The sequence below is a fragment of the Dermacentor andersoni genome, chromosome 3 (assembly GCF_023375885.2).
Source record: "Dermacentor andersoni chromosome 3, qqDerAnde1_hic_scaffold, whole genome shotgun sequence".
Lineage (NCBI taxonomy): Eukaryota > Metazoa > Arthropoda > Arachnida > Ixodida > Ixodidae > Dermacentor > Dermacentor andersoni.
In genome coordinates, this window is record NC_092816.1 from 51,259,117 (window position 1) to 51,320,064 (window position 60,948).

The 60,948-nt window shown below is 49.1% G+C and overlaps 1 long non-coding RNA gene across 2 annotated transcripts; it reads left to right on the forward strand.

Annotated features, from left to right (window-relative positions):
- Positions 1–25,690: 25,690 nt before the first annotated feature.
- LOC129387824 (uncharacterized) lies at positions 25,691–53,724 on the forward strand. 2 transcript variants are annotated; one of them, XR_011892993.1, is made up of 2 exons: positions 25,691–25,758; positions 53,516–53,724. It is a non-coding gene; the product is annotated as an uncharacterized lncRNA (long non-coding RNA). The 2 variants fall into 2 exon arrangements; XR_008614983.1 differs by lacking the exon at positions 25,691–25,758 and adding an exon at positions 48,990–49,551.
- The last annotated feature ends 7,224 nt before the right edge of the window (positions 53,725–60,948 follow it).

The window sequence follows — 60,948 nt, forward strand, 5'->3', positions numbered from 1 at the left end:
TATCTTTGGTAATCATTATTCATCTGTTATACACGGCGGGACATGCTTTGGTAAGCTTCTGCCTTTCCTAGGCTCGCGTAATATTTTCTGCACCTCACAACACGGCCTTGAAACACATGGTTGTTCGACTGGTGACCTTCATCCCCCGAAACAGAGGTGGGCCGATCCGGCGTTCCCCGAGCTCAGAGGTAGAGGACAAGCGCGCAAGCCTTTGAGCGCGAGGTCACGGGTTCGAATCCCGGCCGCGGCGGCCGCATTTCGATGGGGTCGAAATGCGAAAACACCCGTGTACTAAGATTTAGGGGCACGTTAAAGAACCCCAGGCGGTCGGAATTTCCGGAGTCCTCCACTACGGCGTGCCTCATAATCAGAAAGTGGTTTTGGCACGTTAAACCCCATAATTTTTTAAAGCGCACAAGCGAACCTGTGACTCGCTCTCGGAGGAGCAAATGGCAGATGCGAAACCACGTGACTACTGCGAATGTCCGACGTTTCCAAAGCTCCCAGCGCTGCTGGTAAAACCGGCGTACAGGCCGCTGGGAGGAGCGTTCGTCGGGACGCCAGCATGCAATGGCCTAGGTTGCCTAGGTTACGGTGGACCGTCGCCGATTGCGATGACCCTATGTTATTATGACGTTGTGAGAAACGCTCTCAATATCGACGGCTGCTCAGACGACAAGGCTCGGAGCTTCTCAGAGCCTTCGAAGATGAAAGGGAGCGAACTGGAAGAACCAGCCGAATGCAATGCACGCAAGCCCTATAAACCAGTCGAAGGCAACGCATCGCTTTAATGGATCGTGCCCTTCTAAACACCGATATTGAGCACGTAGGCCTTGGTTAAAAGAAAAAAAAACACTGCTTACGTGATCGAGCATCTGCTGAAAACTGCAACGGCAGACCTTTTAATTATGACAGTGGCACCAAAGGATCTGCTGTTCGAGGTGTAATATTGCTACGGCACAATATGCGCGATCACGAAAGGCCAGCAGTGTGAAGACGACGACGACGATTAGAAGCTAGCGCGGGCTGTTGCCTCTTGGCCAAGCGCAGCGTATTTTCCTTGTAAATATATTTGTACATAGCTTTTCGTCTGCGTCTTCCTACGTAACATATCTGGTGGAGGTGGACGTTCCCTGTACCTCGTCACGGAGCTTCGCAGTGGACGGTACGTCGAGCCTTCCTTCATGGCTCCCGGCGACGACAACCCGACTCCGCCGGCTCCGACACCTGCTGCCACTTCGACGACCTACATCACTCTCCCCGCTCCCCGTGATCCTGGCGTATTCTCGGGCCAAGATGGGGAAGACGTCGATGACTGGATCAGCCTGTATGAACACGTCAGCCGCAATAACCGGTGGGACCCTACTATTATGCTCGCCAACGTAGTCTTTTACCTCGGTGGCACACCTCGAGTTTGGTATCGCACGCACGAAGATGAGCTCACCAGTTGGGATTCACTTAAGACACAGCTTCGAGACTTGTTCGGCAACCCCTACGGTCAACAACTTGCCGCGCAGAAGGCGCTTTCCGGCCGTGTGCAGACGTCAACAGAGCCCTATGTCACGTACATTCAGGACGTCTTGGCTCTGTGCCGCAAAGTTGACACCCACATGACTGAGTCAGACAAGGTTTCCCACATCCTCAAAGGCATTGCCGATGACGCCTTCAACTTGCTCGTTTGCAACAACGTAGCGACGGTGGATGCTGTTATAAGAGAGTGCCGCCGCCTGGAACTCGCCAAAAGCCGACGTATTGACCAGCAGTTTGCCCGTCTGCCCAACACCCCAGCGACATCTTCCTGTGCCGACGCTCCTCGTCCCAACAACACTGCCGATGTTACCAGGATAGTCCGGCGTGAGATCGAGGCCGCCTATCCGGCTGCCTTCGACTCCAGTCCCACCAACACATCTGCAGTCACGGTCTCACTGATCCAGGCAGTTGTCCGCCAGGAGTTTGAAAACATGGGTCTTCACACCATCTGCTCGGCCCATCGCCCTAATACCCGCCCGGCTTCTTCGATTTCGCCCCGTCCCGCATCTTCTTACCCACCACGTTTCCGCAACCCATCTGAATGGCGCACTGCTGACGACAAGCCTATTTGTTTCCACTGCCATCGAATCGGGCACATTTCTCGGCACTGTCGTAGTCGCTGGAGTTCCCCGAGCCGGCCTACTTATACTGCCTACTCTCGCCCCTCAGGTGGCCCTTCTCGTCCCTATGCCGCACGCTCCGATAATGCCGCCACTGATTCTCCTGCAACGAACCGCCCCTATTCTCGTTCGCCTTCGCCCCAACGACGACAATCTCGCTCTCCCCAGCCCCGTCGCTCCTATTCGCCGACTCCCTTCGGACGCCGCTCCCAGCCGGAAAACTAGACGATGCAGCGCCTCGAGGTGACGCTGCATTGCTCCCTACGCCGCCAAATCCTCTACTGACTTTGCCCACTCATCTGAACCTTCTTGACGTGCAAGTCGACGGTGTTTCTGTGTCTGCTCTCATAGACACTGGGGCGCATTTGTCCGTAATGAGCGCTGACCTTCGTAACCGGCTCAAGAAAATTATCACGCCCGCCACGACGCCTGTTGTCCGTGTCGCCGATGGCGGAACAGCCCCCGTAATTGGTATGTGTACCGCCCGCGTCTCCTTCGCCGATCGCTCAACAATCGTGCTATTCACAGTCATCGCCCACTGTCCCCACGACATCATCCTCGGCTTAGACTTCCTTTCCGCACATTCTGCTCTCATCGATTGTTCCGCCAGTACTCTCCGCCTTGACCTGCCTGTTCTGGATCCTGCTGAACCACACCCCAGTCGCCTCAGTTCCGCCGACTTCGTTCGCTTGCCACCTTCGGCACTGACCTACGTTGACCTAGTGTCATCCCCACCAGTCCCCGACGGTCACTACATCGCGGCTCCTATGCAAGACGTCCTCCTTACACATGGGATCACAGTACCCCATACAGTTTTATCTATTACGGCGAATTGCGTCTGCCTGCCAGTGGTCACCTTTGGCTTGACGACACAAGTGCTGCCACGTGGGATGTCTTTGGCCCAGCTTTGTTCATTCGAGGATCACTCAGTAGCATCCATTGCAGTAGACGACACTTCATCCGATACTCCTCTACCATCGCAGTCGGCAAATTGTACCATCGCTGACTTACGGAAAATGATTGCCCCCGACTTGCCCTCCGAGCACGCTCGTGAACTCTACCGCGTTCTGTTTTCCTACCACGATATTTTTGACTTTAACGATCGTCCTTTAGCCCAAACTACAGCTGTCAAACATCGCATTAATACCGGCGATGCCCCTCCTATTCATCGCCGCCCGTATCGAGTGTCACCAGCTGAGCGTCAAGTTATTCACGCAGAAGTTCGCAAAATGCTTGCCAAGAACATTATTGAACCATCATACAGTCCATGGGCGTCACCTGTAGTACTGGTCAAAAAGAAGGATGGCTCATGGCGCTTTTGCGTGGATTATCGGCACCTTAACAGGGTTACCAAAAAGGACGTGTATCCCCTACCTCGGATTGATGACGCCCTTGACTGCCTCCACGGTGCTCGCTATTTCTCTTCTATTGACCTTCGCTCCGGCTACTGGCAGATTGCCGTGGACGATCTCGACCGCGAGAAGACTGCTTTTGTCACACCCGACGGTCTTTATCAATTCAAAGTGATGCCGTTCGGTCTATGTAACGCCCCTGCCACTTTTGAACGCATGATGGACTCCCTTCTTCACGGTTTCAAATGGTCCACGTGCCTGTGCTACTTGGACGACGTTATCGTATTCTCCCCAACGTTCGCTACGCACCTCGAGCGCCTCTCAGCAGTCCTGGACGTTTTTCGGCGAGCCGGTCTGCAACTCAACGCATCGAAGTGCCAATTCGGCCGTCGCCAGATTACCGTCCTTGGACATCTCGTTGACGCGAACGGAGTGCAACCGGACCCAGGCAAGATCCATGCTGTTACGCACTTCCCTGTTCCGAAGTGTGTCAAGGATGTGCGCAGCTTCATCGGCCTTTGTTCGTACTTCCGCCGTTTCGTGAGAAATTTCGCCGCCATAGCACGACCACTAACCGACCTTTTGAAAAAAGACGCTCCTTTCCAGTGGGGCGATAACGAGGCCTCTGCATTCTCTCATCTAATCGACATTCTCACAACGCCTCCCGTTTTGGCCCATTTCGATCCTTCTGCGCCTACCGAAGTCCGTACTGATGCCAGCGGTCACGGAATTGGAGCAGTACTGGCACAACGCCAGCGTGGCCACGACCGTGTTATCGCTTACGCCAGCAGGCTCCTCTCACCCGCGGAGCGCAACTATTCCATCACTGAGCGTGAGTGTCTGGCCCTAGTTTGGGCGGTTGCGAAATTCCGCCCATACTTATATGGCCGATCCTTTTCCGTTGTCACAGACCATCACGCGCTTTGCTGGTTATGCTCACTGAAAGATCCTACAGGAAGACTTGGTCGCTGGGCCTTACGCCTCCAAGAATATTCGTATACTGTCACCTATAAATCTGGCCGACTACACAAGGACGCTGACTGCCTGTCTCGCTACCCGGTCGACGAGCCTGACGACGCCGATAGTAGTAGCGCCAACGGCATTTTCTCTGTCTCTGCCTTCGGTAACATCGCCGATGAGCAGTACCGAGACCTATCGCTGCGAGCACTTATCGAGCGTCTGCGCTCTACACCTACCGACGCATCCGTTCGCCGATATGTCCTCCAGGGTGGCATTCTGTATCGAAGGAACTTCCTCCCTGACGGCTCTGACCTTCTTCTTGTCGTGCCAAAACAGCTACGACAGACTGTGCTCTTTGAGATGCATGACGCACCCACTTCAGGACATCTTGGGGTAACCCGCACGTACGACCGCGTCCGCCGCCGCTTCTATTGGCCTGGTCTCGCTCGCTCCGTTCGACGCTATGTTGCTGCCTGTGATCCCTGCCAGCGTCGGAAGACACCTCAGGTGCTACCTGCCGGTCATCTCCAGCCGATCACCGTCCCTGTGGAACCGTTCTTTCGTGTTGGATTAGACCTGCTCGGTCCCTTTCCCACGTCATCTTCTGGGAACAAATGGGTAGCCGTCGCGACTGATTACGCCACCCGATACGCTATCACTCGGGCTCTCCCTACCAGCTGCGCCACTGACGTCGCGGACTTTCTCTTGCGTGACATTATCTTGCTTCATGGCGCCCCGCGACAGCTGCTGACTGACCGTGGTCGAAACTTCCTCTCGAAAGTTATCGCTGACATTGTGCGTTCCTGCTCCATTCAACACAAACTGACTACTTCATACCATCCTCAAACCAATGGCCTGACAGAGCGGTTAAACCGTACTCTTACCGATATGCTGGCCAAGTACGTTTCCAAGGACCACCACGACTGGGACATTGCCCTTCCTTACGTAACATTTGCGTACAATTCTTCCCGGCACGACACCGCCGGATTTTCTCCCTTTTATCTACTGTACGGTCGCGAACCTACCTTGCCCCTAGACACGGCACTTCCTCCTGCTGCGGTCTCAACAAGCGAGTATGCGCGCGATGCCATCGCCCTCGCTGACCATGCACGCCAGCTTGCCCGTGCTCGACTGACGGCCTCACAGACCACTCAGCAGTGTCAGTACAACGCCCGCCATCGTGACGTACAGTTTTCACCTGGTGCGCTCGTGCTCCTGTGGTCGCCCTCTCGTCACGTCGGACTTTCAGAGAAGCTCCTTTCGCGATACACAGGGCCCTACCGCGTGCTGCGCCAGGTGACGCCTGTGACTTACGAAATTGCTCCTGTGGCCTCAACCTCGTCCTCTCCTGTGGCATCTAGTGATGTCGTACACGTCAGTAGGCTCAAGGCCTACTACACTGCTTCCGAGTCCGATCTTTAGTCGCTCCGGGACAGCGCTTTTGCAGCCGGGGGTAGTGCTACGGCACAATATGCGCGATCACGAAAGGCCAGCAGTGTGAAGACGACGACGACGATTAGAAGCTAGCGCGGGCTGTTGCCTCTTGGCCAAGCGCAGCGTATTTTCCTTGTAAATATATTTGTACATAGCTTTTCGTCTGCGTCTTCCTACGTAACAATATGATCAGTTATTATAAGGCACTAGACACAGTCTAGTTGCACTGGCAGTACACGAACGCTGATCGCGCGCACAGCGGACACAAGAGCGCCTTCTTCATCCTCCTCTTCACTAAAATGGCCCCCGGGAGAGAAGAGGAGCCATCCTGGCGACTTACGGCGTAGGTAAGATGAGGGGATCATAGTGCGGCTTAATTCGGTTTACATGAACCGTGTCACGCCCGGGATGCCTAAGGTCGGGTGAAGGCGTCACAGGTTCCACAACGTAGGTGACAGCGGAGGTACGGTCTATGACGCGGTAGGGGCCATCATAGCGTGCAAGTAGTTTGTTTGAAAGGCTAGGGCTGTGAGGCGAGACCCACAACCAAACAAGGCAACCAGTCGGGAAAACTGGTGTAAGCGCCCCACTGTCACGTCGCAGCTTTTGGCGACCTTGAGCAGTGGTCGTAAGGGTTCGCGCGAACTGCCTACAGTCCTCGGCGTGTTTGGCGGCTTCGGACACGGGCGTGCATTCGGAAGCGTCGGGTCGGTATGGGAGCAGTGTGTCCATAGTACACGAGCGCTCTCGTCCATACAGCAGAAAAAAAGGGCGAAAAGCCAGTGGTAGCTTGTGTGGCCATAGCATACGTGACGAGCGGTAAAACAGTGTCCCAGTTACTGTGGTCCGAGGCGACGTGCATAGTCAACATGTCACCGAGTAGGCGGTTGAAACTCTCTGTCAAGCCGTTAGTTTGCGGGTTGTAGGCTGTAGACTTGCGGTGAACGATGCTGCATTCAGCGAGAATGGCCTGGATTACGTCGGACAAGAAGACACGTCCCCTGTGGCTGAGCAGTTCGCGGGGTGCGCCATGTCGAAGAACGAAGTTCCGCAAGATGAAAAACGCAACTTCGCGCGCAGAGGCTGCCGGGAGTGCGGCAGTCTCGGCGTAGCGCGTCAAGTGGTCGACACCTACAATTATCCATCGGTTACCCGAGGAGCTGCAGGGAAGTGGCCCGTATAGGTCTATGCCGACGAGATCCGAGTCGAGGTAGGGCAGCGGCTGTAGCTCACCAGGAGGGCGCTATGGAATTTTACGCCGTTGGCACGCCGTGCAAGCGCGTACGTACTGGCGCACAAAGTGATGCATGCCGTGCTAGTAGAAACGCTGCCTTTGCCGAGTATACGTTTTCAGAACACCGGCGTGACCATTATGAGGAGCAGCATGAAAATAAGCGCATATGTCAGAACGCATGAGTCATGGTATCACCAGGAGCCATTTGCGACCATCAGGCAAATAATTTCTGCGGTAAAGGACGTTGTCGCGTACAGTAAAGTGAGCGGCTTGGCGACGACGTGTCCGAGAAGAGGGTGTGGCGGATGGGTCGTGGAGGAAATTCAGCATAGTTGAAAGCAGGGGATCCTTACGCTGCTCGTCCGGCATATCAGCGACGTTGAAGGCTGAAATGGATGCGAAGAGCGGAGACACTGAAGCCACATCAGAAGGTAGCGGTGATCGGGAAAGCGCATCGGCGTCAGAGTGATTTGTGCCCGATCGGTAGACAACGCGGATGTCATATCCTTGTAAGCGAAGTGCCCATCTGCCTAGGCGACCTGACGGATCCTTGAACGAGGACAGCCAGCAAAGTGAATGGTAGTCGGTGACAATGTCAAAAGGATGACCATATAGGTATGGACGAAATTTGACGAGAGCCCAAATAATGGCCAAGCACTCCTTTTCTGTTACTGAGTAGTTGGCTTCTGCCTTCTTTAGAGTGCGGTTCGCATACACGACGACGTAGTCATCATAGCTGTCTTTCCATTGTGCGAGGACTGCACCAAGTCCGATGCCGCTGGCATCCGTATGTACCTCTGTAGGCGCTGTGGGATCGTAGTGTCGAAGAATCGGTGGTGAAGTAAGTAGGCGACGTAGTTGCTTGAAGATTTCGTCACAGGAAGTTGACCAAGCGGAGATGCCGTTGGTAGCGGTAAGAAAATTGGTCAGTAGTGCGATGATAGTCGCAAAATTGCACACAAAACACCGAAAGTAAGATCAGATCCCTATAAAGCTGCGGAGCGCCTTAAGAGTATTGGGCATCGGAAACTCTGCGACCGCGCGAAGCTTGGCTGGGTCAGGAAGCACACCGTCCTTCGATACAACGTGACCGAATATTGTTAACTTGCGAGCAGCAAAACGGCACTTTTTGATGTTAAGTTGGAGGCCAGCAGAGGGGAGGCAGGTCAGTATCTCACGCAGCCGCACGAGGTGCATCGGGAAATCTGGCGAAAACACCCCGATATCATCAAGGTAGCACAGACATGTTTTCCACTTGTAGTTGCGAAGGATGGTGTCCATCATACGCTCGAAAGTAGCGGGCGCGTTGCAGGGCCCGAATTGCATTACACTAAATTCGTACAAGCCATCGGGCGTGATGAAAGCTGTCTTCTCACAGTCATCTTCTGCCACCGGTACTTGCCAATAGCCGGAGCGAAGACCAAAGATGAAAAGTACTCCGCGCCTTGTAAGGAGTCGAGGGCGTCACCTATCCGAGGCAGCGGATAGACATCTTTACGAGTGAGCTTATTGAGTCGACGGTAATTCACACAGAAGCGTATTGACCCGTCCTTCTTGCGTACTAATACTACAGGAGACGCCCAAGGACTGTGGGAAGGGTGAATGACGCCACGGTGCAGCATGTCGTCGACCTGCTCGTTAATGATCCGACGCGTGGCTGCCGACACGTGGTATGGTGGCTGGCGTGAAGGAGGATGGGAACCAGTGTGGATGCTGTGAGTGACGGTTGCCGTACGCCCCAGAGATTATTAATATTATTATTTGTTTTTAACACATATACACATATACACAGTTAACAGGAAAGGGAAAGCGAGGAGCTGGCTGGCCACTGCCACCGGAAGGGGCACAACGCCTGCCTACTCTTCAGAAGGGAGGTGACAGCAACACAGGGATGTTTGTTCGCAATCAAACGACGAGGGAAAATTCTGAAGAGGCGCGGGGACTTGCCGGCGATGCGGAGGCGGCAGATCGACGTCTACGACAGATTCAAGAACGTCTGACGACGACGACGACGACGACGACGACGACGACAATGATGATGATGACGTGCACAGCATGGCAGAAGTGAGGGCGTCGAGTTCATAACAGGCCATGTCGTCGGAAGCATCGAGAATGTGAAGCGGGTTAAGGGGCTGAACACGACCTAGTCATTCGCCGAGCAGTAACGTCACAGGGTAGTTAGACGGGATACACATAAGCATTGATGCTAATACAGATACAGTGGTGAGGACGGCAAACGGGAGTGGTAGGGCCTTGCGACGTAGAAAAATAGGCAATGGTGTAAAAAGTACTGTAGGCTTTGGCGCGGTAGAGCAAGAGACGGGCACAAGCACACACATTTCGGGTGCTATGTCCATATCGGACACAATAGTGAGCATGGAGGCTTTTTCTTCATAGGGGTCAGGCAGTGGGGCATCGGCAAGTGGGAAAAGTGCCACCTCGGCCCAGGCACAGTCGATGATGGCACGATGGTGAGAATGGAAGTCCCAGCCGAGAATGATGTCATGTGAACATGAAGACAACATGATAAATTCAACAACATAGACAATGCCGTCGATGACCACCCTTGCAGTACATTGAGCAAGCGGGGCTATATGCTGCGCAGTCGCGGTGCTTAGAAGCACACCAGACAACGGCGTTGTGACCTTGTGGAGGTTACGTCAAAACTTTTAGTCGATAACAGAAACTGCAGTCCCAGTATCAATAAGCGCAATTGCGGTGGTTCCTTCGAACAAAACGTCCAACAAGTTGCGTGGCGACTGTGCCGGCCTTGTAGAAGTCGTGAAGCTTGCAGTTCGTGCCTGCGGAACTGCAGCAACTAGTTTCCCTCGCTAGGTGACTGGCGGAGGCGTAAGGGGGAAAGTGAGCAACGACGTGGGGATGGCGAACGATGGGTGCCGACAGGGCGTCGAGAACTCTGGGTCGGGAAGCATCGCATGCCCGGTAGTATCGTGAGAATAGGCATATCCAGGTGCTGCGACAGCAGCGTTAGCAGGTGGCATGTGACGATGGCAGAAGCGCGCAACGTGACCGGCGACACCGCAAGCCAAGCATATGGGTCGGTTGTCGCGTATGCGCCAAGGGGCCTGAACTGGGCGTCAAGACGGAATGGGAGGCGACGCGGGAGGAGGTGCAGCTTGAAGTCGCCTTGGCGCCGGAAACGCGAACGTCGGCGCCACTTCCGTTCGAATCGATAATCGTTGTGCCATCTTATGCCGCTGTCAACACCGAGCGAGAGGATAAATTTAGCTCCGATCGCGGTTCGCGAGGCGCGACAACGGTGCCATCTATCGACGCGACCCACGATGATTGAGTGAGGGTCTCTTTGGTCTACACAACTACATAGTAACGCGCATGCGTAGTAAAACTGCATATATGTAGGCGATAGTACTGTCAAGTTGTAGTGACGGTGAAAAACCCAGAAGCAAATATTTTAATCACGAATTACAATCTTTGCAAATCTTTGAATTGGGCGTGGCTGGGCCTATAAAAGCAAGTCACACTTAACGACAACAACAGCGGCGAGCACCAACGACGATCGTCTAAATCTGATGTGCGAATCAAACGGGTCGCTTATTTATACATGGCTCAATGAACCTTCCGGCGTAATCGTTGGTGCTCGGGTAAGTTCTAGAATGCAAACCAGTATTCCCGTAGCCCAAATAATTTGATTACTAGAAGCTCGGCGAACACATAGGTAACAGATAGAACCAAGATAACATTGGAGACATTTCCAGTATAAAAACACGCGTCTTGCCGAGAGCGACAACCTTTAACGTTTGTGAGGCGGTGAAATGCGGTCACCGGATAAAAAACAGACTATAGGTGTTTTCAGCTATCGCTGAAAAACCTTGAAAAGCCTACCGTAACTCACCTTAATCCACATTAATCCTCATTATTCCACCTTAAAGCAGCCTAATCCTGCTTACTACGCAATATTTCACAATAATCCGCATTATTGTCCCCTAATCCACCTATTGCACCTTAATCCAACCTACTCCACCCTAACCCTCATTCATTTGCATTAATCGACCTTAATACGGATTAATCCAACCTAATCCTCCTTAATTCACCTTAACCAACCCTAATCCACCTTATTCCAATCACTAATGCATCAATTATTAACTTTGCTAATCATTAATCATTTCTTATACAAGGCTGGACGTGCTTTGGTCCGCTTCTGGCCTTCATTGGTCACGTGATAATTTCTGTTCATCACAATGCGACCTTGAAACATAGAGTCCTAAGGCTTTCGCCTTAAAGAAGTGTTTGTGTCGAAAGACTGTATTAGTATAGCGTAAAATGCTTGCGGGTAGCGTTATGGCGTTCCGCACGCTAAACATTTGCCGCACGCTATTCGATAGAGCTTTAGTATAGCGTAAAACAACGAAGCGCCGACAACTGCAGAAATTGTCCGCACCATCTAGGTGAGCGTACTCAACACTTTTAAGCTGATTGGCTCGCCATCTATCTGCCTTGATGCGTTTCCTTTCTTTAACACTGCGAGCCCGGTACTTTCCAGTAACGAACGGCACGCGCGTTATCAGCATAGAACAGTTTACACCCTTTGGAGTGCCCCTTCTGATAACGCGCGTGCCGTTCGTCCCTGGAAAGTTCTGGGCTCGCAGCGTTAAAGAAAGGAAACGCATCAAGGCAGATAACGATTATCGTTGTGTGGCAGAAGGGGCAAGCCAAAGGGTGTAACTTTGCCTAAGAGTGTAAGGATGCTGAACGACCTTAGAAATTGGATGCGCTATGCGCTCACAACTAGGCCTTCAGGTGAGCTTAGATGAAATGAAAGCTCATTTCAGTAGTTACTGGCGATCAAGTGGCGATCAACGAGAGTGAGTGCGTAGCCGTCACGAGAATTCACGGTGAAGCGGGATCCGTGAGTGCCGCCATGATTCCGCGTCCGTGCTTTGCGAGCGTTAGCGTCTCCCGCTAAATTCTGAAAATAGCGGAGGCACGCTATACGCAAAGCTCCTATAGCTTCCTGCACACGCGCAGTGTGGCTTAACGTATAGCGTGATGCAACTTACGCTATGCTAAACCTGTCTAATAGTATTACTAGGGAACCAAGACATCACGTTTTCGTTACATGCGGTTCCAGCAAGCGACCCCCCTTATGCTGACCTACCCGTAGATGTATTGCGGCTAAGCATGTTGTTTCAGGCATATTTTCATTGCTTTTGGAGCGGTTATTTTAAAGCATGGGAAGGAATGTTGAAAAATTTTTTCGCTACATAGATATATTGCTGTTTTTTTATAACACAAATGATATATGTAGAAGAAATTTGCCGTCTACCTTGACCATGTTCGGGGGCTTTTCGATATGTCGTTTGGTAGCAGTCTCCTAAAGCACGGCTCCATTGCCGCGATTGTGCCCATGCGAGTGTCACCGCCATGATATCTGATTGCACATGTGGTTTCAGCAAGCGACCCACCTTATGATGACCTACTGATAGGTGCTTTGCGGCGAAACATGTAGTTTCAGGCATATTTACTTTCATACGAAGCTGTTATTTTAAAGGATGTAAAGCAATATTAAAGCGTATTATCCCGGCATTATTATATTCATGTTTTTTGATAATGCAAACTATATATGAAGACCAATCAACTATTCGCACCACGTTCGGGGGATCTTCGAACATCTCGTTTGGTAGCAGTCTCTATAAACCTGGCTCCATAAGCAATTCTGTGTGTACTTCCGAGTTGAGTAGTTATTGGAAAACCGAATTCTGCGCATTTTATGCTATGGTAGTTGGTGAACCAGGATAGTGCGACCAACCAACCCTTCCCCTACCTGTAAACGGGGGTAAGTGAAGCTTGTCCTGTGCGCACTTGACTATCACGATTAAGTAATCCACAGGTAAAGGTGACGGATTGCTTCGGCCTCACGCTCCCTCCCCTCGAGATCTTCTCGTTGCTGTCGGATTGCCTGGTCTAGAGCGGCTCTAACGGCTCGACCGTCGTGCCCTTTCACCGGCAAGTTCTCGCCGCCGCTCGTCAAAAACATCCCGTTCCTAGTGGGAACTCACAACTTGTGGCCGTCCCATCCGCTTTCCGAGACTGAACTGAACGGACACGAAGCCGGCGCAGCGCGCGAGAAACCACTTCCCGCTCTTTTCCTCCCCGGCGGAAGCGAAAGGGCTGTGATTAGACGCGCGCGCCTATGCAGCAGGAGTAGTTGGTAATGACACGCTCCGGTGCCGGCGCAGCTGTCGACTCACGAATCCGCCCTTTCCCGCAGCTGCTCTGCTCTAGGAGCACTGGGCTTTCTTGCGGGGCCATAACAACGCCACTCCTGAGCCAATACAAGCTTCGTTTAAAAACTATTTCTCACATGTATGCCAAACATGCGAACAGCTACGCCAAAGCGAAGCGGTATAAGCGACTTCTCGTATTCTTCACAAGTGCTAAGCACCTCTTAGTAGCTATTATGGCGATTCTACATCTGACGCCGCCTGCGCGTTGTCACCGACGCCATGGCCATACTGTCGCTTAGGGGTTCCGACGAAGGCCATATTGCTGAACAATGCCAGCAGCTTCCACTGCCGCAGCCACACAATTTCCTAGATTACTTCCAACGAGAATGCGGTGTAAGGCGACGGCAGAAGCACCAATTACGGATTACTGGGGAAAAAACAACCTCCCAATAATGTCGTTCTATATTGCAGCGAGGTATGCGCAAGGTAAGTGTTCTTTCATCACATATAAGAAATAAGTTTGAAAGTCAACTCAGAAACGGTTGTCACACAAGCTGCCTCGGTAGCATCATGGTGTCAACTTCCACCGCCGTTGAGCATTACTGCGCAGTCGTCGTCACATAGTCATCCTCATTCCGTCGTCGTGCCCAGATGTGCGAAGCTGCGGTGAGGATGACGCAATGACCGCAACGGAATGACGAGGACAGCGTGAGGACGAAGGCATGACGACAATTGAATCGCTACAACGAAATGCCGGCCATAGAACTACTACGATAAAATGACGGCGTCATTGACCACGGCGCAATGTCTATTGATGGAACATGCCGACGTGATGGTGAAGATAGGCCACCGCATTGGCAGCTACAGCGGGAAAACGGCGGAAGGATGGCGATGACATGACAACGAAGGAAAGAGGATGAAGGCAAAACTCGGGGCTCTTAGGAAAACTGGCGGTCATGCATTATTCTATCAAGATTATAAAGGCAGATTCGTTGGCCCATAACGTCACAGTATTGTTACGTCTCAGCACGACCATAGGCGATAATTTGATGTTTGCCACGAGACAACCTACACCCATCCATCAGTGCCTATCAAGAAGTCAATGCAGCTTTGACACCTACTGCTGACGGGTCCACAAAAGGCACCCTCCCCACCACTACCTGTGCCAACCTTGGATTAAAAGGGTGCTATCCTGCCACATATTCCATGCCATCGGATGGCGGGATGCTTCGCAGTTGGTGTGCTTCAGAACGCAGCGATAGCATGGCCTTGGTATCGCAACCGATTTGACGATTGTGATTGTTTGCGATACCTTCGTCAGATTCCCTAATCGATTCGCCTTGGGAAGACGACGGTATTAGAAGGCGATATTTCATACACTGGGGGCCGATGACTCATGATGTGAACTCGGACGATTAACATGGTCTTTGCATGGAGTGGGCTTCCCTAATTGTTGTCATTTCACTAATGGCAAATAAACGCATGTTCCTTCATTTTCCTACTGGGCATACTCGGACGATTATCATGCTTCTGCATGGAGTGACCTTCTGTCATTTGTGGGGATGCGTGACTCTCACGCGTCCCTTGATATCTTGTTTTCCCGCATAGCTCCTGTCTTCGGCAGTGCGGCTTCGCCGCGTGGCCTGGCGCCCGCGGCGGTCGGAGTGGTTGAGGCGCAGTGCGAGAGATGGCGCGAGTGTAGCGCTGCTAGCGCCGCCTCACGGCAGGGTTACTTGGGGGTGCGGGTAAGATAAGGGGCTCTCTTTGGCGGTGGATCGGCGAGTGCTGCGGACGTCCCGCGCGCGCGCCGATGCATGCTTCTGTGAGACCGCCTCGCGTGGCCTGCCTTCGAACGCGCCACCGTTCGCGTGACCGTACGCGCGAACGACCATGCGTTGAGATACAGCATGGGGCGAACATATTCGCTGGCTATCCGGTCGCGGTGAGTCGGACTTCTAGATTTGTCGCGCGCCCATCGGCATGTTTTGTGGATAGCAACTCGGTTAGCAGGCATTGGTCTATGAAAGGTGCAATAAATGCCCTTGTGATTGTTTGCACTACTGTGTTGTCGTTCCTTTGTCCCAAGAGTATGGGTGTGAGAACCCCACACATTGCAATCATTAACTAATGTTATATAAACCCCCTTTCCTTCATTGTCCTATTGGACACATTCTTCGATGGACAACGTGGATTCCATGCCCTAAAGCCCCCTCGCGCCGCAACAGTATACATTCCCGACCACCCAGGAATGCATGTTGTCTGCCGCAATGGCAGAGCGAAAAAAAGAAGAAATAAAAAATAAATATATTTTCGCTAGCGCGAATGGTCGCGGCAGATGCTATCCTTATTGTATCCAGTATGTTGCAGTGAAACACATTCCGATTCATTAAGGCGAAGGTCTTACGCTGCTCGAGGCGCAATGGCCTTAAAGAAAACGCTACGAAATGCTCTGACGTTAACCAGATGAGGTGTCCGGATGGCTAATCTGCAGAAGGGAATGGGGTAAGGGCCGAAAAGACAAGAGAACAAGAGGAGATTTAAAAGATACTACGAAGTAATGATAACGGTGTCATGAAGCCGATGAAATTATGCCGACGGAATGACGACGACGACATGACAAGGCCGTCGTGCTGCGGTTGCAACCGTGCGCGGTTCCAGTGCGAGGTGTCCGGATGTCCTGACCCCTCCACCACCCACCCCCCGTTTGTGTGCGAAGTTCCAGTGTACGGCACGTAACGCACTCGTGAAGTCCTTCTCGGCTGTTTCTGTTATTTGCTCTGGAGAGACAAGACTGTGATAGGAATAAGAATGGTGGCGGCAAATGCTACACAGTGAATCACTCTCTGGCCAGTTACGGGCAGTCCAGAAGGCCCGCGATGTGGCTGAAGGGCTCGGCTTGACAGTCCCAACGTGGGAGCGGCCTGCGTCAACGTAGGGTTGACCTTCAGGACCCAATCAAGTTCTCCACACCATACAAGAAAAGTTGCATGAGTATTGAAGAGATCCTCACAGTCTGTAAACTCGCCATAACGTAAGCTGGCACGGATGTCGGACTCGGCTATCCCAACCAACCAAGTATGGAAAAAGTTTAATATGGGGGAGGGGGAGAGGGCCGACGCAGACGATGCACCTAGCTGCACCGTGCGTGCCCGGTGCCTTCCGCTGCATTGACGTGGAGGAATTTCCAAAGGTCAAACCATTTGCGTTTATACTTGTCGGATCGATAGTTGATCTTTTATAACTTAAGTTGTACGACTATAAGTTGTATAATTTGTTCTTTAGTCTATGATGTTAGCTGTTCTGAGTAAACTGATACTGTTGATTCCACATTTATTTTTCTTTGATGTGCGTAGTAACAGAAGGTATTGCGTTCAGTTTTTTGAGTATGAGACCTCCATGTCTGTTTATGTCTGTTATAAAATGCATGCTTCAGATTTTCGAAAATAAAATTGAAATTGAAATAAAACTTCGAACAGAAAGATGTTTCAGAGCAGGCTGTTAATTAATGCGTTAAGAAAGCTTTTCCTTTGGCCATTGCTACTTATGCTTAGGAGAATGGTGAATTGTGCTAGTTGGTGTAGCTTGACAATTGCTACAGCGCAAACAGCGAACAAAATCAGACGAGTCGCATGTGTACGTGAACTGTAAGACCTAGAAGTGTCAGGCGCAGTTCATTCGAACACAAGTAATATCCCGTCACAAAGACGTGATAACGAGGCAATTATTGGAGGCACTGTATATCAAAACTAGCAGAAGCGTGTTATCTAGGAAGCCACTACTGGCCCTTTCAGGCAACGAACTTGGCCCTTTAGCCGTCTGTTGCGTTATTTTGATGTCTGTTTGTTAGGTAGTTATCTGAAGGCGTATAAATCTGACGAGCATGCGCGAGAAGATGGTTGGCCTCTCTATCAAGTGGCTGATTCAAATAAATTAATAGCCGCAGAGTCAACGTGCCCTGTCGGGATATAGACACAGTGACGCCTACCAGGCAGTGTTCACGTATGCCTTCTTATGTGGAGCTCTACGGAGGACCTCTGCAATGCAATGCACATTTGATCATCGCAACCATCGTCGTAGGGGTTGAAAGACGAAAGCTGACCTGCTCGCCAATTGTTTGGAGTACCCATCCTCCCCTTTGAGGCTCGGATGAGACCTTCCACGCGATTGCAGGTGGCACAGCGCATGGCACACGGGAGGCCATCTCCTCCGGTGCCCTCTCCCTCGTCTCATCGCGGCTCTCCACGTTGCGGCCACCTCGTCCTCTCCACCAGAGGCCAAAGACCCGCATTCGCAGTCCGGCTTCCTCCATCTACCTTCTACTCCTTTGGGTGATGTAGGGTGAACCATCACTCCAAAATGGCACCGCCGCCCGCAGCCGAGTATGAGCTATTGGGCGATAACGCGCGAGCAGCAACCAGCAGCAGCAGTGGCAGCCACGGTCAGGAAAGCCCGGGTTGCTTCGCAAAAGAAAGCTTCGATTTAAAATTGCAGCATTACTCATTTCATGATGACTGACGATGGTAATGCGGTAGCATTCATTCAATATGGCGACACAACGTATTAGCACCGTCGAAACGAGACATGTATGGGGCGTGTCCTGCAGCGGGACTCTTCTTTCGTGCTACACTAAGAACTCTCGACGCCACCTGGAGCCAACGGCGCCACGAATCCTGCGCATGGCCTCCGAAATGCATGGCGAACCCTTGCGTGCGAACGCTGATTAACGCGTGTAGCGATGCGCATATTTTCGAAACTTTCGAATAACAAATTTAATCGCGTCCTATTCGATTTGGTCTACGAATCGTTCATTCTATATTCGAATCGAATATTTATTATTTCTAAATGCGGATATTGTTCAAATACTGTTCAATACTTCAAGATGTCAAATGCTCACATGTATAAGATTGAAGAATATGTGCGCTAAATTTTCACCCCCGCGGGCCTGAAATTCACAGGACTCCTAAGCTTCACATTCAAGTATCGAACGCGATCGCATTCAAAGATCTGCTAACCACGCTTCCCGGCAACTTCAGCTCATTTAACCATAAAATTTACCGGCAAGCGCTGGCGTCGAAGGCAATAATCAAATTCGAACCTTCTGTTAGAAACAAGGCTATTTTCCGTGGGCCGCACATGCGCGTAGGCGAGCGCCATCTGGATGGTGTTGCAAGCAACCGGGTGCTTCGCTCAATGAATGGTGGAAACGCTGGAAAAGAGATTTGGGTTTTGTTTCCTAGTACCTGAATTATGCCGACTTTAACTACAACCGAAGCTATCTTGATTGTAGGTTGTGTGTGTGTGTGTGTGTGTGTCATACTATACGATTTTTCTGACGCATTTTACTTACAAAAATTCAATTAGCTCAGTAACGTCTCGGCGAAATCGGGTGGGCTTACGTTGTTAAGTATGCGAGGTTCGGACTCATATGTCGCTCACGGGACGGTCGACGCTGGACGCGAGACGTTCATGGGGGATTTTGGGCTGGACTGGACCCTTAAGGCTATCGCGTTATAACATAAGCAGTTGCCTAGTAGAGCAAGCTACGTCGCTTAGGTAGCGTACTTTACTGGCTATACATCGATGTAAGTACCACAGACCGCAAAAAAAGAGAAATAAAGCGACAAGCATTACCATAAGCTTGACAGCAACAAACAGTTTAGTAAAAGAAAGTAAAAAGGCAGAATTTACGAATATTTCAAAACGTCAACCGCACCCATCTATAATTAGAGTCAAAGCACGGCAAATCTTCACACTCGCTGGCATTGTACTGACATAAAACGTCAGAACTTGCCTAGTAGAACAGGCTACGCGCCATGTAGCCTACTTTATAAGCTATTCAACTATCATTAGCGTTTGCTTGAGAGTCCTGCATATGCACGTGAACAAACTTGTTTCCACCTAATGCTCGTTACGTGCTTTTAAAAGAGAAAGCTTCATAGCGTACTATGTAATGCGAGAAACTTGCTAACATTAAGAATACTGTTTTTTTAATAAAGATCTTTACACAAAGAAAATTTACAGAAATTTGCTGTGCCGCAAAAGAAATTTCCTGCCAATGTTCTATGAGTGTCCTATGAGAGTGTCCTGCCAATGTTCTATGAGACAAAAACAGACATTTTCTGCTTTCTAAATTCAGTCAAAACTAAGATACGACCATTGCACACATCTGAAAGTGTATAAAGTCCTATAAATTAGATATTTAGTTTTTTCCTACGTACGCGGCGTTCCTTGCATAAGTAATGCACGTGGCGGGGTCAGCGGTACTACTTTCATGCCTAGCGCCATATTCAAGAAGGTCACCCTTCGAGTCAGCGCGTGGATAGAATGTTCCTTGTCTCTTTTCGGCAACGTTCAGATGTCAGTGGCTTTCTTTTCAAGGTCATTATAAAGAGCGCAGGACGTACAACGTTACCCGATACTTTCAGCGTGTTGATGACCAAGAACAAGATTGCAATACCGGAAAAAAAATTCAGGCGGACACTGCCGAATTTTGGCAACTACGTATTCCGACGTGTCAGCGTACGATGCGCTTTCTGATTCAGCGAGTTATCCGACTGTTGAATTTAGATTCAGTTTTTTTTATAGCGCACGTAAGGGCCAGCCAGTATGCTTGAGGAATGCATCTTTGTCAATATGCTGGCCTTTCCGGAATCTGTGTTTTTCTGGGCCTTCAAGAAAGGAAAAGGAAAGTGTGCGTGAGTTCTCAACATAGCTCAATCGGCGACGTCATCTCTCAGCGTACAAGTGCTGAGTTTCTCGAAGGCACCAGAAAGTGGGACGTTTTCCGTTGCGTAACGCTCTGTTACATTTTGTTTGTTTGGAGCCATCTGCTGGGATGTGAAACCGCCGGATGTGAAGGGATATGGCCCCAGGGTTGAATCTCCGCCTGGCTGCCATTGGCTGTATTGAAGCAGACGTTCGTTCGACGCTAGCGCCAAGGTCCCCTTCAGTTGCGGCCCTAACAGGAGGAAGATGCTTTAGCACAATGGCGGCGCACACGATTGTTTACGTTGTCATGACAACAGGAACAGCAGCCGCGCGGCGCCTCCCCTGCCTAGCGCTTTTTTTTTTATATCTCCACCCTTGCCTATGCCTGCACGCTTTTACTTTTGCTTTCTTTTCGCCAGTCCGCAGCGCATATTTGTTTTTCTTTTATCGCGCGTGTGCGCTACCCCAGGCATTGTTTGTGAACTAGCCAGTAATGTGCCGTGGGCTCATTATGCGTGAGCACGAACGCAGGCTTGTCCATACTTTGAGTGTGGCAGCATATGCCAGAAAGTACATAAATTCCACTTCCAACACAAGAAATCTTTGGCCTCGTTTTACTGACTCCCGTTTCCGAAAACAAATATTTTTGCATAACATGGTATGATACACGCTCGGAAAATAAACAAAAGGGAAAAAGCATGACATGTACATGACTACTCAACAACACAAAAGTTCACAGACAGTGAAATAGCCAAAAATAAATTGCTAAAGCTAGAGAAAACACGAAGGGCTTTTTCATGTACACAGATATAAAAGATTTTTATATAATGCTCTAAAAACCAAAGTGTAGAAGTCTTTCTGATATGCCCACTGAACGCTTCTGATATACTCACTGAGATGTTGTACAAAACTGAACGATGTGTATGACATAGCCACGACAACTGACGAAAGGGAAAATTCACTGCTAACGGCAAAAACAATGACACGCAATATCCCTAAAAAATAGAATAAATCGCTACGATTGTTTGATTGACAGCCATACCAAAAAAGAAACAAGAGCTTACTTATAAACATGCAGAAAAGTAAATGAAATGCGTGACATGTTCATTACTACTGAACAAAAAGACAAAGACATGTCAGAAGAAAAACATGTACTAAAAACGGAAATACACATTATCACATTATTTTGCACTTGGCCACAACTTGGGTAACGGTGGCAAGGGGGAACAAAAGGTAGTCAGGTTTTGCAAGAGCACATAGAAGACATTCACAGAAAGGCCTATTCCTCAATCAAAGACCAGGTAAAATAGCCAACAACGTTACTCTTATTTCGCCTCGAATGCAATGCTTAGCAGTAAAATTACGTCACTTAGGGCACAAAGTCGTACCTACTAGGCATTCCTTTGTGTAAAAAACAAGAACTGAAAAAATTTGCATTTAGGACAGTTGCAATGCTCATGCTTTCCAGAAGAAAAATAGAAAGGCGTATCATGCCTACACATTAAGGTTGTTCGCACGGTTTTCCCATCGGCTATTACTGAGATAATACACAAACACGAGCAGTAACTTTTTAGCTGTTAGTCCATTTGTAAAACGTGACACACAGAAAAAGCACTGTGGGCGGAATGGAAAGCTGGGCAAGTTACGCAAGTTGCAGCATGAGACTTGGCACAGAAAAACACAAGTCACAGACCAGGTGACAATGAGGAGGAACATCTATTTGTCCGCTTTCTCTACCGGTAAGAGGGAAGTGTAACACAATCAAGGCGCAACGACGTCCGGAGGCTCATGGAGCACAGGCATGGACGGGGCCGCGTTCGTGTACATACGCCTTCTGATTTCCTTAGGTCTGCGCGCTCACCTGTTATCTTTAGGCACACGGAACAACCTTGCAGAGCTTGTTTTTGAGGTATTCGTGCACCAGTGCGCGATGCACGAGCGGTGCGAGTCGTGAAACGGGTGAAACATCGCGGAGCACAAGCACACAGCTATCGACGACCACGAAATTGACAAAATTATCCACAACGGTCAACGCACAGCAGCACGCGCTTCCCAATAACGAAACATGAAACCTCATTCAGCTAGCGCCGCGCCGGACGGCGCGCGCGGAGACAGTCGAAGGTGAGGGCGTTGCGAGAGAGTGCAAGAGCAGAGGAGTTGAGAGGAGGGGCGAAAGGGCACGGCTTCCTCGATTTGCGCGCGGGCGCGCGCCCATCTAGGAGGTCGTAAAAGGGATGCGGATTTGCTTTCCCGCCCAACCGATGGATGGCGCCAATTACCTCTCCCACCGAAGCGGCCGAGTTTCCCAGGCCGGATATGGTACCAAGTATTTAATTTAGTTGCCTTGTATGCACCGTTCGAGTGTTTTAGTTCGTTAACGGCGGAATGTTATTTTGCGTGGCCGCTAACTACGTTCATTCATTTTGAAGATGCTTTGCGAGTACGCTGGACTGCGTGACATCGTGTACTGTCTGCGCATTTTAAAAGCAGAGCGGAGAAGATGCAATAATAACCATTGAGCGACGACATGCTGCCATCACGCTCGTGGCCACAAAGATTCGGTGACCTGTCGTCTGTTTCGTATGACGAAGAATAAACAGATGTATGAATGATGGACGGCGAAAAATGAGAAATAAAGGGACAAAAATTTGCATAAACTGTACTGCGGCAAACAGTTTAGTAAAATAAAGTAAAAGGGCAGCAATGATAATTGTTTCACGCTGCTAATACTCTAGAATTAAGGTAATGTTTCCGACGCTTTAAGTTAACAAGACTATTTCCTCCTTGAGGCATTTTGCTTGATATTGTTGAGAAATAAGCTGAAGTATTTTTTGTTTGTGAAGGGTGGGGGGGGGGGGGTGCACTCGAAAGGTCGCGTAGGTGCTGATATGAATAACCGTGTCTTACATGCCAAAGCCAACATACGATTATGAAGCACGCCTTAATGGAACACTCCGGATTAAATTTTGACCACCTGCATATCCCTAACTTGCCACTAATTCGTGGGACACAGGCTATTATGCATTTCGCCCCCATTGAAATGCGGCCGCCGCGCCAGTATTTGATCCCACAACCTCGTGCTTAGCAACGCAAAACCACTAAGCAACCGCGGCAGGTTAAGTGTTGGCATATGGTAAAAACTGTACATACCTGCTAATCAAGTATAACAAGTATAATCAAGTATAATCAGAGCAGTGATTACGCAGAGCTCAAGGTGAATATAGTCTGATATTCCTTGCGTTGTGCACCTGCGCGGTGTTTACAGAGCTGGTAGTCGATGCATCGGTGCAGGAAATCCGCTGAGAGTAAGGGATATTGTGGTACACTGTATGGGCTCCTCCACCCAAAGGGGGCACACGTCAGCATGTTGCCGCACTCGGCGGAGCTTTTATGCACTCATCCTGGGTGCGCGTCGACCAGACGCGTAGTCACGTGACAGACACACAGGCAGGCAGGCAGGCAGGCAGACAGACAGACAGACAGACAGACAGACAGACAGACAGACAGACAGACAGAGAGATAGATAGATAGATAGATAGATAGATAGATAGATAGATAGATAGATAGATAGATAGATAGATAGATAGATAGATAGATAGATAGATAGATAGATAGATAGATAGATAGATAGATAGATAGATAGATAGATAGACAGACAGACAGACAGACATACAGACAGACAGACAGACAGACAGACAGACAGACAGACAGACAGACAGACAGACAGACAGACAGACAGACAGACAGACAGACAGACAGACAGACAGACAGATAGATAGATAGATAGATAGATAGATAGATAGATAGATAGATAGATAGATAGATAGATAGATAGATAGATAGATAGATAGATAGATAGATAGATAGATAGATAGATAGATAGATAGATAGATCGATCGATCGATCGATCGATCGATCGATCTCGAAACTGGGTGAACTACCTTAAGTCCATGATTGTATTTACCTTAGCATTGCACTGACGAACATGAGGGACAAGACGCGGATGTATGTAGCGCAAACTACTAACTGTATAGTACTGTCAAAGAACACGCTTGTATACAAGAAGTGGTGCGGGGAGGGGGGGGGGGGCATATAAAAAGATATGACAAGGTGACAACATGTGATGACACTTTGGGCATGAAATACAACGTTCAATTCCAGCTGTTCGCCCTGGCCAAGTCGACCTTAGCTTCGATAAGCACGATGGACGGAATGCTTACGCACATCTCTGTTTTTCTATCGCAAGTGCCTCCCATATTTCTCGCTCCGTTTTTGTTTTCGATGTTCCAATGACTGTGGTGCCAGCGCGAACGGGTGCAAGTGAAAGATGTATTTCCGGCCCAAATTATCATCACACGTCGTCACCTTGTCATATCTTTTTATATCCCCCCCGTTCTCCTTGTATATCAGCGTGTTATATAACAGTAATTACCAGTTGGTAGTCTGCGGTACGTATGTGCAGGTATTGTCCCTTATGTTCGTCAGTGTAACACTTAGCGCAATACAATCGTGATCATCCCATAACTAGCTCCAGTCATTGCTTTAGCTTAAGTCGTGTACCGTATGTTACAGCTATGGGCGCTCCTATGCGGTCTACTGTTGCAAGTGTGCTCGCTCCCTTTTCGCTGTGGATCCGCGGTGTTTAAAAGTAGTGGGCCCGAATTTGCATTCCTCTGTGTTGCTTCCAGAGTCTCGATATAAACCATTTCTGGAGCCCGCGTGTCCAAAGCGGGGGCGCCAGAGCCGACCAAGCGTCACATTTCTGAAATCAATTACAGATTTGTAACCCGTCCGACTCCTGATGAGCATGGGTTGCATTTTCATGGATTCTACGGCTGAGTGAGCTTGCCCAAACGGGACCACTTCCGCTCGAATCGACAAACATCGTACTATCCTATGCGCTGTGAACACCAAACGAGAGGATAAATTTAGCTCCGATCGCGGTTTGGGCGGCGCGACGACGGTGCCATCTGCCGACGTGACCCACGATAATCGAGTGACGGTTTCTTTTCTCTAGACAACAACCACATAGTAAAGCGCATCGGTGCTACGGCTGCAAAGATGTAAGTGCTAATACTGTCACGTTGTAGTGACGGTGAAGAACCCATGGAGAACCAAATATTTGAATCGCACAACTAACTTTTTATTTGGCGCGGCTGTGCCCGCAAAAGCAAGTCACACTTAAAGACAACAACAGCGGCGAACACCAACGACGATCGTCGAAACCTGATGTGCGAATCAAACGCGTCGCCTATTTTTATATGGCTCAATGAACCTTCTGGCGTAATCGTTGGTGCTCGGGTAAGGTCTAGAATGCAGACCAGTATTCCCGTAGCCCAAATAATTTGATTACTCGAAGCTCGTCGACAACATAGGTAACAGATAGAACCATGGATAAAATTCGAGAAGCTTCTGGTACGAAAATGAGCGTCTTGCCCAGAGCGATAACCTTTAACGTTTGTTAGCCGCTGAAATGCATTCACCGGATAAAAAAAAATCCTACATGTTCTTAGCCATAGCTTAAGAAACGCGAATGCGCAAACCGTGAAAAGCCTACTGTAATTCACCTTAATCCACATTAATCCTCTTCTCGTGCATGGTGACAGACGTATCGAAGCCAAGACACTCCATTAGCAATCATTCTGTTGTTATGCGGACGCGTCTCGCCAGGCCTGAGGACGCCAGAATCGCCGAACGATCTTTCAGATTTTCAGGTGAGCTTAGAGGAAGTGAGAGCTCATTTCAATGATTACTGGCGCGGAACGAGAGTGAGCGCGTAGCCGTCACGAAAAGTCATGCTCAAGCGAGAGAGGTGGATGCCGCCACGTTTGACAAGGCTACTTCTTTGCGTCCGTGCTTTGCGAGCGCCGACTAAATTCCGAAAATAGCGAAGGCACGCTACGCGCAAAGCTATGGCTTTCTGCGCGTGCGCAGTGTGGGCTCGCTATATTTTAGCGTTTAACATGATGCCGCTTACGCTATGCTGAAGCTGTCTAATGGTATTACTAGGAAGCCAAGACATTACGTTTTCGTTACATGCGGTTTCAGCAAGCGAACCCCCTTATGCTGACCTGCCATTGGATATATTGAGGAGAAACATGTTATTTTAGGCATACTTTCCTTGCTTGTGAAGTGGTTATTTTAAAGGTTGTGAAGGAATATCTAAAATGTATCTTCCTTAGATTAGTATGTTGGTGTGTCTTATAATGGAAATTATATATAAAGACGAAATTTGCAGGCTATCCAGTACACGTACGGGAGCTTTTAAACAAGTCCTTTGGTAGCAGTCTCTATTAATCTGGCTCCATTGGCAATACCGAAAACCGTAGCGTGTTGATCGATATTGGAAAACCGGATTCTGTATATTGGTGTGTCTTATAATGGAAATTATATATAAAGACGAAATTTGCTGGCTATCCAGAACACGTACGGGAGCTTTCAAACAAGTCCTTTGGTAGCAGTCTCTATAAACCTGGCTCCATTGGCAACGGTTGGAATCCTTCGGTGGTGAGTCGATACTGGAATGCCGAATTCTGCGGATGCACGAAATTTCGCGCATTGTCTGCTATAGTAGTTGGTGAACCAGGATAGTGTGGGGACCCGAGTGCGGAAATGCGCAGACAAAAACGACCAACCCTGCCCCTACCGGAAAATGGGTCTACCCGAAGCTTGTCCTGTGTGCACCTGACCTTCGTCACGGTTAAGTAATCCACAGGTAACGATGCCGGATTGCTTCGGCCTCACGCTCCCTATCTCGGGATCTTCTCGTTGCTGTCGAATTGCTTGGGCACGAGCGGCTCTAGCGGCTCTATCGCCGTGCCCTTCCACGGGCGAATTGTCGCCGCTGCTCGTCGAAGCTTCTCCGTCTTCGGGAGAACGCACAATTTGTGGCCATCCCATCCGCTGTCCGAGACTGAACTTAACGGAAACGAAGCCGGCGCAGTGCGCGAGAACCCATTTTCTGCCTTTTTCCTCCCCGGCGGAAGCGAAACTGCTCTGATTGGATGCACGCGCCTATGCAGCTGGAAAACTTGGTAATGACTCACAGTGCGGTGCCGGCACAGCTGTCAACTCACGAATATGCACTTTCCCGCAGCTGCCGTGCTCTAGGAGCAACTTAACTCTTTTGCGAGACCAGGACAACGACACTCGTCAACCGATACAAGTTTCGCTTGAAATATATTTCTCACATGTATGCCAAACAGACGAACAGCTACGTCAAAACGAAGCTGTATAAGCGACTTTTCGCATTGTTCATAAGTACTAAGCGTCTCTCAGTACCTATGATAACGATTCCCCACCTGACGCCACCTGCGCGTTGTCACTGACGCCATGGCCATACTGTCGCTTAGGGGCTCCTACGAAGGCGGCATTGCAGAACAATGCCACCAGCTTTCACTGCCGCAGCCGCAGAATCTCCTAGATTGCCTCCAACGTGAATTTGGTGAAAGGCAACGGGAGAAGCGGAAATTGCAGATTAGTGGGGAAAGAAACAACCTCCCAACAAAAGTCATTCTACATTACAGTCAGGTATATGCAAAGTAAGTTTTATTTTATAACAAATAGTAAATAAGTTTGAAAACCAACTTGGCAGCTCCCACACAAGCTACCGTGGCAGCATCGAAGTGCGAACTTCCACCGCCGTCGAGTACTCCTGCGCAGTCGTCGTCATACCGTCATCCTCATCCCGTCGTCGTGCCCAGTTGTGGGAAGCTGCAACGAGGATGACGCAATGACCGCAACCGAATGACGACAGCGTGATGACGAAGGCATGACGACAATTTAATCACTACAACAAAATGACGGCCATAGAACGACTACGATAAAATGACGGTGACTCTGATGAGGGCGAATTGTCGACGGTCGGAACATGCCGCCGCAGTGGTGATGATACGCCACAGCATTGGCAGCTACAGCGGCAATACGGCGGAAGAATGGCGATGACATGACCACGAAGAAAAGAGGATGGAGAGAGAAAACTCGCGACCCTTCGCAAAAATTGTGGCCATGCATTATCATATCAAGTTCATAAGGACCGATTCGTTGGCCCGTGACGTCAGGGTATTGTTACCTCTCAACACAACCAAAGGCTATAATTAGACGTTCGCCTCGAGTCAACCTGCACCCATCCATCAGTGCCTACCAAGAACTCAACGCAGCACTGACACCGACTGCTGACGGGTCCAAGAAGAAATATCTTTTCGCTAGTGCGAATGGTCGCGGCAGATGCTATCTAGTATGCTTAGATGAAAAACATTCAGATTTATTAGGGCGAAAGTCTTACGCTGCTCGTTGCGCAATGGCCTTGAAAGAAACTCTACGAATAGCACAGAGGCTAACCAGATGAGGTGTCCAGTTGTACTCTGCGGAAGGAAATGGGGTAAGGGCCGAAAAGATAAGAAGACAAGAGGAGATTTAAAAGGTACAACGAATTAATGATAACAGTGTCATGAAGCCGATGAAATGACGACGACGGCATGACAAGGCCGTCGTGTTCGGAGTGGAGCCATGCGCGGTTCCAGTACGGTATGTCCGGATGTCCCGGCCCCTCCCCCTCCCACATCCCTTAATATTTCGGTGCGCGTTTCCAGTGTAGGGCACATAAGACACTCACCAAGTGCTCCTTCTCGATTGTTCTTTTTATTTGTGCTGTTGAAACAAGAAAAGTTGGATGAGTATTGAAGACATCTGGACTGTGTGTAATCTCGTCATAAAGGAAGCTGGCATGTATGTTGGACTCGGCTATCCCAACTAGCCAAGGAGGGACAAAGATTAATAATGGGGAGGCAGAGGGGAGGGGGGGGGGGGGGAGTGACAGACACGATGCACCTCCCTCCGTGCCTGGTGTCCACAGCTTCATTGACGTGGAGGAGATTCCAAAGGCGTTGACCATTTGCGTATATATTCGTTGAATAGGTAGTTCACCTTCTATAACTTAAGTTGTATGAGTATACGTTGTAGAAGTTGTTCTTTATTGTACGATATTAGCTGCTGTGAGTTAGCTCATGCTATTCATTGCACATTTATTTTTCTTTGATGTACGTAATAATAGGATGTCTCGTGTTCAGTCGTTTCACTATTAGACCTCCTTCTTTTGGGGGGCTTTTTACAAGGTGCATGCTTCTGATTGACGAAAATGAAATTGAAATTTAAAAATAAATTTTAACTTAAAGATGTTTCAGAGGTGGCTGTTAAGTAACGCGTGCAGAAAGCTTCTCCTTTGGCAGTGGCAACTTATGCTTAGGAGAATGGTGAATTGCTATATTTGATAGGTTGACAATTACTACAGCACAAACAACGAACAAAATCGGACAACCACTCGCATTCTTCCCGTGAAATGTAACACCCACAAGTGCCAAGCGCAGTTCATTCGTACAGAGGTAACGTCCCGTAACAAAGATGTGATAGCGAGGCACTTAATGGATGCACTGTATATTAAAAAAAAGAAAAAAGCGGAAACATGTTCGTGCGCCAGCCACGACTGGCCCTTTTAGATAACGAACTTGCTCCTTTACTTATCTGACTATTGCGTTATTGGAATTCGGTGTGTTTTGCTAGGTACTTATCTGACTGCGCATAATTCCTATAAGTATGCGCGAGAAGAACGTTGGCGTCTTCTTCAAGCGGTTGTTTCCGGCCACGGCGGCCGCATTCCGATGGGGGCGAAATGCGAAAACACCCGTGTACTTAGATTTAGGTGCGCCTTAAAGAACCCCAGGTGGTCGAAATTTCCGGAGTCCTCCACTACGGCGTGCCTCATAATCAGAAAGTGGTTTTGGAACGTAAAACCCCCTAATTTAATAAGCGGTTGTTTCCAATAAAGTAATAACCGCAGATTCAACGTGCCCGATCGGAATATATACACAACGATGCTTACCAGGCAGTGTTCACCCACAGCTCATCTGGCTCAAGGATGCCCCCAACGAATAGATCTGCATTTCAATGTTCGTTTGAACGCAGCCAGCGTTATAGGGGTTGAATCAGGCAAGCTCACCTGCTGCGCCATTTGTAAGGAGTACCCATACTCTCCTTCGAGGCGCAGATGGGACATTCCACGCGATTGCCAATGGGTGCAGCGCATACGCAACGGGAGGCCATCTCTCCTGGTGTGCTCTCTCTCTCGTCGCACCGCGGCTCTCCGCGTCGCCTACACCTCGTCCTATCCACCTGCGGTCAACGACCTGCATTCGCGGGCCAGCTTCCCCCATCTACCTTTTACTCCTGCGGGCGAAGGAGTCTAAACCATCGTTCCAAAATGGCACCGCCGCACCGCAGCCGAGTATGAGCTTTCGGCGATAACGCACGAGCAGCCGCTATAGCAGCAGCAGTGGCAGCCACGGTCAGGAAAATCCAGCATGGCTCGTAAAGAGAGCTTCTATTAAAAATTGTGGTAGAACCCATCTCATGATGGACTGCCGAATGAGCTTCACAACGTAATGGCACCGTCGAATCGAGCGATGTATGGTGCCTGTACTGCAGTGGCACTCCTCTTTCGTGCTTCACTAAGAACAGTCGGCGCTGTCCAGAGCCACCACCGCAGAAGCAAGATTGTGCAAATTTTCACCCCCGCGAACCTAAAATTCGCAGGATGCTTAAGCTTCACATTTAACAATGGAAAGCGATGGCTTTCCAAGATCTGCTGCCCACGCTTCCCGGCAACTCTCCAACACTCTCCAGTTAACGTAATATGTACAACGCTTTACATTATCAGGACTATTTTCTACTTGAGCCAATTTGTTTCGTATTGTTGGAAAAGAGCTGAAGTATGATGTATTTGCGACGCGCGGTGCACTCGAAGCGTCGTGTTAGTGCTGAATATAACTGTGGGGTATTGCATGCCAAAAGAAGCGTTTGATTACGAGGCACGACTTAGTGGAGGACTCCGCATTCATTTTGATCGCCAGGAGATCTTTAACATGGAACTAATGCACGAGACATGGGCGCCTTTGCAGTTCGTCTCCATCAAAATGCGTCCACCCCGTCGAGGGTTTGATCCCGCGTTCTGGCGATTAGCAGCGCAAGTCCGTGGCCACGAAGCCGCCGCGGCGGCTTGGTGTTCAAGTAAAACTCTTGCTTGGGCTAGTTGGCTCATGCTTCAAGTAGTAAAGGCAGGGCGCAGAAGACCAGGACTCGAGAAGAAGAACACAAACGACAGGCGTACGCGCACAGGCAGTACGGCTGCAAAGATGTAAGCGATAATACTGTCACGTTGTAATGACGGTGAAGAACACAGAAGCAAATTTTTGAATCACGAAACTAAATTTTTACTGGGCGCTGCTGCGCCCGCCAAAGCAAGTCACGCTTAAAGACAACAATAGAGGCGAGCACCGTCGACGATCGTCGAAACCTTATGTGCGAGTCAAACGCGTCGCCTATTTGTGCAGTCGCAATCTTTTTGATCGTGAACACGGGAGCGCGTGGCTTTCGATACGACCACCGCAGTTAAGCGGCGCCTCACAATGTCTGTGCGCATGCGCCGCGAGATTAGCTTCCCTTCGCGCGCAAACACGTCATCGGAGCGCTCGCTTTTCGTCTGCTAGCTATTTTTTTGTTTCCTCAGCGGTGACCGAATTATCGCTGTAAGCAAAATCGAGATGTTTGCAGTTTAAATAATGTGTTCCTCATTCATGGCGTTACGCTAATTACCTGGAACTCGTTACCTAGATTTCCTTTTGTTTTTCCCGGGTTCTTTTAGTAACACAACGCAGGAAACAGGCTAAGGAATACACACGTCCGACCTTTTTGTTGTACTTTTCACAAGATATTGAAACGCTTAGAGAAGTAACACCTTTAAACAGCAATTATTCGCTTTTTGAATTTCGCTAATATTTTGTGATATTCCCCTTTGCAGCAACCGATGCTGCCATTCTAGACGGTAGTGAAGAGTAGACGGCAAGCACTCATTTATTATTTGCTCTTTGACGCTCCAACCCTTGGCAACCAAATCAACGTGAGACTCTCCTGTGTGCCTTAAATAGACTGGATGACAGACCATTTACGGAAGCGAAGATCTTGGGAGCCTGGCCTCACAGTTCATTAGCCCAGAAAGCAGTTCGAGCGCTTTTTCGCTACCTGAGGGCAACAGACTTGAGTGCCCGACTATAGACATCCTACACCTAACTTCCCTCTCTCGCTCTTTCACTGCCCATTCCCCTCCCCACGTGTAGGGTAGCAAACTGCACTCAGTCTGGTTAACCTCCCTGCCTTTCCGTCTTCCCTTCTCTCTCTCACTCTCTACCCACAGCTCTCAGCAGTCGCCGAGTAAATATGGTGCCGCAACATGGCTGCTTTTATGCACCCCCACACATTTTCGCAGGTGTTCATGTTATCGCCCTTGGCCGGTCAGCGGAGCAGATGGACCCTACTAGTCTTTAGGTGCTCTTTCTCTGCCTTCGCAGTGTGCAAGCACGCAAGGCTGTGCAGGAACACAAAATCACCATCCGGGAAAGCGGTGTGGGCGTAAGAGACGAGCATGCCGTCCAAGATTTCGCTACAGCGAATTTCGCTCTGCTAATTAAGGGCGCCCTCCATGCGGCGCAGAGGCTCGAGACCACGCAGTGACACCGCGTCGACACGTGTCGACGCCGGTGCTTCGACACGTGTCTGACTGGCTCGACACTGACTGGCTCGTCAACTGTCTGACTGACGACACTGACTGGCTCGTCAACTGCACAGAAATCATTTTAAATTCAGTCCTTCACGCAAAATAAAGTCCGCATAGAAAAAGTTCTTACCGTGTCCCTCTCGCTCGCCGCGCGCGCACGCGTTCCTTTAGACGCATTAGACGCGTTCGCCGGTCCGAGAAGAATACTCGACGCCAGTCATCGGAAATCCACGAGACGTGCGCTTCGGCAAATCGCAATCGTGACGCCTTGTTCGAAGCAGTGAGCACGGAATTTCGAATGACCACAGAACTTCGCGGACAAGCAGCCCTGAGGCATCGCCATACGCTAACAATCCAGGAGCTCCCACACCTCCGTCGCAGACTGAAACGGGTTCTCCGCGAAAGCAGCTACCACAAGCCCGTCCTCTTCATCCGTCGTTGCCCTTGGTCGATGCTTGTGTGGGGCGTCCAAAATGCGGTGCCCTTGCTCAACGCTTGGATAATCCTAGTGACAGTCTTTAGCGGCCTCTGCACCAGGGCACCGATAGAGCGCAGTAAATATCTCTTGAGGGAATGGTGGACCATAGCTCGCCTCTCTTCTCAACAACACGGGCCATGCTGAGGTTCAACAGCTGCTCTGACCAATGTGGTAATGTGAACAAATACATATGTATACCACAAGTATAATACGCATTCCTGGCAATAGACTAGCCACAGACCAACAGTGGTCTTCAGGAGGTCAGCAAGTAATAGCATACTTTCAAGTATGCTATAAGTAAGCTCTTAAGCTGATTAGCTCGCCATCTAGTTAAGAGTAGTCAAAGCAGCATTTATTGATAGCAGACCAGTTTAGAATAGCGTTTGTCGCCTTACTACATTAGGCTCAATCACACTTAAGGGGCGTTAGGTTAAAAGACAGGGCGCCGTCTGGTGCCTGATGACAAACATATCGAAGCCAAGACAATCCATTGGCAACCTTTCTGTTGTTGTTATGCGGACGCGTCTCGCAAGGCCTAAGGACGCTGAACGATCTCATAAATTGAATGTGCTATGCGTTCATAACTACGCTTTCAGGTGAGCTTAAAGGAAGTGAAAGCTCATTTCAATAGTTACTGGCGATCAACGAGAGTGAGTGCGTACCATCACGAGAATTCACGGTGAAGCGGGAACCATGAGTGCCGCCATGAGTGCCGCCATTTCCTAGCGTCCGTGCTTTGCGAACGTTAGCGTCTCGCGCTAAATTCTGAAAACAGCGGAGGCACGCTATACGCAAAGTTGCTATCGATTTCTGCGCGTGCGCAGTTTGGCCCCGCTATACTTTAACGTTTAGCGTGATGCCACTTACGGTATGCTAAAAGTGTGTAATGGTATTTTACTAGGGAGCGAAGGCAATAATGTTTTGTTACATGCGGTTTCAGCAAGTGGCCCCCTTATGCTGACCTACCCATACATGTTTTGGGGCGAAACATGTATCAGGCATATTTGCCTTTCTTGTGGAGTGGTTCTTTTAAAGGATGTGAAGGAATGTTGAAAATATATTTCAGCGCGTAGGAACGTTGGTGTTTTTTACAAAGCAAATTATATATTAAGACGAAACTTGTGGACTACCCTGACCATTTTTGGTGGCTTTTCGAGATGTCATTTGGTAGCAGTGCCCATAAACCCGGCTCCATTGGCAGTATATGGTAATGTTCACGCTGAATACTTATTGGAATGCCATGATCTGTGGATATACGAAGCAGCTCCCATTTTGTGCTATGGTAGTTGGTGAACCAGGACGGTGAAGAACTCGAATGCGCAAATTCACAGACAAAAACGACCAACCCTTCCCCTACCGGAAAATGGGGGTAAGCGAAGCTTGTCCTGTGTGCGGGCCTTTTGAAGATGTCATGTGGTAGCAGTCTGTATAAACCTGGGTTCATTAGCACTGCTTTGATTTGTAAATTAGTCGAGCAGTTATTGGAATACCGAAATTTGTGGATACATAAGGTTGCTCGCATATTGTGCTATGGTAGTTCGTGAACCAGGATAGTGTGTAGTCCCGAATGCGGAAATGCGCAGACGAAAGCGACCAACCCTTCCCCTACCGGAAAATGGGGGTAAGCGAAGCTTGTCCTGTGTGCAGGCCTTTTGAAGATGTCATGTGGTAGCAGTCTATAAACCTGGGTCCATTAGCACTGCTTTGATTTGTAAATTAGTCGAGCAGTTATTGGAATACCGAATTTTGTGGATACATAAAGCTGCTCGCATATTGTGCTATGGTACTTGGTGAACCAGGACAGTGTGGAGTCCCGAATGCGGAAATGCGCAGACAAAAACGACCGACCCTTCCCCTACTGGGAAATGGCGGTAAACGAAGCTTGACCAGTGGGCACATGACCTTCGTCACGGTTAAGTAATCCACAGGTAACGGTGTCAGATTGCTTCGGCCTCACGCTTCCTCATCTTGGTATCTCGGTATAACGGCTCGCGCGGCGAACCGACGGCAAGCCCTTTCACGGGCGAATACTCGCTGCCACTCGTCGAAGCTTGTCCGTTCTTCGGGAGAACGCACAACTTTTGGCCGCGTCATCCAATTTCCGAGAGTGAATTGAACGGAAACGAAGCGGCGCAGCACGCGAGAAATCATTTCCCGCCCTTTTCCTTCCCGGCGGAAGCAAAACGGCTCTGATTGGATGCGCGCGCCTATGCACCTGGAATACTTGGTAATGACTCACGCTCCCGTGCCGGCGCAGCTGTAGATTCAAGAATGCGTCCGTTCCCGCAGCTGATCTGCTCTAGGAGCAACAGGCCTTTCATGCGTTGCCACGACAACGCTACTCCTGAGCCAGTACGAGCTTAGCTTGAAGAATATTTCGCACATGCATGCCAAATATACGAACTGCTAAGTCAAACCGAAGCGGCATAAGCGACTTTTCGCATTGTTCACAAGTGCTAAGCGTCTCTTAGCAGCTATTATGAAAATTCACCACCTGATGCCGCCTGTGCGTTGTCACCGACGCCATGGCCATAGATTCGCTTAGGGACTCCGACGAAGGCGGCATTGCTGAACAATACCACCAGCTTTCACTGCCGCAGCCGTAGGATTTCCTCGATTACCTCCAACGTGAATGCGGTGTAAAGCGACGGGAGAAGCACCAATTACAGATTAGTGGGGAAGAAAGCAACCCCGCAAGAAGTCATTCTATCTTACAGTGAAGTATACGCAAGGCATGTTTTCTTTTATAACAAATGTTAAGTAAGTTTGAAAGCCAACTCAGTGACGGCACCCACACAAGCAGCCGCGGCAGCATGACAGCGTCAACCTCCGCCGCCGTCGAGAACAACTGCGCAGCCGTCGTCATACCGTCATCCTCGTGCCGTCGTCGTGGCCAGTTGTGGGAAGCTGCGGCGAGTATGACGCAATGAGCGCAACGGAATGACGACGGTACCGTAACGACGAATACATTGCAGCTGAATCACTAAGACAAAAAATTACGGCCATAGAACGACTGCGATAAAATGACGTCGACTTTCACGACGGCGCAATGTCGACGGATGTAACATGCCGGCGATATGGTGAAGATACGCCACCGCATCGGCAGCTACAGCAGGAAAACGGCGGAAGAATGGCGGTGATGTGACAACGAAGGAAAGAGGATGGAGGGAAAACTCGCGACTCTTCGGAAAAATTGCGGCCATGCATTATCATATTAAGTTGATAAAGGCAGATTCGCTGGCCATTAACATCTGTGTATTGCTACGTCTCAGCACGGCCAAAGCAGCAACCCCCCCCCCCCCGCCATACATCAGTGCCAACCAACAAGTCAGCGCAGCTTTGACACCGTCTGCTGATTGGTCTACAAAAGGCACCCTCCTCCCCCCCCCCCCCAACTGCGCCGACTTTGGATTGAAAGGGCGCTATTCTGCCACATATTCCATATGATCGGACGGGGGGATGCTTCGCAGTTGGGGTGCTGCAGATTGTTGCGATAGCATGGGTATGGTATCGCAACCGATTTGACGATTGTGATTGGCTGCGATACATTCATCAGATTCCGTAGTCGAGTCGCCTAGGGAAGGTAACGGCATTAAAATGAGATTTTTCGTGCAGTGGGTCCTATGCCTCCTGATGTGAAGTCGGACGATTAACATGGTGTTTGCATGGAACCATGGGCTTCGGTAGTTGCAGTCGTATAACTAATGTCAAATAAACTCGTTTTCCTTCAATTACCTACAGGACATACTCGGAAGATTAACATCCTTCTTCATGGAGTGGGCTTTCGTAGTTGCAGTCATGTAACTAATGTCAAATAAACCGCTTTTCCTTCATTTTCCTATTGGACTTAATCGTCTTTGGGCAACGTGGATTCCATGCCCTAACTCCACCTCGAGCCTCAAAAGTATACATTCACGAACAACCAGGAAGGAATGCATGTTGTCTGCCGCAGTGGCATAGCGAAAAAGAGAAGAAATAAAAAAATAAAAATATTTTGCTATCGCGAATAGTCGCGGCAGATGCTATCCTTATTGTATCTAGTAGGTTGCAGTGAAACACATTCAGATTTATTAAGCCGAAGGTCTTGCTGATCGTTGCGCAATGGCTTTAAAGAAACGCTACCAAAGGCAGAGAGGTTAACCAGAGGAGTTGCCCAGTTGGCTACTGTGCAAAAGGGAATGGGGTAAGGGCCTAAAAGATAAGAAAACAACGGGAGATGTAACAGATGCAGCGAAGTAATGATAACAGTGTCGTGAAGCCGATGAAACGATGACGAAGAATGACGACCACGGTATGACAACGACGTCGTGTTGGGGTTGGAGCCATGCACGGTTCCAGGGCGGGATGTCCAAATGTCCAAATGTCCCACCCCCCTTAATATTTGTGTGCGCAGTTCTAGTATATGGCACGTAACGCGCTCCTGAGGTGCTCCTTCTTGGTTTTTCCCGTCATTCGCTCTAGAGATAGAAACAAGAAAAGTTGGATGAGTATTGTAGAGATCTGGACAGTGTGTAAACTCGCCATAAAGAAAGCTGGCACGTGTGTCGGACGCGGCTATCCCAGCCAACCAAGAAGGGAAAAAGATTAATGAAAGGGAGGCGGAGGAGGGAGGGATGTGACGGACACGATGTACCTAGTTGCATTGACGTGGTGGAAATTCCAAAGGCGTTCACCATTTGCGTTTATATTTGTCGAATTGATAGTTGATCATTTATAACTTAAATTGTATGCGTATAAGTTGCATAAGTTGTTTTTATTGTACGATACTAGCTATTCTGAATATACCTGATGGTGTTGATTGCACGTATACTTTTTTTATGAAGTACGTAGTAATAGACGGTCTCGCGTTCGGTCTTTTGAGTATGAGACCTCTTTATGTATTTATGCCTGTGAAGAAATGCATCCTCCGGATTTGCGAAAGTAAAATTTAAGTTGCAACAAATACCGAAACGTAAAGCTGTTGTAGAGGTGGCTGTTAAGTAACGCGTAAAGAATGCTTCTCTTTTGGCCATAGCTAATTACGGTTAGGAAAACTGTGAATTACGGTAGTTGGTGTATGCTGACAATTACTACAGCGCAAACAGCGAACAAAATCAGACAACGACTCGCATGTATCCGTGAACTCTAAGACCTAGAAGTGCCAAGCGGAGTTCATTAGAACACAAGTAATATCCCGTGAATGCGCAAATATGCGCAAAGCTGTCATAACTTGCCTGGCATGCGCAGTGTGGCCCTGGTATACTTTAACGTTTGACGTGATGCCACATACGCTATGCAGAAATTGTCTAATGGTATTATAAGGTAACCAAGGCATTACGTTTTCGTTATGTGAGGTTTCAGAAAGCGACCCCTTTATGCTGACTTACTGATATATGTTTTCCGGCAAAACATTTAGTTTCAGACATATCTGCCTTCCTTTTGAAGTGGTTATATTAAAGGATGTCAGGTAACACACAAATTTATTTTCTTTACAATACTATATAGATGTTTTTAATAACGCAAATTATATATGAGCACCAAATTTAGATACTACCCAGACCAGGTTCGGGGGCTTTGGAACGTGTCGTTTGGTAGCAGTCTGCATAAGTTTGGCTCCATTGGCGATGCTGCAGGGGATGTTCCCGTGAGGAAGTTATTGGAATGCCGAATTCTGTAGATAAATGAAGTTGCTCAGATCTTGTCCTATGGTAATTGGTGAACCAGGTTTTGAAACAGTCACTATAAACCTGGCTCCATTGGGAATGTGGTGAAGACTTGTTTGTCGAGTAGGTATTGGAATACCGAATTCTGTGGATACACGAAGTTGCTCGCATTTTGTGCTATGGTAGTTGGTGGACCAGGATAGCGATGATGCCCCAAAGTTTCCATCGAGTAAGTTATTGCAATACCGAATTCTGTAGATAAACGAAGTTGCTCGCATTTTGTGCTACGGTAATTGGTCAAATTATATATGAAGACGAAATTTGCATACTATCCAGACCACGTTCGGGGGCTTTGGAACGTGTGGTTTGGAAGCAGTCTGTGTAAGCCTGGCTCCATTGGCGATGATGCTCCGTGGTTTCCATCGAGTAAGTTATTGGAATACCGAATTCTGTAGATAAACGAAGTTGCTCGCACTTTGTGCTATGGTAACTGGTGAACCATGTTTTGAAGCAGTCACTATAAACCTGGCTCCATTGGCAATGTGGTGAAGATTTGCTTGTCGAGTAGGGATTGATATACCGAATTCTGTGGATACACGAAGTTGCTCGCATTTTGTGCTATGGTAGTTGGTGAACCAGGATAGTGTGGAGCCCCGAATGCGGAAATGCGCAGACAAAAACGACCAACCCAGCCCCTACCGGAATATGGGGCTAAGCGAAGCTTCTCCCGTGTGCACCTGACCATTACGGTTAACTAATCCACAGGTAACGGTGCCGGATTGCTTCGGCCTCACGCTCACTCAGCTCGGGATCTTCTCGTTGGTTTCCGATAGCCTGGGCTTGAGCGGATCTAACGGCTCGATTGGCGCGCCGAAGGCGAGCCCTTTCACGGGCAATTTCTCGTCGCCGCTCGTCGAAAGCTGCCCGTTCCTCGGGAGAACGCACAACTTGTGGCCGTCCCACCCACTTTCCAAGACTGAACTGAACGGAAACGAAGCAGGCGCAGAGGTCGAGAAACCATTTCCCGCCCTTTTCCTCCCCAGCGGAGGCAAAACGGCTCTGATTGGATGCACGCGCCTATGCAGCTGGAACACTTGGTAATGACTCACACTGCGGTGCCGGCACAGCTGTCTACTCACGAATCCACCCTTTTCCGCATCTGCCCTGCTCTAGGAGCAACTGCGCTCTTTTGAGTGGCCACGACAGTGCCACTCCTGAGCCGATACAAGCTTCGCTTGAAGAATATTTCGCACATGTATGCCAAACATACGAACAGCTGCTTCAAAGCAAAGCTGTATAAGCGACTTTTCGCAATGTCAACGAGTACTAAGCGTCTGTTAGCAGCTATTATGACGATTCTACCCCTGACGCCGCCTGTACGTTGTCACCGACGCCATGGCCATACTGTCACTTAGGGGCTCCGACGAAGGCAGCATTGCTGAACACTGCCACTCATTCATTCACATTTATTTTTCTTTCATGTACGTATTAACAGGATGTCTAGCGTTCAGTCTTCTGACTATGAGAGATCCGTCTGTATTTATGTATTTTACAAAATGCATGCTTCAGTGTTACGAAAATAAAATTGAAATAAAAATTGAAACTCAAAAATGTTTCAGAGGTGGCTGTTAAGTAACGCGTAGAGGAAGCTTCTCCTTTAGCCATAGCAACTTTTGCTTAGGAGGATGCTGAACTACACTAGTTGGTATAGGTTGACAATTACTACAGCGCAAACAGCGAACAAAATCGGACAACCACTCGCATGTGTCCGTGAACTGTGAGACCCAGAAGTGCCAAGCGCAGTTCAATAGAACAGATGCAATATCCCGTAACAAAGATGTGACAACGAGGCAATTGATGGAGGCACTGTATATATAAAAAGAAGCCAAAGCGTGTTCGTGAGCCAGCCACCACTGGCCCTTTTAGACAACGAACTTGCTCCTTTAGTTATCTGACTATTGCTTTATTGGATGTCGGTGTGTTTTGCTAGGTAGTTATCTGAAGGCGTATAATTTCTAAGCGCATGCGTGCGAAGAAGGTCGGCGTCTTCATCAACTTGTTGTTGCCAATGAAGTAATAGTGGCAGATTAAGCGTGGCCTCTCGGAATATATGCACAGCGATGCTTACCAGGCATTGTTCAAACGCGCCTTCTCATCTCGCCCAGGCATGCCTCGAACGAATAGCTCTGCAATGCAAGGCACCTTTGAACGCAACCAGCGTTGTAGGGGTTGAATGAGGCAACCTGACCTGCTCGCCATTTGTATGAAGTACCCATCCTCCCCTTCGAGGCGCAGATGCGACGTTCCACGCGATTTACAGGGGGCGCAGCGCGTGCCCAACGTGAGGCCCTCTCCTCTGGTGCCCTCTCTCTCGTCTCGTCGCTGCGCTCCGCGTCCGCCTCCACCTCGACATCTCCACCAGCGGCCAACGGCCGGCATTCGCAAGCCGTCTTCCCCATCTAGCTTTTACTCCAGTGGGCAAAGTAGACTGAACGGTCACTTCCAAAATGGCTGCACCGCCCTCCCGCAGCCGAGTGCGAGTAATTTGGCGATAACGCGCAAGCAGCAACCAGCAGAAAGAGGCGGCAGTCACGGTCAGGAAAGTCCTGGATGGTTCGCAAAGGAAGCTTCGCTTTAAAATTGTGGTAGAGCCAACCTCATGATAACCATCACTGGTAGTAGCTATAAATCAGTATAGTGATACAACACAGTGCCACCGTCGAGACAAGTTATTTGTACTATTCTAGTTATTTGTATTACTAGTCCCACTGCAGTGCACACACTGAGGTGTACTCCAGTGGGACTCCTCTTTAGCGCTTGCCTAAAAGCACTCGCCGCCATTAGAGCCGCCACCGCGAAGCCTGCGCACGGCCTACAAAATGCATGGGGCGCCTGTGCGTGCGAACGCTGAGAAACGCGTCTAAGGGTGTGCGAATATTCGACACTTTCGAATAGCGAACCCAATAGTGCCCTATTGGATTCGGTATTCGAATGGAATATTTACTATTCGTAAGTGCGAATATTTTTCGATTACTTTTCGGGTATTTCAAAACGTAAACTGCGCCTAAGTAAGTATAAAACACGCACAAGCACAAGTGCGGTAGATTTTCACCACAGCGGGCGTAGTAAAGACGTAAAACATCGTAACTTGCCAAGTAGAGCAGGCTGCGTCACGTTTAACGTCAAATGTCGCTAAACTCCAAATGCTGCCTTTATGGTGACTGAAAAGCTCGCTAAATTTAGCGGCTTTGTCACGAAGTTACGGACCCTGTCCGCCTCCGCTACCGACTCCCCAGCATCCTCAAAACAGAGAAGGTCACGTGTTTCTTAAGGGGGATTCGCCGCGCTCGCATGCGTGCACCCCTCCAGCTTTTTGCAAAAGCCGCGGAGGAAGCTTACCTCCACGGCATCAGCCCGCCTAACCGCGACAACTGACCATATAGGTGTGTGCGAATATTCGATACTTTCGACGGAGACTTCAGTAAAACATGAAGACCTCTGTTAGCCGCTGAAAGCTCTAAATAGAGCAATAAAGTTTTTCCTTCCTTCCTTCGAATAGCGACTCGAATAGTGTTCTGTTTGATTCGATCGTCGAATCGAGTAGTCACTGTTCGTAGATGCGAATATTTTTCGAATACTTTTCGAATATTTTGAAACAATAGAATTGGATGCGAACGTACGCAAAATTTCACCCCCGCGGGCTGTTACGTTTCGCCTACGACGCGCGGTATAGCCGGCGCGGATGCAACGGACGCCGGGGCTTCGTTCAAAGCGGCGGACATTTTGGCCCGTTCAGCGCCGCCGATACGCCTCCCCGCCATGCGCGTCCAGGTGTGTTTCAGTGCCACGTGTCTTCGTGTGTGCGTGTGTGTGTGTGTGCATGTTGGTGCCCACGCTTGTCAAAGCGCGGCAGCCAGGGAGAGGAGCTCCCCAAGTGTGAAGCGAGGAGGTCTGACTGGCGCCGGCCAGGCGGATGCGTCACTACACTCGTCCCAACGTGTCTCTCAGCCTGTCCGTGCCGCGCGTCACGTGCGCCTCTATCAGGCGTTCCCTCTTGCCCTCGACTCCGAGACTATAAAAGCAGCTGCCCCCGGACGCCGAGAGAGGCTCCGATTTCTGCTGTTGAGTAACGTGCTCTCCCATCTCTCCACTTCGGTCGACCTGACCGGCCGCTCTTTTGCGATGCTAGAATAAACAAGTTGTTCTGTTAGCAGTCGACTCATGCTTTGCCAGGACCTTCGGATGCTTCCAGTTGTGCCCCAGGCCGCCAGGCCAACGCTACCCTTGGGGCTTGCGACCCATTTGCAACAACGGGTGTCAGCGCCGGGATTACAAACAGCTGGTTGCCAGCGGTGAGATCGCGACAACGGAGGCCAGCAGCGAAGATATGCGGTTGACTGTATGCTGAGCAGCACAACGACCATCCGGGAGCAGTGCAACGAGCCCTGTGTGATGACTGGTTGCCTGCAGCGGAACGACTGCGCCGAATTCTTGGCTGCATGGTTTGGTGAGTGCGGGACTTTCTTCTTCTGAGTTTTGCCAGGCTTTTGTTAGTGTCAGAAACAGAGCTGGTAATTGTGGTTGTCGTTGCTGCCGGGTTAGTTTGCGGCAAGACAATAGTAGGCAGTAGAGAAAGCAGCATTCAGAGCAGCCATGGATTTGAAGTCGTTGCGCAAACCGAAATTGCTGGAGCTTGCAAGAGAGTTGGGTCTGGATGTCTCAGACAAACTCAGAAAACCAGAACTGCTAAGGGCTATTCTTGAGTTAGAAGCGGAGGATGACGAGCTGTCGGAATGCCTTGAGACCATTGAGGAGAGGGCAAAAAGACAGGAGCGCGAACTTAAAGAACAGAAAGAGAAAGATGAGCGTAAACGAAAAGAACAGAAAGAAAAAGAAGAGCGTGAACGTAAAGAACAGATAGAACGAGAGCAACAAGAGAAAGAAAGAGAGCGCGACCGTCAACACGCTTTGGAAATGAAGCGTCTCGAGTTAGAGATGGAACGCGCTCGTAATGGAAGTCAGGCACACGGTGCAGGAGAACGAGTATTGTTCAAAATGACTGACCTGATGCGGCCGTTTAAGCTTGGAGAGGACATTGGTTTGTTCCTGGTTAACTTTGAGCGAACGTGCGAGAAGCAGGGGTTCTCTCGGGAAACGTGGCCACAGCGCTTGCTCACTTTGTTACCCGGCGAGGCGGCCGACGTAGTCGCTCGCTTGAAGAGAGAGGAGGCAGAGGATTTCGACCAAGTGAAATCGAGTCTGCTAAAAAAGTACAGGCTGTCAGCGGGAACCTTCGGTTCCCCCAATCAAGTTCCTCAGGACACTCCCAATAAAGTTCTTGTCACTGTCACTGTCACTGTCAGCGGAGGCTTTCCGTCGGAAGTTTCGGGAAAATGAGAAAGGTAAAAGTGAGTCATATACAGAGTTTGCCTACAGGCTTATGTCAAACATGCAGGAGTGGCTCAAAGAAGAGAAAGCGTTGGGTGATCACGAGCAAGTTCTGCAGTGTTTCGGGCTGGAACAGTTTTATAGTCGGTTACCTGAGAACGTGCGGTACTGGGTCTTGGATAGGCCAGACGTTAGTACGGTGGCTAGAGCCGCTGAGCTAGCCGAAGAGTTTGTGACGCGTCGGGCTCGTGGAGCTAAGGTCGGTCAAAAGGGTGAATTTGGCTCCAAGTTTGAGAGGCCGAAGTTCACGCCCATGAGAAAGCGGTTGAGACGAGGCAAGCGCGCGTGTGTTATACGTGCCAGAAGCCGGGTCACTTTTCGGCGCAGTGTCCGACCGAACGTAAGGAGACGGCGGCAACCGAAGCCGAACGCAGAAAGCGGTTCGAGACGAGGCAAGCGCGCGTGTGTTATACGTGCCAGAAGCCGGGTCACTTTTCGGCGCAGTGTTCAGAAACAAAAACAAAAGTCGTGTTTTTGTCATTATGCAGCACTGACGAGAACATGAAGCTTCTCGAGCCTTACATGCGAGACCTCCTCGTGAACGGGAAAGAGTGCCGAGTGCTTCGCGATTCCGCAGCTACAATGGATGTAGTTCACCCCTCTTACGTAGAAGCCGATATGTTCACGGGTGAGTGTGCATGGATCAAGCAAGCCGTGGAAGCTCATAGCGTGTGTCTGCCCGTAGCAAAAGTGCTTATTGAAGGACCTTTCGGAGCGCTTGAGACGGAGGCCGCAGTGTCATCTATGCTGCCCCCCCCCCCCCCCCCCCCCCAGTACCCGTACCTATTTTCGAACAGGTCCGATCACCTCCGGCGCGAGAAGGGGCTTTTGTTTGGTGAGGCTAGCGTTCAGGCCTTAACCAGATCGAAGGTTCGGGAGCTCGCTGCAAAGGCGGTAGTTGCGGGGCCGACGTTGTCCAACAATGAGAAAGGGTCAGAGGCGCAGCAAGCTGATATTCAGAGCACGTCCGAACTGAATAAAATTGAGCCTGTAGCGTTAAAGGCACCAGATACTGGAGAGGAAATTCCCGATGCGGGAAAGTTAGAAGAGCTATCTGCAGATTTGCTCATCGCGCCTACGTCAGACGGACTTAATAGGTTGCTAAAAGTCAGCCGGTCGGCTTTAATAGCCGAGCAAAAGAAGGATGGCAGCCTAGAAAACATACGCTGCATTGTCAAGGAAGGTATCGCCAAGAAAAATGCTCGCTTTGTGGAAAGAGGTGGGGTCCTGTACCGGAAGTATCTAGACCGCAGGGGAGTGGAGTTCGATCAGCTGATCGTGCCTCAATGCTATCGTCAGGATCTGTTGCGCTTGTCGCATGGGGGTTCGTGGTCCGGACACCTAGGAGTTAAGAAAACTAAGGACCGTCTCTTGCAAGAGTACTATTGGCCAGGGTGTTTTCAGGACGCAGACCACTTTGTGAAGACATGTGACACCTGTCAGCGGGTGGGCAAACCAGGGGACAAATCGAGAGCGCCGTTGAAGTTGGTACCTATCATTACGGAGCCTTTTAGACGGCTCGTTATTGATACAGTGGGACCTCTGCCGGTAACAGCCACGGGGTACAGACACATTTTCACTGTGATCTGCCCAGCGACAAAGTTCCCTGAAGCAGTGCCGCTTAAAGAACTCAGCTGAGTTGAGATAGTCAATGCACTACTGTCCATATTTGCGCGAGTTGGTTTTCCTGCGGAAATCCAGTCAGATCAGGGCACGGTGTTTACGAGCGCTTTGACGACAGCCTTTCTCGAAAGGTGCGGGGTAAAGCTGTTACACAGCTCAGTGTACCACCCACAGTCTAATTCCGTTGAGAAGCTCCACTCCGTCATGAAGCGCGTGTTGAGAGCATTGTGGTTTGAACAACAAACTGACTGGGAGCTGTGTCTGCCTGGGGTGACGTTGGCATTAAAGACCGCGCCGCATGCGGCTACGGGGTTTTCGCCAGCGGAGCTAGTGTACGGTCGCTCGCTGCGATCTCCGTTTCGCATGCTTCGAGACGGATCACTGCCCTCTCCAATGGCTGCAGACCATCTCTTCCACAAATGGCCGCCTCCTGCGCTGGAGCCTCGCTTTGCAACAATATTCCTTTGAGGTGCGTTACAAAAAGGGGAGTCTCAACGGTAACGCCGATGGCTTAAGTCGAAGCCCCTAACGTAGGAATCAGCCTCAGAGTTGTTTGTTATTGATGTTTTTCTTCCTGAGGCAGGATTTTTAACATATTGCTTTTGTTTAGTGTTTCAAAGTGATGACGTGCTTTCTAGTACAATTTTCCAATTTGTGGACGCGTTCTGAGTGCTGCTAGACTACTGTAAGGAACTAGGCAGTGGTGTAAAAGTGGAAAGAGCCTGGCAGGACTTGGTGAGGGTTGTTTCGTGCTTGCTGACTGAGCGGTTGAGTTTCGGCGTAGTTCTAACGCTTGCCGGGAACGAGAACAAAAATGTCAACTCTCCCGAAGTCACTTTGCAGTGTCCTGGGTGAACCTGAACGAGAGAACGAGGCCTTCTCTGTGCGCTGCGCTCAAGAAACGCCGAAGGACGCCCGACATCGGTTATGAGCATCATCGAGCGACATATCCCTCCGGACAGCGGATGCAGTCCCCTGACCATCGGGATCTCCTTCCCCCGGCGGGGCGGTCTGTTAAGTTTCGCCTACGACGCGCGGTATAGCCGGCGCGGATGCGACGGACGCCGGGGCTTCGTTCAAAGCGGCGGACATTTTGGCCCGTTCAGCGCCGCCGATACGCCTCCCCGCCACGCGCGTCCAGGTGTGTTTCAGTGCCACGTGTCTTCGTGTGTGCGTGTGTGTGTGTGTGTGCATGTTGGTGCCCACGCTTGTCAAAGCGCGGCAGCCGGGGAGAGGAGCTCCCCAAGTGTGAAGCGAGGAGGTCTGACTGGCGCCGGCCAGGCGGATGCGTCACTACACTCGTCCCAACGTGTCTCTCAGCCTGTCCGTGCCGCGCGTCACGTGCGCCTCTATCAGGCGTTCCCTCTTGCCCTCGACTCCGAGACTATAAAAGCAGCTGCCCCCGGACGCCGAGAGAGGCTCCGATTTCTGCTGTTGAGTAACGTGCTCTCCCATCTCTCCACTTCGGTCGACCTGACCGGCCGCTCTTTTGCGATGCTAGAATAAACAAGTTGTTCTGTTAGCAGTCGACTCATGCTTTGCCAGGACCTTCGGATGCTTCCAGTTGTGCCCCAGGCCGCCAGGCCAACGCTACCCTTGGGGCTTGCGACCCATTTGCAACAACGGGTGTCAGCGCCGAGATTACAACAGGGCATAGCGTAGACATAAAACATGGGAACTTGCCTGGTGGAGCAAGCTGCGTCCTCAGATGCGATACCTTTACAGAGTGTACAGCGATCATTCCCACTCTCTGAAGAGCCCTGTGCACGTGAAGAAATTACGCGGTTGCTGCTAATGCTCCATTTTAGGCTTTTAATAACCAACGCTTCGTAACGTACTACGTAATGAAAGAAACTTGCTAATTTAAGAATGCTGGGATGTGAACATCGCTTTATATTAATTGTGATAATGGCTGTTCATTATAAGAAAACTGTTCGAAAAGTATTCGATTCGATTCGCTTCCGGCACTATTCGATTAGTGTTCAGTTCGCTCTCAAGAACCTCTATTCCCACACCCCTACAAACCAACGCCCAATCACAGGCACGCTGCACGTTCCACGTTCGCTCGTAAGAGGGCGCCTTGTGTGCGTGGTGGTTGCAGCAGCTCCCAGGTTTGTTTTATGCGGACGATATTGTGTTGCTAGCTAACAAGCAAAGTGATTTACAACGTCTGGCTAATATCTGTGGACAGGAAGGCAACAATTTAGGTTTGAAATTTAGTGTTAGAAAATCAGGTGTTATGGTATTCAATGAAAACAGTGAACAGACAGTGGAGATACAGGGCCCAGGAAATACATCGGGTAACAGAATATAAATACTTTGGTATATGGCTAAACGAAGGCAATAGATATATGGAAACACAGGAAAAAACAATAACAGTGAAGGGGAAGAGAAATGCAGCCATAATGAAGCAAAGTGAGCTATGGGGATACAATAGGTACGAGGTGCTCCGAGGTATGTGGAAAGGTGTAATGGTTCCAGGACTTACTTTTGGAAATGCGGTTGTTTGCTTTAAATCAGGGGTACAATCAGGACTCCAGGGGAACCGAAGGTCAGTAGGTCGCCTCGCATTGGGCGCTCACGGGAAGACTACAAATGAAGCTGTGCAGGGTGATATGGGCTGGACTAGTTTTGAAGTGAGGGAAGCTCGCAGTAAAATTGAGTGTGAAGAACGACTGAGGAATGTAGAAGAAAGTAAACGGGCTGGGAGAGTGTTGAGGTATCTGTAAGGAAAAACGTTGATTCACAGTGGAGGAAAAGAACTAGGAAGCTTACCAGCAAGTATACGGCCTGCAGGGTGGGCAACACAGCAACAAAGTACGTCAAGCGGGAAGTCAGAGAGGCTGAATTAATCTCATGGGTGGCGGCAATGGAAAAGAAACCTGCCATGACTAACTACTTAAGAGGGAAAAACGAAATCAGGAAAGAAACAATTTATGATAACTGAAAGGGAAGCTCATTACTTTTCGAAGCGAGATCGAGATGCCTTAGAACACGCACCTATAAAGCGAGATATAAGGAAGAAGCATGTCCTTGCGGCAGTAAAGCTAGGGAAACTAGGGAGCATGTTTTATTAGAATGTGAAGACGTCTACCCAGCGGTCGATTCAGGCACCACTGGCCTCCTTGAGGGCTTTGGGTCCAGCGAGAGCAGTGGAAAAGTAAACATGTCCACAATAGGGATTAGTAAGAGGCGATTGGAGGATTGGTGGAAGTAGGGAAACGACAAAAAACGGAGACGTACAAAAGCGCAGTTCGCAATAGGAGACCAGAAAATTTGGTTGGGGGAGTTTATAGTGGTTTTTTTTCTTTTTTCATTGTTTAACCTAGGTAGGACATTAGGCAATATAATAGCAAGAGCTCATAACATCCATCCCATCCATCCACCCATCCGGCGATCGTTCAGAGGCAAGAAAGATAGCCATCTGATCTGGTAAGAAGCACCTAATCTTGCCTCTGTTTTCGGCTGCTTGATATACCTTACCTTAACAGAAATTGATGGAAGCCTGGCTTCCATCAATGCCGCGGCTGCATTCAGTCTAACTCAGCGCCAAGGCCGGACGCCACCTGTTTCTGTCAAACTGATGGTCTATTAGGCACCTGAAAACAGTGGCAAGAGCAGATGCCTCTTATAGAACTAGGCTCTCTTTCCGGTCTCTGAAGGACCATATTGCTCCCTCATATTTATTTTCCAGCTACAATTTCATGAAAGGGTAAGGACTTGTGCATGTTGGGCATGTTCGTAGTTTACGTTTAAGAGGAAGCTTTAGCTCCGGTGCTCCTATCTCAATACATGTAAACGGAGAATTCGTTTTTCTCAGCAACCACTCCACCAAATTTCACGAGGTTTGTTGTATTTAAATGAAAAACTTAAAATCTAGACACTGTTTGTTTCAAATTTCTGATATAGGTCGTAATTTGCTTTTTTACTAAGAATTGGCAAAAAACGAAAATTTTCAGAAAACGATATTGTCGAGTTTACAACTCTCCAGCTCAGCAAGAAAAAATGATATAACAATTCTGTGGATTGCGTCTGATAGTGCATCTAAAGCGGAAAAAATGATATGTTACAAATGAATCTAAAAATTCTAACTAGTATGTAAATAAAGCTTGTGCAGAAGCCTTGTACACAACGTAACAAATTCACGTAAGATATAAATTTACATATCGAGTTTGTCCGCTTTGAATGATCTAATGGATGTCGTTTACAGAAACGCGATATCTCTTCTTGATGCAAAGCTATTAATTTGTAAACTTCATCGCGCTGCCATATTTTTTCAATCTCTCGAACTATTGAAAATATTTTTGACAAAAATCAGGCCCCTAATCAATATTCTGCTTCGAATAGCCACAAGAATTTGCCTTTCGCTCTCAAATGCAGCAAATTTCATTAGAATCGGTCCAGGCGTTATCTCAGAAAAGAGTTCTTGCGTTTTACATGTATTTGAATAGGCCGCGTCGGAGTTGGGCCCGAGCTAAAGCTTGCTCTTAAAGTAACAACGGCACGATAGACAGGGACAAAGAATGAAAGACACACGCAGCGTTGTGTGTATCTTTCTTCGTTTTCCCCTGTCTATCGCGCTGTTCTTATTTTAAATATGATTTCAAAGGAGATCTAGGTGCCTTTAAGCGGCCCTGACTACTCCTCTTTGCATGAATGACAAAAGAAAAATGAAATTGCAAGAAGACCCGAAAGAAAGCGCTGAATACGCGGTTAAAGATCACGAACAAATGCAAAGTTTTGCACACGAGCGCAGAAAGGGAATTGGAGGAAAGGAGGAAAGAAAAATGTAGAAGGCAGGGAGGTTAACCAGAATAACGTGCGGTTGGCTACCCTACACCGGGGGAATGGGAAAGGGGAAAACAAAGATCACAGGGAGAGAGAGGAGGGAAGGAAAGAAGGAAATTCATTAAAAAAACGCTCATAATGCTAAAACCAGCAGCATCTTTCTCACTGCTGACACATCCACCTTCGTCTGGGTGAAGGGGAGGGCGTGGGGAGGGGGGTCTGCGGAGGCGCGAGATAATGAGGAGCTTGTGATCACACTCTTTCCCTCGCTGGGCTCTGCCAGACGAGGGCTGCGATGGCCGATAATGCCCCATCGAAGATCCAAAAATTTTCTTTACTTTCAGTACAAACGTGGAGCGCCGCTGTGTGACAATGTCCATGCAGATCTCCATGTGTCTTTGACGGCGATATGCTTCCGCGATATGGTTCGGCGCTATTGGTCAAAGCGCCGAGTGAAAACACGATTACTGCGATGGCGTCGCTTCAAGTTTGAAGTTTCAAGTAATAATGTCGAATGGCGAAACCTCGCCCTGGTCCGTCGTACCGATGTCCGTACCGTGACAAACAGGTACGCCCATTTCTCTCACATGATCTCTAAGATGTCCGAGGCACACTCTTCTCCTGGTCGCCTAACATCTTTGCGCACGCTTTTCAATTTCGCGCAGGTTAGCTGCTAATGGTAGTCTTTGCATTCGAGGAGCACTCACGAAAGTGCCTGGAGGCAGGTGCAATGAAATATCGAAACACCGCAGACTTTCGCACCTCCCTGATAGAGAAGGAGCAGCCTGCCAGCACCTAATGACTTCTTCGTAAAAGTTTGCGTCGCGGCTACGTAGTGAGAACCCCTCATTTCTTTTATTTCTGTTTTGTTTGTTTTTCAGTGCGCACCAACGGTCAAACACAGATTGTCTTGATTTGTTATTTCGACCCACGAATTCACCTTTTTTTTTTTTTCGATTCATAATATATTTTCTCATATCAACTTTCACCGGCTTTATTCGATCGATGTTTTTTCATACCGAGGTTACCAGGACTTACTGCTTTCCTCTTCTTTCTTGTTTTTGTTTTTCACAGTCTTACCGACTCGTTGAAATCCATCGCTTCAACTTGGCATGATATTCTGGTTCGTTTCGTAATGTCAGTGACCCTTCCACAGAACGCAGTGAATGTCCGCAGGCAGCCACTTCTCGTGAGCAGCAGGCAAAATGGAGACGAAGAGAGAGAAAACAAGGATAGGAAAGGCAGGGAGGTCAACCAGAACAGCATCCGGTTTGCTATCCTACACTGGGGGTGGGGGAAAGGGGAATAGAAAGAGAAAGAAAGGGAGAGAGTAAGCACTGAGTACGTGTGGGAGGGACACCATACACAAGGACACTCTAAACGGTCTCTTAAGCCGGTGCACTTCAAGTACTGCACTAGTGCACGAATCGCTTTTCGAGCCAGTGACGGGTGTGGCCACGGTCCGAGTATCTTTGACTCGGTGAACGGTCTCGAGTCCAGTCGGCGTAAAGTTGCCCACAGAGAGAGGCGTTGGACATCGTAGCGAGGGCAGGTACACAATAGGTGCTCGATGGTCTCCTCGCACCCACAGGAGTCGCACATCGGGCTCTCGGCCATTCCCATACGGTAGGAGTATGCGTTCGTGAACGCCACTCCCAGCCACAAGCGGCACAACAAGGTTGTTTCGCCGCGGGAAAAGCTAGATGGCAGTTGTAGCCGTAGCGTGAGGTCCAGTTTACGTAATCTGCAATTGAAGGCACTTGAAATCTGGAGATCTTGTGACTTCTTGCGTGCAAGTAGGCGAAGTTCTCTGGCAGCGTCCGACATCGCCAAAGGTGTTGGACACGTCTTGGTATCTTCGTGGGCACACCGGGTAGCCTTGTCAGCTAGGTTGTTGCCGACGATGCCACAGTGAGCAGGAATCCATTGAAATATAATGTGGTGTCCTCTTTCCAGAGCATGGTGGTGCACTTCCCTGATGTCAGCTATCATCTGCTTGTAAGTTCTGTGACGTAATGCAGACTTGATGCTGTGAATGGCTGCCTTTGAGTCACAAAATACGACCCATTTCTCTGTTGGCTCTTCAGTGGTGTACATCATAGAGGCATGCAGAGCTGCAAGTTCTGCCGATGTAGGTGTAGTCGTGTGCGACAATTTGAATTTAACTGTAACGTTCTTGGCTGGAACGACGAATGTGGCAGTTGAGCTGGTAGGTGAGGTCGAACCATCGGTATATATGTGAATGTGGTCATGATACGTCTGGTGCAGTAATAGGAGCATAAGTTGCTGGCTGACAAATGACCTCGACTCCTGCAGGGCTCTCGCATCGGGGTTCGTGTGGGCTAGCAGCTGTGCTCGAATCACTGTCTCAGCTCTCTGGTTAACTTACTATTAAGTCTTTTCGATTAAAACCGATTCCAGGGAGGGGACAAAAAAAAAAGGTCGCTGTATATTTCCGGTTCACGCCGAAGACGGTGAACTTAGCCTGCTACCCTGCATGGTAGTTGAGGAAGATAGGTTAGAATGATGGAAGTAAAAACAAAAACGAGAAAGATGGAAATAACAAGTAATACCACAGGCGTTTCCATAGATGAGTTGGCGGATACGTGGATAGCTGTCACTACGTTTTCTACACGGCAAAAACAAACAGGCCATGAAAGTAACATCCTGTTGCCTCTTACGGCAAAACATTGTATAATTTGCCAGACTGTTTAGTCACTTTTTATTTATACACTGCAACGAATTGGGTTTGAGAGACATGGAAGTGGTCGTTTTCCTCGAGCCAGCGGTGGTATTCGACGACAGACGCATTCTTGCTGACAGGTGCCTGTGCAACCAACAAAGATTGTTCGTCGTTAATAGAGCTCACACACTTCTTCCTTTTGCAGATCTTCAGGCTGCAACCGGCTGTCCCGCCACGTCACCAAAATCACTTCATCGAACGTCATGGAATGCCTGAATGACTGTCACGCAAAGAGAAGATGTCTGCCAAGGGTCTGTCTACCTTTGTGCACATGTGAACGCATACCTCACCCCTTAGGGTAACACCCTCAATGGGAGGTCTACAAGAGAATAAAAGTCGAGCTGACGTGGGTTACTTTCAGTGCATTGGTAGATATACCGGCCTGCACGTAACTGGCAAAGGATAGTAGTATTGAAGCGGCGTTAAGGCCTACAACATAATAAAACAAAGGCAACAGAAGGCAATGTCTACGTAACACCCTCCCCCCCCAAAAAAAAAACAATATGCGCAAACTAGAACTTCTAAATAAATTTTTAAAAACTCAGCAGGGGAAAAAAGAACACGATGCGAACAAATGTATCCGTGCATTCGCATTCTCTATAGTTGTCGATAAACTACGCGACAGGACGTACACCTATATTTACAAACACGAAGACTGTCTGCGCGGATTGCTCCCGTGGCATACACAGAGCGGCGCGAAATGAACACCAGTAAGACAACGAGGTTATCGCAGAACACGCGCGCCTTGCGAGCTGTCCTGATCGCTCGGCAGATTGCCGCCACCTGCGGCCTCGCTTGCAGTCGACGCGTGGCGACGCATTTTTAGAGCGAGGCTCGGATGGGACGGTAGATATAAATACATACGCTCACACTTGCATGTAGCCTTGCTCCCGAACTAGACGAACTCAATGCCGCAAATACCACTCGGCCTAATCCAGTTTATGTACATAATTGCTGGTTTTTAGGGCGCAGAGACTCCGGTTAAACGACAGACTCCCCGCGAGCCAATAGCTGGACAAGCCTTTATTGTGTATCGGCTAAAGAATCGTGTACATACGCGTGACCGAGCTTCTTCTTGTTTCGCAAGACATACCTGGCTGCCACCCTTTCGGCCAGCAGTTCTCCTGAACATATCCGCATTTGGTTTCTTGCGTTTAACAGACGACAGTGAAACGAACAGAATACCAAAACAGAAGCAAAGTAATAGCATAACACTGCTTCTTAGAAATACACAGATTTTACCCATCCCTCCTCCGGCTTCGTTTGCTTCGGTGACGGGAGCAGACGACCTCTCAGTGGACAACGCCGTCTTAACGAGAACAACTTCGTCGTGATGCGCCCAACGTCCGTCCTCATCCGCTATGGCATAACGCCGGTTGTGGCCTCAGAATTATGTGCACAGAACGCCACCTCTCTCGGAGTCTGAGTGAGGCGCAAGACCTCGCACGAACAACCGAGCGTGCTACGTAATAGCCGAGTGCCTGCAGGGCGTCAAGCTCCCAACTGCCCATTGCCGTACATACACAATCTCGTTCGACGTGGATTCCACTAAGTAACCGAAACATTCTTTTAAGAAATGTCCACGAGAATAACAGCGCTCGGTCGAGCTTCTCGCCTCTGTTACTGTTTATCAGCCATAATATCGTTATACATAAGTTTCAATAAGTATGAGTGGGACGTCTCAATATCGGGTCACACACTCCTGTACTAAGTGGGACACATTTGCAAAGAAAAAAAAAATGCATGAGCTCAGTGGAATTTATGTGAAACAAGATTAAGACACGTGAGCTCGCTCCTCAGTGGCACTGATGAAACAATGAGGGGGGGGGGGGCGGAACGTTATTTTTGAAATCGATTCGCATATGATTCCCAGAAGTGAATCGAACGGAATACCAATTACTTTACGAATCGCTTTCAAGTAATGAAGAGGCGTTTTAACATAAAACTGCATTCACATCCTAAGAGGAGACAGACAGAACGATAGACAGACAGACGGACGGATGGACGGACGGACGGACGGACGGACAGACAGACAGACAGACAGACAGACAGACAGACAGACAGACAGACAGACAGACGGACGGACGGACGGACGGACGGACGGACGGACGGACCGACAGACAGACAGACGGACGGACGGACGGACGGACGGACGGACGGACGGACGGACGGACAGACAGACAGACAGACAGACGGACGGACGGACGGACGGACAGACATTGGCACAGACAGACAGACAGACAGACAGACAGACAGACAGACAGACAGACAGACAGACAGACAGACAGACAGACAGACGGACGGACGGACGGACGGACAGACATTGGCACAGACAGACAGACAGACAGACAGACAGACAGACAGACAGACAGACAGACAGACAGACAGACAGACAGACAGACGGACAGACAGAAGGACGGACGGACGGAGAGTGCGTTGGTTTCGCACGTTAGAACCGCAACAATCAATCAACTCACGAAACGGGAAATGAAAGTGGAAGTAGAGAGAAATTGTCGCCCGCCGAGAACGTAAGTTCACAACAGAGACAATTTGGTTGTTACAAGTTAAGTCATAACTAAGATGCAGCATGTGCATTCGGAACGGAGTGCTGAGAAATCGGAAGATGGCGGTCTGTCTTTACGATATATTCTTTCTTCTTCGCTGTGTACTTGAGCTACCAACACCTTCTTGGTGAAAGCCGAACCTCCAACCTCGACATGACGCCCGCTGCTCTATCCGTTGAGCAACCACGGTAGCTGTCCCTTCGCACACTCTCTCTTCGGTACTTATGTACGTTTATTTAAAATCTTGACCAGCCAGTGCCACAGTCGGCCTTGTGTGAACGATGAGCGATAATCAAGCGAGCGAGTGAGTGAGTGAGTGAGTGAGTGAGTGAGTGAGTGAGTGAGTGAGTGAGTGAGTGAGTGAGTGAGTGAGTGAGTGAGTGAGTGAGTGAGTGAGTGAGTGAGTGAGTCAGTGAGTCAGTGAGTGAGTGAGTGAGTGAGTGAGTGAGTGAGTGAGTGAGTGAGTGAGTGAGTGAGTGCAGCACCGAGTGCAGTGCTCGGTGCTGCACCGAGTGCAGCACCGTTAGCCTCTAAAATTTACAGAACACGTAATTTGGAAAAAAAGGCGAAATGCCCACGAAGCCCCGAATTCGAAATGTCGATCTGTAGTAGCTTTTTCGACATACGCAATGACCTATTAAATCAGAAGCGCCACAACTTAACGAAAAAGAACTTCACATTTATCGGCAAGGGCTCGTGTCACGGAAACTTTTGCGCCGACTGTACGTGCGTCATTTACGATGAGAAAGGTGCGTGTCTCTATGCACACGTGCATTGAAGCAGGCACACGTACGCTCTCGTATTTCGCAACAGTGGTGCAACAACTGTGCACCATTAGCAAGTCTTGCTGCCCGAACATGTTGCCGTCTCCAATAGCAACGCTGGCCGTACGCTCGTTGCCTTTCGTACGAAGCTGCAGGTCATACAGAAGCCGCAACGCTTTAATAAACAAGTAAAAAACGTCGCGCGACAACGAACGAGGTCGACTACGCCTCAAGCGCTGAACCAGAAAAGAACGAATGCAGTGGCTAAAAAAAAAAGAAGAAGAAGAAGAAAAACACTGCCAGACTTCTACGGGTCGTTAAGTTCTCTCTTCCAATTTCGTGTCTCCGCAAGGTCATGCCCTCCACGTTCGGAAAACCTGGGCGAATCCGTACTTACATTTCTGTCAAGCGCTGTTGCTCGGTGAAACAGTTGCGCCGCATATGCAGACCGTGAAAGTCGCGTGGCGCCCAGGTCGGTGGAATCAACGTGCACTCCATTAAATTGTTCAGCTTGTTGAGGCCAACTTCGTCATTTAATAATGGACGACCGTCAACACTTCATAGTCGACAAATGCCCAAACACACTTACGCATGAAGGACAATTAAAACAACTTGTTCACCTTTATTTCTGGCCATAGAGACTGCATTCGTACAAGAAAAAAAAAACTGCGAATGGTTTTTGAGTGTGAACGTCATTAGTATAGTAAATAATTAACACGTAGTTGGTAGAGCTATAAACCACTAAAACACGCTCCAGTGTATCGAAAGTTTTGCTATACTGGGCTTAGTAAAAATCATTCGTTTCGAATTGCGGGGTTAATGCGAGAGAGGAACTTTTTCGCCGTCGTACACGAGACGGACGTTTGATCTGCCTTCGTGCTTTATGAAATCTACGATATCTATGAAATCCTAATTCTTAGTTAGTTAGTTAGTTAGTTAGTTAGTTAGTTAGTTAGTTAGTTAGTTAGTTAGTTAGTTAGTTAGTTAGTTAGTTGGTTAGTTGGTTAGTTGGTTAGTTAGTTAGTTAGTTAGTTAGTTAGTTGGTTAGTTAGTTAGTTAGTTAGTTAGTTAGTTAGTTAGTTAGTTAGTTAGTTAGTTAGTTAGTTAGTTAGTTAGTTAGTTAGTTAGTTAGTTAGTTAGTTAGTTAGTTGGTTAGTTATCACGCTGTATGGCCTACTGCTGCAGGATGTATCTTCGGTCAAGGTGCCAAGACCTCGTCAGGCATTTCGCCTTTAGTCTTTGTCTGCCTCAGGAATATCATGCTCTTTTGCAAATAAGCATGTTCGACTTCGGCATACCGTTTTTCTCCTTGGATGTGAAAAGAGACAGCACAATTTTTAGTACTCGCTGCGGGAGCATGTGCAACTCATGCATGAACTCTTCTGATTAGATGATGCAATCTTAATCTGATGGCACTTGGCTTCCTGCAAAGCTCCCCGCACTTTCACTTTCCTTAACTAGTTTCGGAGCATAAACAATAGCACTACAGACTGGGGTAATTGGAGATCGTTTAGAGAGCCTTTAGACCTGCAGAAGACACAACTTAGGTAAGCGATGAAGGCTGTGACTCTACATTGATAACGATGATGATTGTTGGTGGTTTTTAATGGAACGTTTTAAACGGGACGGAGACAGATGGCCATCTAACTGCTTGAGCTAAACACGTTTTGCTGTATCCATTGCAGTGTATCATTTTGCCTATATCTCCCTGATCTTCTATCTCCTCATTAAAGCCTCTATTTCTGTATAGTACAGTTACCAATGCCTGCAATCTAACTCACCTACACGCGATGATGTTGACGTTTGCTGACATTCCTTTTGAAGTAAGGCGGGGACTAAGCATGGTCTAGCCTGCTTTATTTAATCATGCTTTGCTACATCTATTGCTATGTAGCCTTTTTGCCTATAACAGTGGCTACGATAGCAATCGCTGGAGATCACCTTGTCAGGACCCACATTGAAATTGAAGTACTCAGGACCCATATACGGCATCTGACCAGGACTCCTCGTCGCCACTTGGCCTCCCTAACAGCGGACAGACCACACATATCTTTCAGCCGGACGATAACCGCATATGATGAATCATTTCCAGCTTGTTTCACCCCGGCTGCGAGACCTTCGATTCCTCCATGGTGCCTCGCTCAGTCAAAAATCAACCTCACAATACCTGGTATCTCGAAAAAATCTGATCTACCATCGCCAGCCCTTAGACAGCTCACGCTACTACATTTGTACGAAAACTACCGTGATTCTACGCATATTTACACTGATAGATCTGTCCTTCCAAGTAGCTCCGCGGCTGCAATCGTCATAGCAGCGAAAGCTACAACAACCAAATTTAAGACGACCCACGCGACAACATCGACGGCAGCAGAGCTCGCAGCGCTCTTTACTGCCCTTCATCACATTGGTGATGAACCACCACACAAATGGACAATATTCTGCGATTCGAAGGCGGCACTGCAGTCTTTACTGTCACCTTTACGACGCGGACCACACGAACAACTAATATTCCTTATTACAGAGACGTTGCAACATATAAGTGAAGCAGGCCATGAGATAACCTTTCAGTGGCTTCCAAGTCACTGCGGGATTATCGGCAATGAACGGCCGGATCACGCTGCCCGCTCAGCCCATACTGAGGAGCGCCACGTCCCAATTCCTCATTCTAGAACTGACGCAGCACGGAAGCTCCGCCTACTTGCTCGGCAGTGCACCGCGTCGCAGTGGAATGAGCCACATTTAAGAAACACGCGACTGTACTCACTTTATCCAACATTAAGTCTTCGAGCGCCATCACAGCTTCGCCGTAGAGACGCCACGCTTTTATATCGACTTTGGTTGGGCGTTGCCTTTACTAAAGCCTATGCCTTCCGCATAGGGATGACCGACAGCCCAACCTGTGATCACTGCGGCCATGAAGAATCAATTGGCCATATTTTGTGTGCCTGCCCGCAGTACAGTACACAGAGAGCATGCCTTCGCCACGAACTTGACCAACTGAACGACCAAGCGCTATCCGAAAAAAGAATTCTACAACATCGAAAGGACCTACCGTCACAGAAGAAGGCCGTACAAGCGCTATTGCGCTTTTTGCGATCTACCGGCCTGTGTGAACGACTTTAACTGGAACGCCTTTTGTGTGTGTGCCTCCATGTGTGCGTTTTCTTTTCTGTTTTTTAGCGTTTTCCTCTCTGTCATCTTTCTAACCCCTATCCCCCATCCCCAGTGTAGGGTAGCAAACCGGAGACTCATATCTGGTTAACCTCCCTGCCTTTCCTCTTCACTCTCTCTCTTGCCTATCTGGTATCGATTTTTACTTTCGTGTCTAAAACCTATACTGTACCATTACCTACACTTACAATTATGACTCCGGTTCTATCAAACTCTTCTCTGCCACTTCACTTACGACCGCCACCTCGCGGGGACTGCAAACACCTGCCTCACCTTTCAATCGCTTTCTCCGACTCAGGGATGCCAGTTAATCAGGATGCCATAGTCAGAACAGTTTGATGTTGTTTGATCATACATAAAAAGCGTTCACACATCTCAGTTGTAACTTACAGTTCGTAAATTAGCAACAAGCCACTCACTGGTCCGAGCGATCCGCGTTTCGCATTCGTTCTGTGGTCGATTTTCTTCAAAAAGGGATAGTCACGTGTTCTTGTTTCTAATGCACGACAAGTACTAGGCTGCTCAACAATAAACATACCGGAAGTCTTCCGGCTAAAGAACCTGCGTCGAAATCGGTCGAGGCCGTTGGTACCTCAGACTCCTTGCCCATTTTGTTGGCGCACTGGTCCGCTGGGCCCCTATCATCTAGCTGCATGCTAGCTGTAGCGACTCTCCCATCCCCAGTGTAGGGTAGCAAACCGGAGACTGATATCTGGTTAACCTCCCTGCCTTTCCTCTCTCTCTCTCTCTCTCTCTCTCTCTCTCTCTCTCTCTCTCTCTCTCTCTCTCTCTCTCCCGTGAGTGCCCCTGGCCTCGTATTCGACGCCTTGACTGTTACTTGTCCGGCGGTGACGCCGAGTGTTACAGCCACAGTTGTCGGAACGGGTGACGCCGCGCCCGCCACCCGGTGTTCTCTGCCAGGAAAGACTAAGAAGGGAAGAAGTCGAGAAACAAACGATAACGCTGCTGAAGAAGACAAAGAGACAATGAGCTTGCACCTTGTGTACTTGCAAGAACGACCACGCGAGTGAAAGATAAAGAGGTCCTCCATTCATCCAGTACTGAACTTACGTTTT